Below are 60,948 nucleotides of genomic sequence, written 5' to 3'. Positions count from 1 at the left end.
TCTCCTGTTTACCACCAGCTGGACTCCCAAGTCAGACAACATAAGGAAACATTAATACCTCATTTTCAGTGCCACCCCTTTTGCATGGCAACAGCAGGTCCTACATCCAGAAAGAGGATTAGCAGTGTAGGGGCCATCCCTCTGATATTTTCCCCTTAATGAGTAAAAGGTTGGGGTGACATCTGCTTCTTGTAACACCTTTTACAAACGTTCTCCTTCTCTGACAGCTATGAAAATATTGTGACCACATGGGGTGGATCTTAGGTCCCTATTTCTTTCCCAGTTTGTATTAAATAAGTATATAGGTCCATAAGAGAAATAAGGTAGCCTGATCTGATCAGGAGTAGGATCTGATCACTAGTACAGAAACCGGGTGGCACATTTTCATTACATAATATGTGAAGAAGAAAAGTTTGCAGGTAGAGGAGCAGCAGCAGTAGATGATGGGTAATGTGACAGATGAGGAAAATGGTACTGGATCAGCCCAGCCTGGTGACCTGTCTTCAGCAGTGGCTCAGAGTGGCATGTACAGAAACCACCTCAGAAATATTCTTCCCACTTCCGCAGTCTATGGTTTCAGTAACAATGTGTACAATAGGTCCTCAGCAAGCCCAGTGTGTTTGTTCTGAAATACATCCCTATCGCAGCTGTATGATACATACTTCCCCATTAGTATGTCCATTACTGAAAGCAAAGTCTGCATGTTTTGCTTTATAGAACATTTTATTTGGAGAAGCTTTTCACATCATTGGATATTGGTTCTTCATTAAGGCAATTCTGAAGGGGCTGGAGGGGAGGGAGGAGGGACACGGAGACCGTGTCAACGAGATTGCATTAAGGCAAAATTCCTTCCTTCTGCATTTCACCACAGTAGATTCCACATAATAGCCAGAACAGTAAATGACTCATACCAGAGAAGAGATTCAGTGCAAATATGTCCCACCAACTATCCACAAATGGGGCTAGATTCCTGACTGAGGTAAATTGACAGAGCCTTATTACTTGTAAAGCTATGTTGATTCGTCTCAGTATTCCGGCCCAGGTTCAGTGAAACATTCAGGTATGTGTTTCATTATGGGAAGCACATGTTTAAATGCCTTGCTGAATCAGGGCCATGGCCCTTTGAGTCCAAGTCTGTAAAGTTAACAGAGTTTAATTTTTATTCGGCACATAAATATGTCACTCTGCGTCCCTTTGGTTCACTTCTTATCTCTGTTTTATTATTGCTACTAACTGAGTATACCCCCTTAGTTTCGTTAACATGGTTTTCATTTCAAACATGCTTTGCAGTCTGCTTAAGTGTATTATGGCATAAAAATGAATTATCCTTTGGAGACCACTCCTTGCAAAGGTTCTAGAGCTAGGGTGTTCTTGGAGGACCAGGTTACAATATGTTTTTTTCAGTGAGGAGTAATGTATTCTGTGAATAATGCCAGTGACGGCAGAGGCATAACTTGCAGGGAAAGTTACTGCTCAGGTCACATACCAGCAACACAAAGCAGGCCCCAAACACTTTTCTGTTTCCACAAGAGTTTCCTAAGAGGATTCTACCATTCCAAAAATATAGTCACTAATACTTGCATTGGCTTGGGGAAACCCCTTCTGTAATCCCAGGTGCAAACTGAAGGAGAGTATGGCAGAAATACTACCAGAAGCATGAACACACTTTCAGGCAGAAGCAGTATGTAACATTTCATAATCCTAAAAGCTGCCTGTACCTTCCAGGATGAAGATTTCCAGGTAATCTTTGACAGATAACCTTGGTGTCCATTAATAAAAGGATATGTATAGGTTCTGGTGAAAACTTATTCAGGTATATGAAAGGGTTACATCTAGCAAAGTGGAAAATATGGCAAAGAAATGAAGCACGTATTGCTGTTCAAAACAAAACATTTCCTGGATACACATGTCAACTTTTATATGACCTGGAACCTTGTCTAACATGCTAAAAAGCATGAGTAACCTGCATATTTCCTTGATACAGAGAACAGCATCCAGTTTGAGGGAATCAAAAGGGTGAATACCAGCCATTGGTACAAGTCTTTTGTGCTTTAGACTTTCTTCATGCCTTTTCCCATAAGGCAAGCAAACACAGTCATGACCATTTTGGGTTTTACTTCAACCAGGTCTTCTGGAAGGGCGTATACTCTTGCTCCAATTTTTCTCGCCATAGAGATGGCATATCTGCATTGCAGGGGGGAGGGGAGGGGGGAAACAAAGAAATATATTAATGCAGTTGCACTCTGTTAAGTAGTTTTCACCTCTGTTAAGAAGTTTTCATGATCACTACCAAAGCAGGTTGGGAACTCTTCTACCAGTTCATCAAAATTAAGCTTGTCTATTGGAATATACAAACTGGGTTCATCAAGAACTACATTTCTAGTAAATGATACAGCATGTTCCCTGATGGTTAGAGCACTGATTATATGGGGCATGGGAGACTGCAAGTCAAAATCTAGTATGAAACACATTTAGTCTCCCATGCCCTGAAAGATTATCCTAACAACCCGCCATTCTGGTCTAGCTCCCTCTCAATCTCTGCTGCTCAAGCTTTGTAAATATACAAATTCACAAGGATGAAAAGGAGAAGGCAGATCCAACTGAATTACTATCATCCTCCTCCCCTTTGTAGTTGCCACACAGCAAGGAGAAGTTAAACTGATGATTAGACAGGGAGGTGACCTGTATAACTGTGACAGGAAAGGGAGATGCCCCCAGGACTGGCTCTCTGACAGGGAATTTTTTTGCACTCAGAAAAAAATCAATACTTCCATCCATCAAAACAGTTTTTCAGGCCTGAGTCCTGTCCTCCCCCTTCTCCCTTAAATACTTGTTTCACCTGTATGTGACCAAAGAGGTATGCCCATGACCTCTAATCACTGGTTTCTGCGGCTTTCTATGTTTGGCATTGTTCCCTGTCTCTGAAAGAATTTTAAATTTAATAATAGAAAATAGGAGCTTGTGAAGCCAAGTGGTTTTGAGCCCATCCAGGGAATTATAAAGCAGGAAATATAACATTATAAACTTCATTTCCACTGATAGCTTTTTATACTGCCTAACTCCTAGCCTATATACTTCTAACTTCAGAGATACTTCTCAGTTGAAGTTGTGTCAGACAAGAACAATAACGGAGCAGTTTCCAAAGACAGAGTTAGGCAAGCCTTAGCAGGTAGCCCGTGTTAATTGCCACTCGGTGTGAACGTACTTAGCATTATTAAGTTTCTCCTCATCATTCAGGTCCTCTGTTTTCAAGAGGTCATATTTGATTGATCCCGGTTGAATGGCATCAATGAGATCCAGGACAGGCATGCTGGTGCTGATTTTGCCATCCTACATAGGTGAAAAATATGGTTAGATGCAATAACAGGAAAACAGGTCTCCCAGAAAGCCAAAGGCTAGGCTCAAGAGCAGTAGGCAGCTCAGCCGAATACCATTTAGATCTTTACAGAGATCTTTTCATAATAAGCACCTTTCAACAAAATCTCTATATCTGGACATGCTCTTAAAAGGGAAGGAAAAATAATCCTGCTATGAAGTTAATTATATAATAATACAGTGTGTGAGTATGAACATATATATACATATGCACACACTGAATATAGCATACATACAAAAATACAGAGTAGGAGATTCCTAAGCAGAGACTCCTAATAAAAAAATGTACCTTGAAACTGGAGATGGTTGAATTCTTCCCAGCTGCAGTCAGTGTTTCATTTACCCAGTTGACAATGATTTCATCATTGACCTTCTCTCCACCACCAATGTCTTCAAGGATGTTCAGTGTGTACCTTAACAAGGAAGCCCAAACACCTGTGTCTGCTCAAATTCTGACACAACATCAGAACCACCCTGTATATGTGCGGCTTGACTTGGACAAACCCAACAGTCCTCTGCTACCTGATATCCGCCCCTGCCATACATACACATTATATATAAATTATATTGTAACATGTTATTTCATCTAATGGGTCTAATTCATTCCCAATTCTCTAAACTTTGTTTTGGTAGTGTCAAAAGCTTTTGACACTCAAAATCCCTAAAAGGTCCCAATTAGCGGATCTTAGTGTAAATGACTCATTCTCACAGTGTTTAAAAAATAATCACTAATTTGAAGGACAGAAGGGAATTGTTATGCTCATCTAAGATGACTTTCTGCATAAACACAAGCCTAGAATATTTTGCTTATATGACAGCAAACATCTTGGAAAGACATCCCATACTGATGGCAACTAATCACCACATCCCGAGGTTAATTATCTCCCTGATAAACCTATACCTTGCTTTTAGACTGAATTTAGTCTGTATTCACCTCCTAATCACTGGGTCTCTTTACACCTGATTATGAAGCTCTTAAAAACATGTGCACACACATAAACACACACACAAAATTACATTGAAGTGGGAAGAGCTACTCAGTTGCACCCACTCCACAGAGCAGATTACAGAACCCCTCACTTCTGCATCAGTTCATTTTTTCCAGTACATTCTCCCCATTTCCTGATACAGAGACCTTTCATCTTATTTTTATCTGTTCCACACAGTGAACACTTATTCATGCTATACAGATAGCAACAATAATAATCTTCTGCATGAACTGAATGTAATGGCCTTGCCCACAAGATAATGTACTTCATGATCGCATCTCTAACTAGGAGTGAGCAAAAGGTTACTCTGTCTTTGCATATATATACAAATAGATGAATGTAAAAGTCATAGCCTGTAGAACCTTCTCTACTATGCAAACTGAGTATACCAAAACACTCATAGGCTTGTGTTTGATTGTCATACCTTCTCATCAACTGCCAGATCAAGGCCAGTGTGAGTGTACGGTTTCCTTCATTCAGATCTTGCCCAGCAATTCCAACAAGCGAAAACTTGGCTTCATTCTTTCCCAGTTCCACTGCATAATTGCAGTTTTCCAGCTGTTAATGACAGGGTCAGTTAGTACGGTTCAAAACTATAAGGAAAAAAAATGCCTTTCAGGACATCCACTGTGACTTTAAATTCTTCGGAGCACTTAGCCCACATCCTCCAAATAGACCTGGGCAAATAGAGCTATCCTTTTGGGAGCTATGATAATACAGTTGTTTGACTACCAGAAGCCAGCTACAGGTTCCATCCCAAAAATACTATGATAAGAATCAACTGAGAAAGAAATTTAATAATTATCATCTGAAAAACAAAATACCCTGGAAAACATGAATCTACAGCTCATAGTTACTTCCAGCAACATGGCATTGCACTGAGACAAAAGATATTAGTATCAGTCAATATTTTAGGTCAGTCACCCTACCCTAACTGGACAGTATTATTCATCCAGATAGCTGTAAGAAAGCTGTGTATTTAGCAGCAATTCTGTGACCAGTTAATAAGGCACCTAGTCAAGAATGTTTAACATCACCGTCTTCATTCAATGTGGAGACGGTGATCCAGACAGCTGCAATTAATCTGATGCCATAGGACTCATGATGAAAATACATTATAATTCATGAATAAAGCAGTAGCAAAAGTGGTCTGCAAATAATTTTTTGAAATATTGATATGAAAGGTGTCAAGTCTTTTTATGTTACAAATATTGTTCACTTGTCAACAGAGCTAGTAAGTCGAATGTATTTCTCTTTTTCAGGGTGAAAAATTATTCACTGAGTAGACAAAAAAATCATTTGATCAGCTCTACTGGGGACTTGAGAGTGACACATGAATACCCACATTGCTATTTGAAATGATATAGACATCTTTTGAGGCAAGATATTATTGGAGCTATTCCAACTTTTTGTACCTTCTTCATGTTGCCACCCAGTTTAGCATATGGTGGTTTGTTCACTCTGTTCCAGTCTACTGGCACTTTGATCTTCTCATAGAGCTGGAAGATAACCAAGGCATCTGACAGGTCACTGAAAACAATAAAAGATGTATCATTGTCCAAAGAACCAAAGAAAGGAACCTAAGCCATTTGTAGAAGTAACTTAGTTTCCTAAAAAAATGAAAACATAGCATCTATTCTGATAGGGAACAGAAATTCTTCTGTGTTTTCTGTGAACAATGTGCTGGCTGTATTTTTCATCTGAAGGAAGCGTAATACCTCCTCTTACCTATATAAGTGATTTACACGTGGATTAACACCCAGGGAGTTCATCCAGTTTCTGAATGTCCTTTCTTCCCTTGTTTCACCTAAAACAACAGATATATCAATCAACAGGCCTGCAAAACACAACACTCCAGTAAAAAAGTGTCTTGTGATGAAACTATAACTCAGAATTTACAGTGCACTGAACCATAAGCAGAATGAGACACTGGTTGACAAGTGAAATAAGAGAGCACAGTGCAGCACGTAATATTTCTTCATGCCCTATATATTATAGTACTTAGATTGGCCTTGAAATATCTTCAAGAATACAAGACTAGGCTTTGCCCCAGTGTGAACAATTTCATTATGAGGTTTCCAAGAAACTTAAAAATAATTGAAAACATGGATTTACTCCAAGTGTCTCTTTGTAAGCATGGCCTACACTGAATAAATGCTAGACTGAACAGGGCACTTCCATTCATGTCAGCGTTTAAGTACATGCTCAGGTTTACTCTCATAACCAGTCCCATTGATCTCATGGACACTACCCATTTTCTTATTTTTAAGTACATGATTAAATACTTTGCTGATTCAAACTATAGAGCTCAGCCCCTTGTAAGATTAGCAGTCTTCAGATACCACTTTAACTGTTTCAGATAGTTCTTTATTTGCTGTAGTCAATAGCATAACCAATTTATTAGAAATATCACATGCAAAAACTAAGAATGGGCTGACTGTAATGAAGACTTCTTCTAAAATCATGCCACAACTATTGCTCAGTGAGAGGCAGACTCAGAAACAAGCTAAATGCTTTCAGTTCAGGTGTTTGTGGGTTAGCTCTGCACCAAAAAAATCTTTATATGTTAGCAAAAAAAGAAAAGTACATTTTTCTTCATGTTGCCCTGTTTAACAGCATCAGCTCTACAGAATCATGTCTCTGAAAATTACTAGTGTAAAACGTTTTCATCCAACAAGATGTTTAAGAAAGTTTAGAACAAGAGAAAGAAGAGATGCATTTTCCAGTGGTTATTCTATGAGTGAGAATGAATGCCAGTCATCAGGAATTACCACCTGCACAAGAACTGAAGTCACGCATGAGACTAGGCTGCAGTGACTCCAGATCTAGTGCTCAAGTCAGAACGAAGGACCTGAAGCTCAGCAAATGATCCATACAACAGTTGTCCTGACCCCAACCCAGAGCTAGCAGACAGAAGGTTTATGTAAAATCAGATTTTTAAATTATATTTTAAATTAATGGAATGTCAAAAAAACTGTAATTACCACTAGCAAGCACAGTCAATAGTGAATACCAGTTCAGAAATCCCACAAAAGTGTGTCCCAGGACACAAAACATTTTGATCTTTGAACATGTGCTATCCACAGAGAGGATACCTGAAACACCTGAAGCCACATGCAAGTAAAGAGCAGCCTCGCTTTCTCAAAACTATCTGTGATACCGGTACAGTTAATATATGTCTAAAGGAAGTAAGGTTAAGTCCTGAACTTAGAGCAGGGGATAGCTGTGAGACAGACAGACAGAAATACCCTTTACTTGTATTTTCCTTACCTTCAATGGAGCTCCAGTCAACGTCCTGGTTCTCTGGTTTGTGCAGGGCAGGGTATTTGTTAAACAAGTTGGCAATGAAGGCCAAGTTCAGCTTTGGGTTCCCGCGGACTACGTCTGTGGCCGTGACAAACTGCCGGCAGCCCAGCCTCTCCGCCTGCTGCAGCATGCACTCCGCTCGCTGAACGTCATCCTTCTCCTGAGCAGGCAGAAGAGAGGGCAAAAGCTGCCTCAGCCCCAGCGTGGGTGTGTGCTGGCCTCACCCCACAGTGGCACACGCACTGACCACGCCAGGTCTCTGCATGCGAGGGCTGTGGCTGCTAAAGCAGATCCTGCTAAATTTATAACAATTTCCTGCTTTTACAAACAACAGGCCAATGTTTTCAAATGGGCTTTGCCTACAATCAAGCCATTTCACCACAATTATTTTTAAGTTAAATCTCATATAATAGTGGAGAGGTTGAAGTAACTCACAATAAATGTATTTAGGTGTACTTGCTACATGGCAGTAGTTTATCTGTGAGGTTCACTGGCTGTTGAAGTTTCAGCAATGATAACTAATCTAACTTATGGAAAAATGCATCATTTAATTCTTCCAAAATTTCTGAAATACAAGATCAAATTGCAATGGTAAACAGGGTTTGCTTGTACTGGTATCACAGTGCATCTTAGTGCTGGCCAGCAATGCAAATAACAGACAGAAAATATCGACATTTACTCTAAACTTATCTCATCTTACCCTTAATCCTGACATGTCAATAGTAATAGCTGGAATGCCTTCTTCATCTCCCTTGGGGGCAACTTGGTTCAGCAAATGGTAATAAGCTCTTGAGTCCTGTGATAGACAGAGAAATTAAAGGAAGAAATATTACATCTAAAGCCCAGATTTTGCATCCCAGTGCTCCCCCTGAACAATGTGCATGCATGCTTCGTTTCTATTAAATCAACCGGTTGACAGCATAATTAAATTAATAAAACTGGAGCACTTAGCAATTTCCACTTTATGCTGTGTTTGCCAGATCTATTTCTTCCCTAAGCCAATACATTTATGCTACAGGACGCTCAAAGCACAAGACACAATGCTGTGTTACATTTACAAGAATGACAACAACCACAAAGAGAGAGTAGAATTGATTTAATACAAATATTAAATTAGAGATAAGAAAACTGATACCTTTATAATGCTGTAGAAGTCAGGCTGCTGAGCGTTTAATAAAAGAAAATGCAGAAGGAGAAAGCAGATTTAAAAGAAGCACCAGAACAGTTATGGAAGAGAAAGTAAAGTTTTCAAGGACAAAAGTTAAAACTGACAACAGTATCAGCATTTTTCAGGGAAAAGGGCAGGAGCAAGACATATTTAACATGTTGTGTCTTTAAACTTTTGTGAAATATAAGGTTGCTTCCATGTGTGAAAAATACTAATCTCACTTTTGAAATAGCTCAAAGAAGAACTGGAAGCTATGCTCTAGGAACCTGACTAAGTAATTTGGGTAATACTCTGCAAAACTGTAACAGCTTGCAGACCTATATTTCTTAATTTTATCCTTTCTTGTATGAGAAATACCATCTATTCACTGTATTTCTACTCAAATGATTCTTTATGTATCTGCATGCATTCTAGAAGATGGGTATTTATAATAGAAGTGAGGTGGAGAGACACACCTAATTGGAGAATGATGGCAAAGGCTGAAGTCTTGGAGAGAAATGTGTACCTTATTTTCCAGCTTTAAATATAGTAAGTGCCATTTATGTCTCGACTGCAGTTAGGATTTAATCAGTTGCATTATAGTCCTTTCAGGCAGCCTGGATATGGATACCAAAGGTGAGGAAGACTCCATTGCCTTCCCTTTCCATGTGTATTCTGTAGTCATCTTCATGCAGTGAACTGCATAGATTTTATTTAGTTCAATAAAAATTGTATTGTTGAATGTGACTCTCAGACTCTCCTGTTGTCTTCCCCTGGCAGTTTTTCTCTACGTCAGTTAAGTCATGGTAAATGACTCTCTGTGTGTCAGTCCTTGATGAAGCCTACATCCAGGCATTGCAGCAGTGGGATCTTTTTCCTTTGCTGTGCTAGAGAGCCGACAAGTTTGGCCCTGGCCATTGCGGTCAGCATGCCGGCCACCCCTGGGTCTGCCTTGCAGCCCGTGCTGGGAAACTCTCCACAGATGCACTCTGTACAGCCCTGAGATGCTGCCTGACCCCCACTTTTTCCTCATCCCCCCTGGTGAAACAGCCAGTACAGGCTGTCGCCTACACATCTTTGCTAGGAGGCATGAAAGGACTCTGCTGTCACCAGTGGCTCATATGGAGCCTTTCACATCCCAGATCACATCTAACCTACATTAACAGACTCTAATACAAAACTTGCTGAATTCAGGAGAAGGATCCCTGTCAAGTCCAGGGCCTCAGACTGCAGCTTTAGTGTCTGAAGCTCATTAGCATGTACCATTGAGGTTCAAATATTTCTATCTGAGAAGGATGAAGGTCTTAGAAAGCTGTGCTGAAACTTGCATATGCAAGCCCATGAATTCCAAGTACATGAAATGAAATGCATGGGCCACACAGCCCTAGCCCTGCAAGCATCTGCCCTTCTAGGCATATTCTGATGATTAGTCCCAGTGACTTAAAGCTTCCAGTTAAGTGCAAGCAGGGTTATAGCAAAGGTGGGGCCATAGGAGCACATACCTCTGGTGCTGCACTGAAGGCAACACCAAGCGGAAGAATTAGAAGAGCCCCATACTCTTGCCCTGCACCTAGGTTACATGTCTGGGTAGAGCCCAGCTTTTTCCAAATCAGACCTGGGTCTAGAGGCAGTAGGAAGAAACTGGATAAGTGCACAGAGGTGGGACATTTAGGAGAAAAGACAGCAACAAGGGCAGGGAACTGAAAACACAAAAGTGGAGTGCATATGCCCTCTCCAGAGCCAGCAGCCATTCCTTTCCCAAGCATTTGGCATGCTGGGCTGTCAATGAAGTCTAGGAGATCTGGAGGAGGAGAAATAGTGCTGAGTAGAAATATAGAGCCCACCAAAATGCTTTTGAGTACCCAACTACTGTTTTCAGGATGAGCGGCTCAGTTGCTTGAATTGTTTCAGTGCATATTCCCCATTTGGAGGACAGGGATTTAGGTGTGGAGCTACTATTTTGCTGTTGCTGGTCAGTGGATCTCATACCTTGATGTCTGAGCTGAAGTTGTTGACCTTGTTGCATCCTGCATTCTCCAGATGATAGTTTGCCCACCTCAGCAGCAGTTCCTCTGGGGACAACTTCATCAGATCCTCCAGACTCTCTCCTTCTCTCAGGAGAGCGATCAAAGCTATGCAAGGACAAAAGAAAAAATTAATAAATAAATTATAAATAAATGTCATGCACTGAGGTGCTTCCTTTTTCACTGTATTCTTCTTCAACAAATGACAGGACAAGAAGTGACAGGCACAAGTTGCAACACGGGAAATTCTGATTATATATTAGGAAAAAAATTTTCCTGCAAGGTCGGCCAACACTGGAACAAGTGCCCAGAGAGGCTGTGGAATCTCCCTCCGTGGAGACAGTCATGAGCAATGTGATCTGAGCTGACCCTACTTTGATTAGGACTTGGGCTAAATGACTTCCAGAGGCCCCTTCCAACCTAAACTATTCTACGGTTCTGACTCACAGAGCTTGACCTTGCAGAAGCTGGGGGTCACAGCAATGCCCTCATGTGCCAGAGAAGCTGAGGCAAAGGTACCATCTGATTTGATGCTCATGTTACTGATGTTGTAGAGATCCGTAGAGGAGGCTTTACAGCTATTTTCTCTCTTATGCATTTTGTCACCCTAGTTTCTAAAAGTGAATGGTGAAAGTATTGTCAAAATTCAAGCTGAGTTAGCCTGGCAGAGAGCAAACATCAAAAGGTTCTCATCAGTAAAAAGAGGACAAGGACGTTAGCAGTGGATCTAACAGTGAATCACATAGAAATGAAAGATAATGTCAACATTGTCTAAAAACTAACCGATTTCCTTGCCTCAGATTTTAATGAAAAGATGATGATGTTGAACACAGGCACAAAGATGGGAATGAAGGAAAGAACATGGACTTTCTGCAACTCAGGTGAAACAAATCTCCATGCCCATCACACTGAAACTGGATCCATACTGGAATTCTGAAGAACTTACACATGATTTCACAGGTTCATTAGCAAGTAAGGTTAACACATCTATCAGATTGGAGAAGACACCATACTTCTACAGAAAAATTAATGCAGTAGTTAACGTTCAAAAAAAGAGGACAAGGCAGGAAGGAAGAACTGCAACTACAGGATGCTAATCTGATCTCAAGTGCAGGAAAGGCTTTAGAATATGTTTTGAAAAGAACAACTAAAGATATGGAAGCTAATTGTTAATGTGAAAAAATGTACCACTGGTTCACAAAGGGAGATTATGCCACACTACCCTGATATTCTTCTGGTATCTTTTATCATTCCTTGAAAGAAGTATGATTTTGTACATAATGGAAACAGTAGAGATCTAATCTACCTGAACTTTTGCAAATAATTTGATACAATGCTATAGGGTCAAATTGAACCAGAAGGAGATAATAGAAACATTTTAAAGTTGACAAAGATTTTTTGAAGGGAACAATGTTAACACTGAGAGATGTAGGCTGGAAGAGAGATTTTCGTGAAGTTGATCATGGTTTGATTTTCAGACGAACCTTATTTCTTTTTTGTATTAATTATCTTGGCATAAATACTACGAATATACTAATGAAATTTGATGATGATATTCACTAGGTGGAACAGTCAATACAGAGGCCAATCAGGAAATCAGACAGGAAGTACTGGATGACACTCAGTAATAAAAATGGAGTGGAATTGAATAGTGCAAAGTACAAAGTCACTCCCTGGGGAATTAATATGAATATGTGCTATTAGCTAAAAGCTCATTATGAGGAACAGAGGATGAAAAAAATGTGAGTGTATTAGATGACTTCAGAGTGAATCTGAATCACCATGTGCTATGACTAGAGGAAAAACAAACATGATATTAGGGCAATCCAGGCATTTTCCATGGAGGTTGGGATGTATTACTGCCTTGGTTTCAGTTGCTCATGAGAGCTCTTTGGGAGTACAATGTCCCACATTCAAGAAAGAGGAATTTCACTTGGAAAAGCTGCAGAGGAGGGCTATTAAGATTATGAGGGAAAGACGGAACCTAAAAAGAAATCAGAATGACCTTGGCTTGTCTACCCTGACAAATTGAAGTCTGAGATGAGACATAAAGAAGAAAATTCCGTGAAGGAATGGGAACTGGGAACTCTGGAAACTGATACCTCTGGCTACCAGTAGGATAGAAATGTGCAAGGCGGGAAGCAATGAAGGATCCAGGTAATACCTGCAATGTACCTGGGGCAAAGAAATGTCACTGCTGACCAGGCAGACTATCCAGAGGAGGAGGGGACCAAGCAACAAAACAAGATGCAGTGTGGACTGCACACACACACTCACAGCCTCATGCTGAAGCTAGTTCATAGAGAATTTTGGCATTTGGAGTACTGTGTCCAGTTTGGGGCTCTCCAGTACAAGAAAGACATCAACAACCTGGAGCGAGTTCAGCAGAGGGACACCAACATGGTTGGTGGCCTGGAGCACATGATGTATGAGAAGAGGCTGAGAAAACTGGCTATGTTCATCCTGGATAAGAGTCTGAGAAAGGGAACTAACTTTTTTCTTCAACAGTTATAAGAAGGGATGGAGCCACGTTCTTCTCAGTCTTCTCAGTGAAAGGACGAGAAGCCATAGTCACAAGTTAGAGGAAGGGAAAATCTAACTAGATGTAAGAAAAAAAAATTTGCAGTGAGAGTGGTTGAGCACTGGAACAGGTTGCCTAGAGAGCCCTGGACAAGACCCTGAGCAACCTCATCTAACTTCGAGGCTGGTCCTGCTGTAAATAGATGATTGGATGGCTGGACCAGAGGACCTACAGAGGTCCCTTCCTGCCTGAATTTTTCTGTGATTCTATCATTCTAATTTCACAAAGAAAAGGGAGTTGCTTGGGACTGGTTTCACCAAAAGCAGGAAAAGGGCAAAGCTTCTTGAACACAACATAGACCCCAGATTTAGAAAGAATTCATTTTGTTCTGATCAAAGTGCCAAAGCACTAATATACCTGGGTGTCGACCATCATTCCTGACCTAATGTGCATGAAATTGGCCCTGCGCATAAAAGCAAGTGAAATGTGAGCAAAGCAGACAGGCAAGGGAGACTTGAATAAAAAATTGAATTAAGAATTAAAAAAAAAACCTCTATAAAGACAGTTCAGTGATAACAGCACAGTCCTGAAAACAAGTTCCGTACGTACCTTCATTCCTGCTAATTTCTATGTCAGCAAAGAGTCCAATTTTGATGACTTGCCATAAAAGACCCAAAACCAGATAAGGTTTCCCTTCTTTCAAGTCTTCAGCTCCAATGTTAACAACATGGCACCCAATGGCTGAGGCAGAGTTCAGGGCCAGGTTCAGATTTTCCTAGGGGAAAAAGAGAACTTCCTAATGATGCAAGAACTAGAGAGCTAAGAGGATGCAGAAAGGGAACGCAGATAAAGCTAGTGAAATCAGTGAGCACCTTCACCGTGAACGTCATGGCAGGTCTGCCTGAACAGATCTGCCTGGCTTTGAGCATTCAGAGCAAGGGAACTCAGAATCTTCTGGGACTACAGGTAAGTTGTGGGTCCCAAAGCAAAGACAGAAGCAACCTCTCTAGGTAAGACAAAAGGCTCGGGTGCCTGGCTTCACCATGTCACAAGGCATGGGAGCTCAGAGCATGTATTTACATCCACAGTGATGCTCTGGCACAGTCATGCTCTCAAAGCCAGGCTTTTCCTGTATCCACATTGCCAACACGCAAGCACACGCTCAAATGCAGCCTCAGCTTCAGCATGGGGCAAGCTCTCTTCCACTCAGGCTTGCCCAGAAGCGGGAATGAAGGAGCTACAACCCACTGGATATTCCACGCTTAGCTCTCCCTAAGCACTGTGCAAAAGCCCTAACACCTAATGTACAAATAGGTTACTAGTTGGCAATGTATACGAAAAGCTCATGGTCATAGGACTCAGTATGAAAAAAACATTGAATTTTTAACCTTGCAGTTTAGCCAAGGTGAGAATTGGACAGGCCTGGATGTTTTCTGCTTTGAACTTTGGAGCTTGAAGTCTTGGGTTGGGAGTGTTCTATGGAAGAAAAGGGATTCTGTAATTCATAGTGAAGGGCACAAAGAACATAATGCTACAGGAATGCTATGTTCCTTCACCGCTTCCTTCCCTTTTAAAATAAAGTGTATAAAGAAATCTGGCCCAAATGTTTGGAGTATTCAAGAAGGTGTCTTAGTAAACAGAGGACAAATAAAGCCAGCAAAGGAGCCTGGCAAATGCCATTTATCACACAGATCTGCAATTTTTCATGTGAATTTCACCACCGCTGGCATGACAGAAAGATTTGATTAGATACAAACTGCAGAGAGAGTCACAATGTAAATTCTCATAAGCTGAAAAAATTGGAGCGTTTCAAATTAATTACCTTTTCTCTACCAGACAGCTGTAAAAGGGTTAAGTTAAAGTGGAAGCTATATTGATCAAATCATGTCTATATCTGACAGGGATTGATCTGGGCTGCATCACTAAGCTATGCTGCTGACCAAAAGGATTAGAACTGAAAAATATTGTATACAGCATAAAAATCCAATTTAATGGCTTCTGAGCTTACTTGAGCCTGGCTAATGTTCCATCTAATCAGAGTAGCTGAGGGCTAAACTGGGTGAAGTTCATATCCATGCCATATATCTATTTATGTTTTATACCCAGATACATAGACACTGCTCATATAAAAATACCTCTCTACATACTGCTGTATGAGAAACAGAATAAACTTTAAATAGGTGAAAATTTGCTTTTTGGTCCAATTTTTAAATCATATACATGTGCACATAATAGAAATGAAGAAGGGATTCAGTATTCAAAGTGAAAAAGCACAAATTGTAAAAGACAGGCAAAAGCTGTGGTTCCATGTCAGACATGCTGCACACCACAGTATTTCCTGGATCACAGCTAATACTTCAGTGAGGGCATTGAACTGCAACACAGCAGGTGTGAATTCAAGTCTATGGCCATGCCACTGATTACCTGCATGATCCTAGGGTATTTTTCGATCTTCTCAGAGCTATTCCAACTAGAATTTGTCACCATATCCTCTAGTTGCTTTTGCATTCATATGGCATCTATCACAAAGGTATCTGAAGCTTTGAACTGGCAACTTTTATACATTGCTTTAAGCACACATCCAAACGCACTTTGTTTCAGCAGATTACTCTTATGTTTAAAAAGAAACACAAATATAAATCCTTACAATAGACAGTTTTGCCTTGTTGTGGTTGGGAGGACCATGATACCCCTAGTCTTTGCTCTAGTTATATCAAAGCAGCCTAAGTGGAAAAGCAAACAATCTTGTTACATTTTGGTACCTGTATTGTGAATGGGGTGAGTTTCTTTTTGTTGATTGTTCTCTCATCAATGGTATCTGGCACTGAAAAGTTGATCATCTTACTGGAAATAAAAGAAAATACAGCAGGAAATGCATTTCTTGCTATACTTGCACAAATACACTTAGAGCTTTTGTCACCACACTGTAGGACAAGTTATTTAAAGAGCTGGAGCATTTCTGCAGTGGATAGAAAGTCAAGGAATAACTACAGTCAGTCTCTTATCTTTTGCATATACACACACACCCATGCAATACTTTAGCAATTCTTTTGGGTTATATACTGAATGTACTATAAGCATGAGACCAAGAATACAGTAAGGGAAAGTGGTATGAGAAGTTCATTTTGCAGAAATTCACGTAAAAGCACTCACTATCTCATGCTGCTTTGTGTGAACCCTAAGAAGGACTTGAGCAAAAATAAAAACAAGTAACTTTTCAGAGCAAATCTCATTGGCTCCATCTCATTGCAAGGGCCGCAGGCAAAGAAAAACACTCACTTAAAATGGAAGAAGCTTTATATTTTTCAAGAGAAAAGGAGCAACAAAACTAGCATTATTAAGGGCCTGAATATGCAAAGATTCATGAGTTTAACTGTAAAGCAGCAGCTTCAATTTAGGCAGAGGTGTGAGTTTGTGCAGCTCTCCATTTATAAGAACTACGGGTATTATTTACCAAAGTACGATGCCATCACCAACTGCCTGGAAGAGATCATCTGTTTCTGGATTCATTGGTACCACATGTTTACAGTCAGGGTCTTTCTCAAGGGCTTTATTAATCCAGTTGACGAAAGCATACTTTTCTTCCTCTGTGAACACAACATCAAATCCATTAGTTTGCTGTGTAATACCTCTATCATTGTTTTACTTACAAAGGCAGAACTCATGGGGGAAAAGACTCTCCTAAATAGGATGACCAACCAACGAACCCCTACAGTGGAAGAAGACTCTGAGGAGACAGGCAAAGAGTATGTGCACAGGAAGCCCAAGGAAGACTGTATGGAGTGATTGACCTCAGCTGTTGCAAAGGGAGCTGAACTTCATCTCAACACAAAGGGAACCAGGGATTAGCCTTTGTTCTAGATAAACGTCTATATCAGCTGAGTGAATCAACCAGCTGTGTAACTGTTCCTCCCCAAGTCAATCAAAGGAATGCAAATATATGTCTTCTTGAGTTAACCAGACCAGCATGGGGGTGTACATGTGGCTTAGCCCAATATGCAGCATAAAAACGGAACAACGAACAGAAAGAACTTTAAAGAGAGCAACGGGCTTGAGCTGGTTTCAACCCATGTACCCAGCATCGTGTCGGTGAATATATAAAGACTGGTAATGAAATTCACATTTCTATTGTGATTCAGCTGCACCTTGCAATTGCTACATACTGCTAAGTGTAACTTGTACTTGCAATGTTATTTAAATGCATCGCTGTATCACTCTGCTAAATAAAAATCCTGTGTAACTTCAAATAAGTAAATCTGGTATTATACATTAAACCCTCCACATGTGGAACATCTAAAAGAACCTGGTCAGAGTGTATTGGACTCTGACAAGGAACATTCAGAGGGCAAAGGGCAGATGTTCCCTCTAGTCCAACAAGGCTGTAATGTGGCTATCCTGTGCCAGCAGCAGCCCACACCACCTCCAGTAACTCAGAGAAGATGTCCTCTATGCTTCTGGTAGGTGAGGATGCAATGTCCTCTGCTCCGTCCTTTCCAGGAGAGAGGCAATTCTCCACCTCCACCGCTGGAGAAGACAGCAGAGACTGGGAGCTCCTCACTGCAGAGCTGCTTCGGTGAGGCTGAAGAACCAAAAGAACCATGGCTGCTCCAAACCTTTGGCTCGGAGACACAACCTGAGAGAAAAGTTCTGGGGTGTCGTGCCTTCTTTAGCGAAAAGGTCAGGAACCATTTGGTTACAGGTGAGTTTACAGGAAAACTGTCAGAGAACTGGTAGTCTGTACTAGGAACTGGGCCAGCAGCAGTGGGGGATCCTTGCCTTGCCGTTCAGCAGGGAGAGCTGCGGGCCAGAGGCTGCCTCTGCCCTGCTGAGCCTTTGCTCTGCGGCCGTGCTGGGACAATTTTCTCCAGCAGGGTTACAACACTCCTCTGGTGATGGCAGCTAAGCCGGCTAAAGGTTTCTTCTGCAGACACAGGTCTGTCCACCTCAATAAATCGGCACACGCTACTTTTGGCAAAGATCCTGCTCTGATGTTTTGTCATCTTCACAACTCTGACTTGAATCAGCCTCGTCTGAGTGACTTCTACTGCTACTGAAGCTCATAAAGGCCCAAGCATCTAGCTTTGCACCAAGATAAGGTATAAATGATCTGTAAAAGAATATTTGTTCCTAGTTATGCCAGTATAAGACAGATGTACCTACCTGAATAAGAGTGTTGTGTGCCAGCACTGGACTGCTCTGAAGTCCCACCAATAGCACAGATCCCCTCCTTTTTATTGATTTGTTTTCGGAATGATTTAGCAACATCGTCGCTCTTCAGGCTTTGGAAAATCTTTCAAACACATGAGACAATTTTAAAATTTTAGAGGATTAAACCCAGCTAAAACTGTGAGCTCTTGGGCTGTGAGATATGCCTTCCTCTCTACTTTATATATTTTTTTTTCTGCGTAAAATCAGGGACCAACACATCTATCTGCCTTAGTAGAACAGAATCATACACAGTTTTTATATTTTCAAAGCAGTGAAAAAGGATCAGCTAAGTAACAGAAACATACATGGTGTGAAACCACAAAGCCATTGTGTGCAGGACGAGGGCCTCTGAAAGTTTCAGTTTGGAAAAAAAGCATGTAAAAATCTATTTCTCCATCCCAAGGGAAATTCCGCTATTTTATCAATTGCTTCTGTCCCACTTCTGAACAAAAAAAGAAAAAGCTTTTTAATAGAAGGAACGTTTCATAAAGTTTTCAGTTTCAGTCTGTTGAAATATGTTTGTAACCATCTAGCCAAAGCATTATACTTTTGCCAATTTATAACTGAAAATTTTCATCCCATTGTGTTAACAAAAACCAAAACATATTATGTCTGTTTGGTATACAGCTGCATTCCTGTAATTTGTCCCATTTAAATGCAGGATTTCTCATTTGGTTAACTCATGCTCTCATCTTCTCCAGAGAGTGGAGCTGCTTGGCTGAGCTATGTTCCCGTGAGACACTGTAATCATGCCACTCCTACAATGTGGCGACCACACTGAATATCCCAGGATGTGCTGCCTGGCCAGTAAACCTGGCTTAAAGGAAGGAATGGCCACATGAAGTACCTGAACTCCTGCAAAATTGTACTCAGAAGTACTTTTAGGATGATACTTTTTAATGCTGAACTGACTCAAAATAAGTTAATGACTTAGTTCATCAAACTACAGTCTTTTTGGTTTAGACAAAAATAGAATTAAAATTAAATCTCTGATTTCAGTTTTCTGAATGGATAAAGAAAAGGGGGTTGGGAAAACCAAATGTTTACCCACAGAAAAAGTCAGTTTTGTGGAAATGATATTCTCAGTCAAAGCGATGTTTTGAATTGAAAATTCCCAACTTATTCTGTATTTACAAGTTAGGCTTTTTTTCCTTCTGTATTTCTTTTTAGAGGTTATTCTCAGAAACAACATTTTACTTACTGAAATAAATTCATCAAAACTGATCCTGCCATCTCCTGTGGTTGTCAAATTCTGAATAAGTTCTCTGACTTTATATCCTGGGAGAGGGAGATTGGCTGCTTTCAACACATCTGTTAAATCATTAGTGTGGATGAAGCCATTCCCACTAATATCTGTAAAGATTAAAACAAACATTTAGATTCTATATCAGCCTAATGAAATTTTCTGCACACAAAAGCTGTTGTCTTTATTTTACCTTAGGAATTGTACATTCTGTATAAAGATTCGCTGACATTTACACCAAAAATTAGAATCACCATTAAACAAACAAAAAGTTCAGTGATGAATTTGCATGGTTTTAGACATATAGTATTACCTTAACAAAGCCATTTTTAGATGGATACAATTGAAATTTCAGGGTTTACATATACACAAATATGTATGTGATTTATAGAGAGATTATACTGTCTGTAGAAGAGCTAAAGAAAATTGAGTTGATATGATACTGAGTTACACCTTATACCTGCATATATTCATACATATAATTTGTGATTTTTGGCCTGTTATCTGCATCTAATATCATCAGAAAACATGTGCTTAGGTTTTGGGTATGCATATGGTTGTGCTTCAAGGCAAAAGCTGTATGTTTCTCTGGGATGGTGCTAACATGGCTAGTCCTGCTGAGCCTACTGCAAGATCCATTAGTGCCAGGGTAAGATTTTAATTTGAAGTGAAGATCACCACTGTGGTTTAAATAGTTCCTTCTTCTCTATTAGTTTGTGAAAATCCCCACAAATAAAAAAGGAAATTGACTGTCTAAAAGAAAAGCCCTGGAACCATGTATACACTAAATGCTAACAAATGTACAAAGTATGCAAATGGACTGAAAGACTGACAGTGGTTAGAGTGGAATACTCATATTTTCTCTGATCTCTTACAACGGTAGCAATCCTCCACGGCATTTTAACAAATGGTGGCAAATACACACTAGATCATGATTTTTCCAAAAGGTACCTCATATCTTATTGCCTTTCATTTCTCTGTGGATCTGGGGAGAGAAACTGTGCCTGTAGGTCTTTAGTATTGGTATTTTTGTTCCAGCAAACTATAGAACTCTAGATTTTTTAAAAATAAATGTTCAGTGTATCTAGGTTTGTTTTGATTTTCTTAAAGAGAACCTTTCCTTTATGTTTTAAAAGTAGAGTATTTGAATTGTGTGGAGAGTTTCTGTTGATCTATAAAAATATATGAAAATTTTATATTAATGTGTTTCTTGTCCTGCCTCTTGTTCTGCAGTCTTTTTTTCCCCAGCTCAGAGGCAGAGGGGAGTTCAAAGAACTGTGTGCTGATTTCCTGTGTGGTAAGTTGCAGATTGAGTCACTCATTTGCTGCATGCCGCAAAAAAGCCTAGGTTCTAATTCGTCTACATCAGTAGCATGGATGAATATATATTGCAAAGACCATCCTATCCATTTCTGAAATCACATAGCTGTAGGATCTGGACTTGGAGAGGGAAATGTCTGGGAAATGAATGAGGACTTCCTTCCAAAATTTGACCTGTCAGTGCATTGGATATGCTGGGCATGCACAATGACCAGATGTTTAAGATTGCCAGCTGGGACTGTTGTGTTCTCAGAAATCAAAAGATCATCACCTGAAGCAGTACAGACAGCTGATTAACACATAATCCAGAGTGACTGGCAGATCTGTTAATAAAAGTAAGTGAGCTGTGACAAACATGAGGACTTTTTCTTAGAATTGGGAAGACAGTGATGGATCAGCATGACTCTAAGGGAAACAAATCAGATGAAACCTTTAAAGGCTCAGAAAGAAAACACACATTTAAAAAATATCTAAATATTAAAAGGTCATAATAAAGAGATTACAAATTTTGTAGTCATTTGCACATTTGTCCACTCCTGGCTCTTCTTCTGCAGAAGTAGTATGCAATGTGTTGCGTTAAAATAAAAACCTGTTGCCTTCTAAATCATTTGCCAGGAATAAGAAGTACTAGGAAAATACTTTAATCTATTTCTGACATGGTTTTCTGTTGAGGTTTCCAAATTATTTCATAAAAGCTGTTACTCATTGCTCCACCATCTCTCTCCAGCAATAAGAGGCCATTGCTCTACAGCATGCTAATGTGGTTTAATTTAGAAGGTCTACAGTTGTAGGAAAATGACTTTCAGTGGTTTCCGTGACACAGCAGATTGGTGCTGAAGTAAGCTTCATTTTATCACAGCTGGTCAGTATAGAAGAAAATGGCCTGGTACAACTTCACACTCTGCAGTATCTTTCCTGTTTATTGTACTCACCAACTTTGCTGAAAGCCTCTCTTAACTCTACCATCTCTTCCTCTGAGAAGTGTGCTGCTGATGCCATTTTTACTTCTCTAAAAGTGACGGGTCTGCAAGAAGAAAGCACACATTTTTATTTGATACCTTTTGCTTTTTGCAGTCATAATGGAAAAGAGGCAATGTCGTTGCCTCAATCATTTCAAGAGGCATTTGGAATTAACAACAAGACTCAAAATCTTGGGATGGTTCTTCAGACCTGACAACCCAGTTCCTGCCTGCATCCAGAGATCTAGTGAAGGGCTCAATTTTTGAGTATATGAGACATAAAATCCATGTCAGTCCTGCTGTTTTGCCAGGCCCAACTCAAAATTCCAACAGGCTTTTATACTAATTTAATTGGAATTAAATCCTTCACCTGCTAAGTTTTGTTCCTCATGGAGAAGGCAGACAAAATTGTGCTAGTCATTGTAACTCCCACCTTGCAAACACAGTCCAGCATAGCTAAAGGTGCTCTTCAGGGAACATGGGTGAATGTACAACCTGCTGCCATGGAGAGACAGACGCTTAGGTGCCCCATTAGCAATGTGCAGCATATACTCTCAGAACCAATTTCTGTCTTGCCGTTCACAAAACATATTTCTTTAGTTTAGGATAAAGTGGCAGAAAAGTGGCAGGTCTTTCTTCTGTCTGTTTCCTGAGCTCTGGATTGGAATTAAACCTCTGAGGGATATTTGCCCTGCCCTTCTTTAGATATTTAAGTGAAGAGCCGGTCATCTGAGCCCCTTAGATATCCAATGGACAGAGACAGCTTCGTTCCAAAAGCGTTCCAGAGCACCAAGTTAGACTCTCCAGAGGCTGACTTTCCTGACTATGAGCAGAGTTTAGGGAGGAGCCCCTGCAAGGTACCAAAGTTAGTGTTTAAAGTTACGTAGCTCTTTAGCAGTGGATGGTTGGAAAGATTTTTTCCAGCCTTTCCTCTCTTCAAAGCCATAAGACAGGAGAAAGGATTAGATCGACCTTACCCACATTTTGATTATTAAGAATGGTGCCTAGAAAGGGAAGGTTTACTTTCATCACATAATACAGTACCAGAAGATGCACATTACACCGCGCTGCATTTTACTCCACCTTGTGTCCCTTACATCTATTTATGCAGAAATCTCTTCAAGACTATCTATTAGTATATATTTGTGAGAATGACTCTAGTGTCCTATGTCTCTTTACATATTAATTAACCACACAACTATATAAATGGAATAGAATAGAAACCTGAATTTGTCCTGGAAAGCAGTTGCTGTAGTTGCAATATTTAAATTTAAAAAAAGAAAAAATCCAGAAATGCCTTATTCCCAGACTAAAAAGGCCATTGCATCATGGAGGCTCAGATTCCAAACTTTCTATAAAGATATACAGAGAGGATTTAAAAAATGACAGATTTGCTATAGCCCTCTACAAACACACAGAGCCGTGCACAACTTATCTGGGCTTCGGGTTTAATGTTCTCCTGAACTTATACATTGATTCCTTGTATCAGTGGGCTGTGGTGTAGAAAGAGAACCATTACCAAAATGGATCTGAAATTACCCAAAGGCAATCTCAGTGGTTGCTGCTTTTGTCTGCTGCCTCCCTGTAGTATCATGCCTTATCTCCTCATCACTGCAATTTTGGGGTAAGGACTAAAAACAACTTCCAGAGAAAAATCTGTTCACTCACTCCCACTTTCATAAGTAGAGAAAAACAGCATAGTACATAATGCATTTGCCCAAGAGCCCCTATGCAGTTTTCAGCATAAGAGAGCTTGTGATTGCTACTGAAATCCTAATCAAATATTAAAAGTGGTTCTAACCACCATACTTTAAAGTATTATCTGTAAAAATCACTGTGATCCACTAGCAATGTGGGTAATGTATATTTGGGTAAAATGAGAGGGAGTTTACCCCATAGTCTGTTTTCTTAAGTAATTGCCGATACCCATAGTCTTCCTCCCTCAACCTGATATGTTTCCTGTCTCTGATTCCTCAGTACTCATCTCTTAATGTTGCATGGGTGCATGTTTTTTGGAGCATGTGGATTACCCAAAAAGCATCTGGAAGCATGAAAATATTGTAGTGCTATCATCAAGAAAATCCATATTCCATTGCAAGATCGTTTCTTCCAATCTAGCCACTTTATCAAGCAATGTAATTTGCAACACAACCTTTAATACTATTAAGACTTTTCTAGAGAATAACAGATAAGAAACACCATAGATTGTTGCCTGTAACACTACTTTGTGAAGAGATTTATAACCTCTGGAAAAATTTATCACCAACATAACTTGGACTATTTTAATTGCATAAGAGGTTGTGGCCTTCTAATCCAATAACTTACTGATCTCTTAAATACAGAGAATCCTATTAATATTATATATTTACGTGTGTGTGTATGTGTGTGTGTGTGTGTGTATACACGTAATGTGTATATGGACAGGCCTAAGGTTTTGCTGTAACACACTCTTCTGACATCTTTTGAGGAGTCAATATTAACTACTCTTCTGTAAAGACGGACACACTCAGCAGGGAGATTAAATGAAACCATGAAACTAAGATCTCAGTACAAGAACTGGACCTAGATCACCCAAGGAGTAGTTGTACGTGGACCATGAAGCCCTTGTTACTGTCTGCTCCGTCACACAACTGAGCTGTTAAGTATACATGAAAGTCCTCAAATTTACACTGGGCTAATCAAAACCAGAATTTTCAGAGTAAAGATTTCAGAGTAATTCACAATTAAAAATCACTGTCATTTCTGAAATTGTTTAAGCAGTAAAACAAAGACAGGGAAATCAAGAGAGAGAAGAAGCTATAAAAGTCCAGGGCTTTAGCAACACACAGCAAAAAGGAGCAAATCCACTTTAAAAAAAGCTGCTTTTCTGTATATAAACTGCCTGTTTTGCTTAGATTATTAAAAATAAAGAATGTCTAGGCAAACAGCAATGTAAATTGCTTCTGGATAATAGTGTGGGACATCAGGCCCAATATTTTTCTTCTGATTTTATCAGCTAAGTGTGGAGTCATCTGCTTCTAGAGGTCAAACATTTCCAGCACTTCATTATCCTCAATGCAACATGGACATCCCATCAAGCATCCAACAACCGTAGCTGCATTATCCAGTTACTGATAACCCCCAGGCCATTGTAAATATACACTACCAATCTCTTCTCCAAAGTATTTGCAAAATCATTTAGGCAACACAAATGCAGAAAAGAAAATGCGGAGGACAGTATAACAATGAAGGAGAATATGTGGAGATCACAGGCACTATCAGCAAAGGGAAAAATAGCTGATGGAGGCCAGGCAATGGACAAGGACAAGAAGCAGAGAGAGAAGCAGGGCAGAGAGAGAAGCATGGAAGAGGGAGGGGAATTTGAGAGGGAACAAATAAAAACATCAGCACGAATGAGATTTCAAGGTCATCAGCAGCTGGGAGGAAGGATCTTGAACTTGGCTTGATAGAAGATCAGTGAAAGGACTGAAGTTCCTTGCAGAGAAAGAGATGAAAGTCAGCACGTACTTGGATATGGAGGCAGGATGCATAGGTCGGAGCAAGAAAGACAGTGGAGCTGCCAACAAGAAAGAAATGGGAGGTAATAAAAATTCAGAAGGAAAATAAAACACTCTTTTAGACAAGCTGAGTTTCAAATGGCATCAGATTATAAATTGCCTGGATGTGACACTTGTTTTGTTTGTCAAACAGCATAAGCCTGCTATTGCAAAAAAAAAAAAAAAAAAAAAAGTGCAAAAACACTCCTTGCTCAACAGACAAATGTTGAGTTATATGTTCATGTAAAAAAATGGTCTCACTCAAGGTGCTGAGAATGGTAACAAATATGTACTAAAACGTGAAGCATTCTCTTTCCTGCTGTCATATCCAAAATAATACATTATATGTATTAAGAGATCTAATAATGCTTTAAGAGATCTAATAAAAACCATTTTCTGTCTGGAATATAATGGAAGCACTAAAACAATCTCAAAACTAAATATTAATATTAAATTGAAACACAGCAATATATATGTTCTTTCATCTCCCTTGATTTTGAAGCCATAGTCTGAGAAGCTGCCTTGTTATATATTACTTGGCAAAGTGTGCTCTCAGGATGCAATATAAATAATAAATGGCAAAGTCATTAAAAACCTAAAGGCTTCCATGACTTGTATTAAATAGTTACCTTGTTTCATATTTTCCTCCCCTTCTCTGGTGTTTAAGCTTTATTACAGGCAAGACAATGAAAACCTTGAAGACGTAAAACTGCACTTTACAGCTAGACATAAAGTTGTACTTTTCCCCAAAGCAAAAAAGCAAATTTCATGAGGCAACATTACCTTTCACAAACATATATTTATGTGGTCAGGATCAACCTAACAGTGAATTTGGTGCTGAGAAATTTGAATAAATGACTTTCCTGGCTTTATTTTCTTAATGCATTAGTACTTTGTTAATGTTACAGTAATCCCTCTAAGCTGTCAGAGAGTGATCAGATAAAGGACTGCGTGTGTGTTTGCTGTCACATACATTTCCCTATTACTTCTGCCATCTTCTCTTCCAACTTGTTTATTCCTTCTGAAAGTGATGAAACACCAGCATTTCACTCTTGCAAAACAGAGCAGTTAGTTAGAATCGCATCAGGAAACACAAGACTTTGTGTCCGCCTCTACACACAAAACCATGCCCTTTTCTTCATCAGAGTTCACGGCTCCGGTTCCTTTTCTTTTCTCTTTCTTGTCTCATCCCCAAAATCCAGTTTCCAAAAGCCTGGCTTTCCATTAGGGTTATGGAATACTTCCCCAGCTCTTTTCTGAATGAGTATTTCTTTTCCAGCTAATTTCAAAAAGAGACCACCAGAAGCCCTCTCCTGGCACCCAGCCTGCCCTGCCAGTGAGCAGAAGTAAGACAAGTGCCACCAGAACTGAGCAGAAACCCTTGTGATAAAGCTGAAGTGTTCTTGCAGCTCAGAAAATATATGGGAGTAGCCAGCATCTCCAGCATATTCTTTCTTCTGGTTTTATTTGATAAATTCTTTTTGCATCCTTGGGACCCTGCTCATTCCTGCTCACTCATCAGAATGCCCCTGATAGGATATTCCTTCCCAGAAATATTTCTCTCTATCTCTCTCTTGTAAGTGTCCCCACAGAAAAGCCCATGTATCCCCTAAAGCTGCCACCGCCCTTTCTGCATGCATTTTCTGTTCAAATCGTGCATCTCTAACAGCATATTTTCTATATTATGGAAGGGCTAAGGAGGAGATAAGAAAGGAGGAGAATTTACGGGTTCAGCCCTTACAAACATTTTCCTTGTGGAGACAAGTGTCAGTTTGCCTCTTGCTAAGGAGAGAGAAAAAGAGAAATTATTCAGTGGATCTTGTGTTGAAAGAAGAATCTGTATTACATCCACAACAGTGTGGGCTAAAAGTTCCTCAATTTTAAAGTTCCATCTTGTGCTCATTGGCAAAAACAACTTTAACTTCTTTAAACTTCATATTCTAAAAAGCAGTAAATGACAGAGGCAAAGCCATCTTGCAGACAATCAGCAAAATGTATTTTTCACATAATCCAAAATAGGTTGCCTCCCAATTACACTTCATATTCTTAGTATACTTGCTATTGTTATGTTTTTCTCTTGTAAATTTATGAGAGACAAAGGTTTCTCTCTCTCATATTTCTCTCTCTCTCATATATTTATCTGTAGTTATTGTTAAATTCTAATCAAAATAACATGCTTGTGTCCCCGCACTACTAGCAGAATAATCCATACCGGACTCACAGCAAAGCAGGATAGTAGCGTTAACACTTTAAAATTCCCCAGAGTTTCTGCCAATTTGGGAGTAGCGACAATTTGTAGCGATGGTTTCAGGGAATTCAGTTGTCTTAGACAGACAAACACTTCCATCAACATCCTTTATTTTAATTTGGTGTCACAGCTTCCAGTCCGATTGTATGGACATTTAGTTGTGGGGCATAGTAGGATTTTTTTCCACTAGTGACGTAAGATAAAAACCTGAATCCATATGTCTCAAGGTATCTCTACCTCCTTCCTTGCTGGTTAGTTACACGACTAGGCAGCTGCTCACCCTGGCTGATGGCATTAGCAAGCACCATTAAGTTTTGAACCACATGTCAATTTAGATGCATTTCTTAAATAACAACTTTGAAAATCTCTGAAGAAGCACAAAGAATTACAACATCTTTGAACAGGTGAGATGATGCATAAAAAATGTTTGTTTTTCCAGTTATGCACTCAGTGGCATGAATATTTGCCTATTTAAATAGCTAGACACACACATTGATAACCGTTTTTTCTAGTTTCCTCAAAAATGCTGAACTAAATTTTAAATCCTAAAAGCATGCTTGACTCTATTAGCGATGTATAACTTGGATATTACAATGGCTTCAGTCTGGTTAGGATTTTGTTGTTTAAATCAGCACACACACAAAAAAAGAGAGGAATCTTTCTGAAGTTATAGCAAATAGTTCCTCCCTGGATCCACAATGTAGCTCACAATAAATGACAATCTTTGTCACAAAGACATTTTAAAAGACAACTACCTGCACCAGCAAAATCTCACTTTGTCTGTAGGCACTGGAATTGTTAAGCTGCTGCGCTTCATGTATTATATTTCACACAGAATTGGAAGAAACACAGAAAAAGGACATATATCACTCTTCAGAAAGCAACATGGTGATGTTCCATGAATTATTTTCTTAATGCTCCCTTTTATGAAGGACCTTATTTTTTAATGCAGTGCCTGAGTCCTAAATCAAATACGAGTCAACAGGCCTTAGGAAGGGAAAATCCACAGAATTTGTAAAGGAATGAAGATGTCTTTCCAATATACTCAGCAGTAGGGAGTGCCAATCCTTCAGGGAAACTAAGCCACTGAAATGCAGAGCTGTGAACCCTTAAATACAGTCCTTATGTGTCTTCCATCTGTCAAATATATCATACCAGGAAGACAGCCTACAAAATGCTTCCTGTAGTAATATGTGCATATTGGTTTTTAGGTCAGTCTGCTGAATTTTTTTTAAAAAAAGGAAAAAGCATTTTTGTTGATCCAGGACATTTTAGATTTTTTTTGTTGTTGGGTCACTTACCTTTTCTCTTCCTTTTCAAACACCAGGTAGCTTTTAAATGAAAATGTTCTGGAATGAAAACTGAAATTGAACATTTGGATTCTCAAATGCTTTCTGGTGATGGTTTTTCTCCTTTTTTTTTTTTTTGGCCAAAGCCAGTTTTCAAATCATGCCAGTTTTCCAAACAGTTTCAGTCCTTCAGCAAATTTCCTATTTGGTATGAAAAGGTCAGTCCCACCCAGTCCCACCTCCGTTAGCTAAGGCAGGCGAGGAGGAGGACACTCGACAGAGGCATGCTGGATACTGGTACGAGGAGCTCCTCCACAGCTGCCACATCATGACCAGGCACAGAAAACCCTCAGGCAGACAGATAAAAGCCTCTCTCCTTATTGCTGTCAGGTAGTCACCATACTGCAACACAGCGGCAAAAGATCTGATCACAAAGTACTGACTCAGTTCAAATTTACCAAGAAAGCACAGTATCTGATACATGAGGAGGAGAACGCTGCACATGTTTCCAGCTTATTAGGATGAAAGCAGTTCCTCTCTGCATGGAAAATATTAAAAGCAGGTTTCATCCGTAAAAAAGAGGTGGAGACATTATTTTTAGGTACAGACTGCAAATACGCATTTGCGTTCAATTGATTCCACCCAGATTTACGTCTCTCATGTCATTGCTGTGGTTTGGGAGATCCTGTGCGCGTTGCCAGCACCCAGAATAGACTGGCGGCCTGTCCGTACTTGGGAGTTGTATTATTTTTATCAGTTCTGCACAACTCTTCACTGATTTCAGCAGGTGATTCCTAAGGGCACAGCAAGCCCCCAAGCGAGCAAGCCATTTAACCCCCAAACCAGGCCGGACAAACGGACGGCACATCTGAATATCCACTCTCCTTATGGGCTGCCTTCTGCTTATGACCCAACCCTGCAGTCACACCATGCTTGGAGCTGTGGGGTCTCTGTGCATGGGGGAAACTGAGCAGAAACTTAATTAAATTGAGTACAGTGTTCTTATGCCTCCTTTGGCTTTGCGACTGAGCATTTGGTCATCCCAAAGATACCCTCCTACTGCACAGCAGTATTTCAAAGGCTTCAACCTGTGCTCTCTGGCCTAGACAGTGCCCTTACAGCCCAGATGGTGCTGAGAAAACAGCAGAAAATGCAGCATCCTCTCTCACCCGCGCCCACGTGGGGATGCGAGTGGGTGCGGGTGAGGTGGTGGCCCTGCTCTCCCGGGCGCTCTGCCACCACGCGCGCTGGTTCGCACCAAAAGCCCTGGTCTCGGGGCGCGCGGCACACCCTCTTCCTGTTCTCACTGCTTTTGCTCCCATGGGGCCATGTGCCATCATCTCCACGCTGGTGGCCTGCAGCCCTGAGGAGGGCTGCCAGTGCCCGCCACAGGAAACGGCAGCTTCGGAGGTGGTCGGCCGTGCCAACCACCACGAGAAACGTGTCACTGCCAGGAATGCATTGCAACTAGCAACTTAAAAATGGTCTCAGTTTAACAGGGAGCAAACCCCTGGCAGCCTCTTTTCTCTTTGAACAATTTATTTCCCAGCCTACAGCCTTCCTCTTCGATAAATGAAAAAAATGTCTGTTTTACTACACCATGGCCAGTGTAGAGCCACATACACCATCTTAGAGCACAACTGGATTTAGTATGCTAAATGCAGTTTGCTTTTTTTGATAAATACTTTTCATTTTGACAGAAATTTTACATTTCGTGTCAGCGTTTCACTGGATTCTACTGTTTTGCATGAAAAATGACAGTATGAAAATCAGCTAAATTTCTGAATACACTGTACTTTCTTAATTCATCTCCCCTTCCTTCCCCTTTACTCAGCTTCCCTCTAAAGTTCTTTCACACTTTAAAGAATATATAGTGATAACTTTTACTGTAGGATTTTCATCAAAATGTCTCATAACTATGCTTCTTGCTACACAGCTGAATTTTAGGCTGCTCATGACTGAAATTGGTAGGGAGCAGTATTAAAAAAAATTGGTAGCATAACATAACACTATGGAGTGCGTGGTAGATTTTGTGAGCAGGGAGAGAGAAGAAACACCATTGGACTTACTGAAATACAATGATTTTTATACAATATCCCAAATTTGCTATAACTATAACAGTATTCAGTCAAAATGCTTAACAGATTTCAGCTGAGAAAGCATATTCAAAAACATTAACAGTACAACCCCCGCTCCTTTTTTGACCTATTGTGTGAGCACTTTCTTCAGCTTCTGAGCTAAGTCAATCTGGATATTACGGGCAGAGCTGATGCAGAAATCCCCACTCCCGCTATCAGCATGCAAGCAGGTATTTCCCAGTCCCTCCGGGCTCTAGCAACCCTCTTTGATGGAGTTACCCAGCAAAGAGGGGGGTTTCTGCATGTCCTGTGGGCTCAGGCCCATCCCTGATCCCCTCTCCAGGCCCTCTGGCCCCAGCTTGAGAGGGCAAACCACTCTGGCACAAGAAGCAAGAGACAGGGAAGACATTTACATGCTGGAGTCTCCACATGACAGATTTAAGGGTGTGATCTGCTTTTATCAAGATATTCAGACAGCCATCTCATGAGCACCCATCTGCACTTCTAATGACACAATCTCTTTTGCCATTTGTTTGGAGATTGTCTTCACTTGATATTTTTGCAACAGTGACGGGTCAAGTGGCTAATGCTTTCTGTGGCTTCAGCTACACTAACAAAGACCTGAGGTCCCATTTGTTTGAAAAGCAAAGTTACTCACAGAGTCAGTTGTACAGCCAGTGTTTAACTTGAATGTGTTTACTGAAGAAACCACTACCTGAAAAAAACAGCAAAGTCCACTGCTCTTAGCGGAAAGATAAGCCCAAAGGTCTATACTACCTCCTATATTTCTGTAGAACATAATGTCTCCTGGAGTATCATGACATTTGCAAGTCACAGTTCATCTACAGCCTGAATTAAAATCCCAAAGAAGTCAAGGGACAGCTCTGACCAACTTCAACAGTCAAGATCATAAAAAACAAATATAGTCTTAGAACCACCTCATGTTGCTGATTTTCAAGCAAAAGTCCCTACTACAATCAGTGTAGTCAAAAATTACAATCAGTAACATTTGGCTCCAAATCCATGGATCAATTTGATTGTCTGGAGAGTGATATTACATTTATAAAAGCCTAATGTCCTAACAGGCAGCACAGTATATTGTAAACAACATGGGCTGAAATACATTGGCTTTAAAAATCAGTCTTTTCATCACTGGAATTAGAATTATCCTATTACAAGGATCCGCTCTATAATCCAAGTAACTGCTCAATATTTCTTCACACCCTGCCAAGCTAACCAAATGCCAGCAAATGGAAGTTTAAAGGCTACCACTCTACTCAGTCAAATACCACTTTAACCAGTTAAATCTGTCAAATACTTTCCTGAAATACTGTAGAAATACTATGCACAGAACAACTGCAAAATATTTCATGCTAACACAGAACCTGCACTTCTTTTTCATGGCGACCACAATTTCCTGTGCAGTTAAACTACTCGTACACTCAGTAATGGTGGTTTGTGGAAAAACAGCAGGTGCTCTGAACTTACCTCGTGGTCTCAAACTGTGAGTCCAAACTGCCAAAGCAACTGTGTGTTAGCTTCAACTCCAGTGGAAAGGAAGGAACTTAAAAAAGAAAAAAAATTGTGGTTTGGGAAACCGCAAAAGCAGTATGTCGAAACAGGTCGCTGCGTGAGTACGAAAATGTTCCTTTTCTGCAGAGCAGCTAGTCAAGCCCAGGACTGTGAGCCTAAGACTGAGCCCAGTGAGGGAAGTGACTGATGACAAAACACCATAGCGAAATACATTTTGTCTTTATAAGGAAATTTAGCATTCTCTGTTCTCCCCCCCTTATCACCTCGTTACTCATAAAACAGGTCCACTGACATGTATCACTTCCTCTTTTACTCCTCTAGTTCCTTTCTCTCTCACTAAATACATGTGTGCACACACTCACATACTTTTATGCTGTATCTCTTTCATGATAAAACCAGTTACATTTTAAAATCACAGAATAATCAAGGTCTTATTCCAGCCCTCTGCTTAAAGCAGGGCCAGCTGCAAAGTTAGGTCAGGCTCCTCAAGGTGGTGTCTCCAGGGATGCAGATTGCTCAGCACCTCTGGGCAACTTGTGCCAATGTTTGACTGTTCTCACTGTGAATACTTTTATCCTTATATCTGATTGGAATTTCCCTTGCTGCCACTTGTGACCATTCATTTTCATCCTTGCAATGTGCACCTCTGAAGAAAGTTTGGCTCCATCTTCTCTGCAGGCTCCCATTAGGCAGTTTTAGGCAACAAGATCCCCATCAGCTCTCTCTCCTCCAGGCTGAACAAGCCCAGGTCTCTCCACCTCTCCTTGCACATCATGTGCTCCAGCCCTCTGACCATCCTGCTGGCTCTCTACAGTTTGGCAATGTCTTCCTTCTACTTGGGAGCCTCCAACAGGTCACAACTCCTCATGCAGCTTCACATGTGCCAAAAATTTCAAGGATATGCTTCCCAGGTATACTGAGGCTCAAGTGTAAAGTGATTAAAATGGATGCAAACATTAGCTGTCTTTTAACACTCATGAAGCAGCATTTCAGAAGACTTAACAGAACTGAAAACACAGCATCAATTTATGAAATTGATTCATCCTCTCTGTGGGGATTTTAAGTCATGTCCTGCCTTAAGAGCAACATTTTCACCAGTTTCCAAGGGGGGAGGAATCATCCTCTAGCTTTTTAAATAACTACTCTTATGACTCTTGCCTCTGAAAATATACAGCTGAAAAAAAGAACCGGACTGGGCAGCTTTCACAAAAAGCCTGTGATACATCATTCACCAAATCAGCTGAACCATCACCTGCATGCTAATATAGAGAACTTCAAGGAAAACCTTTTCATAAATAAGACTCCACAGTTAAGATCCCATGAATTTAACCACTCAGAGCCCCATGTTACAGGGAAAATGGGGCAAAGAGTTTGAGATTAAATGAAAGGCACAAAATGCTAAAAGGGTTGGAACATCCTTCCTGATACCCATACTCAAACACAAAACGTACAAAAACACAAGAGGGGAAGGAACCTCCTGGATCAAAATAATTCCCCTGGTATCCTGCGTACCCAAAAAGTAGCTAGATGTCTTGCTCCTGCTATTCCTTATTGGAAGACTCCTCCTAAATTTTGCTGCTTTGATGGTTAAAAAATTACTGATTTCCAACCTAAACTTACCTAAAGTAAGGAATGAGCTTAGCAATTGAAATGTATATGCCATATGAATTCTTGAATGAACAATACCCCAGTAAGTTTTTATTCTAATTTTTTGTATCTAGGGATCAGTTGGAGCCCTCAGGCATAATATTGAAACCCTTCAAACATTTTTGTTAGAATTGGAATTACAATTTGTATGACAAAGTACGCTATGAGCCATTGTTTTTTTTATCCACTTGATTTCTTAACACTGTGGGAAGAACTTCAAAGATCTAACTATGCAGGGCAGGCACAGTGTTTTAAACTGGCCTTGAATTTAATATAAAGTCTCCAAGGTTTCTGTTATTAGACCAAGAGACTAGATGGTCCTACTCTACCTTCTCTATGGTATTTCATTATTTTATCAACCATGCCAAAGCTCTTCTTTTTTGCTTCCTAGCAGATATAGCACCAGCCTGATGAACGTTTGCCCCAACTTTTTTCTTAACAATTTTTTCAAACTTTTAATTATTTCTGTTGCCCTCCATGGAATCTTCTTGAATGCCACAATACCTTTCTTGAGATAGGAATGAGGGCACCAACTGGATTATTCCACACCATTATTTTGTATTATACTGCATGCCTTAAAACTAAAATCTTGTTGTAGAGGAGACCTAGGGGTGCGTGTTTACTTATGACATCTGCACAGCACATCAGAGGGCTGAGGGGCTCAGATTTTCCACTCTAATGTATATCACTTTATATTCATCTATTTATACTGAACTCAATACTGTGTGATCAGTACACAGTACTGACTCATAGCAATACACACCGTTATGCACCAGCTGTGCTAAAACAATGCTCTGACTAGCTTAGAAATGCAAATATATGGGTGGGATTTAAAGAATGATGGCTTTACAGGCCAAGTATGAGCACAAAATTTTTATGTATTTGCCATATGGATCATGGACCCCTTTCCCTTTTTTTGCCTTATTTCAAGGCCTGCGGAGATTTCTCTGGGTATACCTAAAATGTTGTCTCACCAAAAGCTATTAAGCTTAAGTATTCCTTACACTTAAGCCAAGCTATAGTCCTTTCATGATAGTACACCATTTAAATTCTGCACTGTGTAAATGTGAAGTATCACAAAACTAATTTATCAGGCAGAACTGAGTAACATTCAACTGGTGCTATGTCCTACTTGTGTGATGTTCATTTGTGGTATTGCTGACAATGACAATGACAATGACATTGTATGACAATGATCTCTTTAATATAATTTCTTACACGGGTCAGAATGCTGCAGATAATCATTATAGTATCTATTTCCTAGAACCGCTTTGAATCATAACTGTTCAATATGGGTAGCTCGTACTTTGAAATAAAGCATGTTTACAGTTAGCAACAGACTAACTGGTATCACAATAGGATGCATTGTGACACTGAGATAATGCCCATTTACTCTCCCACCATAAAAAAATAATATACTTGAGCTGGAGCTACAGTCTTAGGGCCAAACTCTGGATGAAGCTAGTTTGAGATTTGCTTGCTTGAAAGGCAGAAGAGTAAGAGAGGGACATTCTTCCAGTTCCAAAGACATTAGGAGACAGCTAAGATTATCTACAGAAGCGTCTACATAAATTAATATGCATTGTGTCTATTCACTCACAGAAAGAAGACATCTAATTATAAACAGACCACGCTACTGAGCTACGGCAGAAGAAGTTGAAAACAATCCTTTCCTCTCTGTTGTCACAGATAAAGCACTTCAAAAGCCTTGCCCATTATCATCTCTATGGATAAAGGACCTTTTTTTCCACACACCTTTTGTAACACTCACACTATCATCCTGCTGCCTGTGCAAAACAGAGCCATGCTTCGCTGCAGGTCAACCAGACCATGTCACCACAGTCTTGAAATCCTTCCACTGGGTTTTTGCTCCACCCTGAACAGGCTCCTGCAGCCTCAGCTCTCCATCAACTTCTGCATCAGCCAAGCAGCTCTGAATGTGAGGGTGCCTTCACTCCCTTCTCGTCTCCTGTGAACATGCTGTCAACTTCTCCTCCTTCACCCCTAAATGTCTTGGGGCTCCTGAGGAAGGGCAGTGACTGCCCACTTTCTCCCATAAGAATGGGATCAGTGAGATGGCAGACAGAGGCAGTTTGCCATCGGCAGAATTCTCATGGCATCAAGTTGGAAATTTCTTAGCAAGGTGAGTAAGCAGCAGCCCAATAAAGCTGCAGGAACCACTGATGAGGGGAACCTTTTTGTTCATGATAAACTAGGGCAAATCTAAATTAGTGGAAATTGTTTAACAAGTAATCTCATTTGGAGAAATATTATCTTGCTCTTATACAAGTTCAGAGGACCTGATCTAATTCCCACTACAGTTTGATGCAATATCTGAATCACAGTTTTATTGAGTGTGACCCTGTTCTTGCTCACGTTATAGTCAGTAACACTTCCTGTAGCCACTAATGATTTAGGCATTGAAATGCCCGCCTCATTTCTGAAAATGGACCTATGAACCTAAGTGCTGCTGAAAGGTAAAAGAGACTTTGAGAATCAGGAGTCATTACTCCGATGGCAAGCACTCAGGTGGGAGCTAATTTGACCTGCAACATTTGTCTGAGCAGGCTACTCTGCCACTGGGGCTGTCTATGTTAGCAACATTATCCTAAAGTGCCATGTGTGATATCTGCAAGAGAGATCATACTAGAGACTGTGGGCTTTGCAGAATGCATGTGAAAATAACATCTTTTATGTTGGATTTGCCATGCTTTGGATATGCTAAAAAAGTGGGGAGGGGGATATCATGATACCACCAAATATCTGTATGTGCAACACGAGAGTCTTGCTCTTCATCTCAATCCGTTCACGCAGGAAGGGATGGGGGCAGATCTACCGCTGAAGGACTTCACCTCAAGCTGGGTCTGCCACCACGCTCTCCCCCTTCCTCACTCCATGGGATACCCCCACACAACCACCTCCATCCATGCCAGGACCCACCAATCCTGTGGACCTCTTCTACTGGCAGCGCTGCCCTGAGGCTCTGCAAGAGAGAAGGAGAAGTGCTGCAGCAGGGAAAGAGAGGTCAAAAGGGTGCAGAAAGACACGGCGGCACCATGCCGCACGGAGCAAGGCTGCTGTGCACATGCAGGGCTAGGGGAGAAGAAAGAGATCAGCCTGCAGGGCAATGGCTCCCAGCTACACCAGTGCAAGAAAATGAGGAGAAACATCTGCCACAGAACAGAGTTGGTAACCCCAAGTATGAAGCAGCAAAAAGATATTTTTACTTTGGCGGAGAGGAAAATCTAGACTTTTATATTGGACCAGGTGGAGACAGAGGCATGTAAAAAGAAGTTATCTCATATTGAAAAGAGTGTTTTTGGTGGGGTCATTCTAAGAAGCAGCAGTTCACCAAATTTCACCCTTTGCCCAGGAGCTGGGCCCAGGAAGAGGGTAATGTGCTGTTATATCAAGGATGGAAGACTGTTTTATGGTTTTATATGTTTGTGCAACTTTTGGTTTCTAAACTTGAGTCTTCTAGGGAAATCTTTATCTCTGAAGGCTATCTGAAGGCTGGCACTGAAAGGCTGTCTTATTTGGGAATCAAGATAAACCACAAAGATCAAATAAGCTAAGAGGAGATTGTCTCCACAAAGCAAAAGGTCACTCCTAAACAGGGGGTACAACCAGCCCAGAAAGATTTACACTCCCCAAAACATATGAAAGGGAGCCTAGAAGAGAACACCGCCTGTTGAGAGAGGAACAGATTGGGCAGTTGTCAATCACTGATCTTGGATCAGGTTGTTCCCTTAGCAGAAGTAGATAAACGTCTCTATGTAACAAAAATCAGATAGCTCTGACTCCATGGATGAACTTTGGGTTGTCAAACTTGGTACCAAAGTGCCAAAGTCATTTGCTTCAAAGAGATCTTCTACACTGAAGTTGCTGGGTGTTTCTGAAAGTTTTACTTACAGCAAAGTCCCAGGGAATTGTGGTAAGAGCTTAGTCTTACTTAAAAAGCACAAGGAAGAAGATTAATTTCCTGCAAACAGTCTGAACTCTGAAGAAGCATTTATGCAAATGAAAAATGAAATAGCAAAAAACCCCCCCCAAAAAACGTACAATGAAAGCAATGATAAATAAATAATATGAAAGTGTATACCCCAATACAAATTTAATAATCTATGCCCAGCCATGATTTATTAAGCAGAACTCTCCATTTGTTGCAATGGGGAGTACTAGTGAAATATTAATAACAGTGCATAAGCTAATCATTGGTTTTGGGCTGGAGGAGAGAAGAAGAACAGGTTAGAAAAGTCTCTGGCCATTATTAACTGAAAGAGCAGCCATGACATGCAGCTTGCCAGCAGATCTGAATTAAGTGGAAGAAAGAAATGTTCCTCTGTATCTCATGAAAAAACACTGGATTCTCATGCCTCAAATAGAGACTTACAGTGACTCTGCAAACTGACAAACCCACTTCCAGAAGAGTATGAGCAAGAGGAGTGGTTCTCAAACACTTATAATAATATTGGCTCTCGTGATTTTATTTTCACTCTTACAAAAACTGGAGTTTCAGTAAGACCCTGACTCAACTGACCATCTGTTTTCTAGCTTTTCTTTTTTTTCTTCCAGTAAGTATTTCATTCTGTGATTGGAGGAAGAGTGTAAAAACATGACTTCAGAGACTCAGCTGATTAGAGGCTTACAGGAATAAAAAGGGTAGAGAAGCAGAGGGAAAAATGTTTATTTTTAATTAAAATTCCTATGATGGTTGCTTCGGGCAAAGCTGAGAGGAAGTAAAGTCATGATTTTTGAGAATCTGGATCTGGCAAAAGCTGTCTTATAGCTAACTGACTTTGTCATTAATTTGTTACATTTATAGTCTCTCCATCTCATTCTTCAACTGTAGGCGGCTTTGGCACTGTAGCAAAATGGGCTTCCCTGCACACCCTCCTCTTTTCATTGTGTAGGCGATACGACTCCGCAGTGTGCGCTGGGAAGCTGTCACAATAAAGATAAAGCACTTGGGCTGGGAACAGAGGCCCCGCAATTCCATGACCAGAATTTCAAGTATCTGTCTTCTGCTACAAACTGGCAGGAAAAAGCAATTATAACTGAAGCTACTCTTCAGAATAAGTTCTCCCAGGATGGCTTTTTGCCAAGTGTCTTAGAAAAGGACAATTTAATTTGTTTTGGTTCCAGAAGGAGATCTGCAAACAAACACCTGTATAACTAAACAAAATGTTGTGTGCACAGAGGCACACTCTTATACATACCTTCTTGTATACACTATCATTATATTTTGATTTTAAATGTTTTTAAATGTTGGAAATTTTAACTTCATATGCTGTTTTGTTTGCTCTTAGCTTCTTTTTCATTTTCTTCATTCAGCTTCTTTAAAAGATACATTTCTGTATCTCTTCCTCTTTTTTTTTTTGCATGTTTTCCTGTATTCTTTCTTGTTTTCCCTTCATATATCTTCCATATTTTTTTCCATTCTCTCTCTCTACCTCTTTCCATTTCCTCACTCCTGCTGACTTCTATTCTAACAGTTTCTGTTTGCTTGTTGTCATCCACTCAGTGTTCTTTTACCAATGTTCATTTTAATATTTATAATGGTATTCATTCAGCTCTTGCTCCACTGCTGTTTGCTGCATCTCGCCTGTATTTTCCAAGCCCAGGGTCACTGGCCCAAAATTCTAAGCAGAAACTGCAACACATTGCAGCTCAGAAGCCTGTAAAAGCAGTTATTAGTTCCCTGTCAGGAGAGGAAGTTTGCCTGCCCCAGGAGGAACTTGCTGTGTTTCTACAGCACATAAAAAAAAATCTCAGTACAGAATCTGGACAGCAAATGGCCAGACTGTAGAGTTTCATTTCCAAGCTTGCCACAGTTGTTTTCAGAGCATGTTCTGCTTCTAGTTCTGTGTCAGGGGGACTCATCATCCTTCTGCAGATGAAGGATGAAAACCAAGAGTAGGCTGATTGTGTGTTGTGCTGTTTGACAGCCCTTTGCTCAGAAGGAGTGTGTTCTGCGTCGACAGAAGCTGCAGGAAGACAAAAAAAGATTGTTTTTTGATGGAGGCATTAATAAAGAAATTAAACATAGGAGATATCTGAGGTGAGGTTTTCTGCAAAGGCCTTAGTAGGAAGATCCTGAATGGATGTGTCCAACAAACTCTTACCTGGTGCATTTCTGTTCTTAAAAAAGGAATGTAAAAAGTGCCACCTTCTTTCCTGACAAATCTGATCCCAGTAATGTTTTTAGATGGTGATTAAGAAAAACTCTGAGTCAGAAATTATGTATCCCTTCCATAACAATAGGTAAACTAACAAACCTGAGGGGAAAAAGTTTGGGAGGGGGGAGACAACTCTCTGTCTGATAGTAATCAAGAACACCAGTTACAGCTGGTCTTAGCTGTAATTCTACTTCAGCCCAAGCCTCTCAAAAATCCAGTTATGATTCCTTTATGTTTTCCATATCAGCTTTGCTTATCTCAAAAAAATAGCAAAAACAAGCTTTTGCTTCCATTGTTGTCATCTTGCTGGCCAAATACCTTCCTGTTCAGTGGTTGGGACTGATACCCATTGGAAGCTCAGCTGAGATAAAGTTGAAGAGATGTGGATATGCCCTGGAAAGTAATCAAAGGGTATCAGTCCAAAGACAGTTACGAAAGTTCATATTCTGGAAGTCTACATAGAGCAGTAGTTGGGCTTTGGCAGCAACAGCAGCCAAAACTGTGAGGCTTTCTATTTTGTTTTTTTCCTTTTCATCCATGTCTGAGCAAAAGTTTGAGGCAGCCCAGACAAGTGCTAGCAAAAAATTTATTTAAGCACCTGCCCAAAATATGGTAATTAAGTTAGCAATCATACAAAAGGAACACTTTGTAAAAAAGAAAAATAGACCTTAATCTTGCTGACTGCTTAAAGTGTAACTCCTTGAGGGTAACTTGTAGAAGGATGGAAGATCAGCTACTCAAAAGCAAGGACCAAGAGTGAAGTGCCATATGCGTATCAAGTGCCATAAGGTTGCCCACACAGATGAAGCTTGTGTTGCTACTAATAACTATTACACAAGATCTGCCCGTATGGCTGGAAAATGGCAGATAAAGCAAGCAGATTCTCTTCTTCACATTCTCAGCTAGCTGCTCCATTTTCTGTGCTGCTGTGACCAATGCACACTGAAAAATAACAAGAGAAAGTCATCACATGTTTTCAAAAGTCTCAAAAACAGCCACTAAATGACTGTTCTTGAAGAGCAGCATTAAACATTAGCTCTTAGAAGTTATCTAAAACACAGATAAATCTGAAACATTAATTGTTCTTTTGACATAGCATTCAAGGGGCACAGGGGCAACTGAAATGTTAAATTCGGTGATAGATGAACACGCCACAGCCATATTGATCGTGTGTGTGTGTGTGTGTGTGTGTGTGTGTGTGTGTATGCGTGTGTGTGTGTGCGTGTGTGTGTGTAGCTGGTGATAGGAATTTAGAACCAAAGCCCTTCAGCAGGGCAGAGTCAGAAGACAAGGCCAATGCTATCAGGTGACACACCAGTAATCCCAGCAAGTGCCCTCTTTGCTCTCTTCAATCACACAGATCACGGAAAATGAACAAACTCTTCCGGGCAGCTCCTGAATAACCCCTGAATAAACAGTCCAGGGAGCAATAGCATCTGACATTAAAAAGCACTGTATCCCACTAAATAAATGCATGGACCACAGCATTCTTGCAGATTACCCTCCCAGTTAAAACTGAGGCCCGTTTTCCCAAGCACTCAACTGACCTGTTAGAGAGCAAGAAAACACAACCCATCCCCTAGAGAGAAAACCCCAAAGAAAGAAGAAAGATGAAGGAAACAGGTTACATCCCTTGCTGGATTACCCCAGTGCCTGGAGGTGGGCAACTGGCCAATACAGACAGTTGACGTGTGGCTGGCTGCCCTGCAGTCGCTCCCCACCCAGCAAGGCCACTGAAGCAGCGCCATGGATAAGAAACGGGCTTCCAGGAGGCTGGAGGTTGGAGTTTGTATCAGCCCCGCAAGCTGGGTGCCTATTTGAAAGCAGCAGGAGGGAAGTGGGAGCGTGTGTGGTCTAGGGACAGGGGAAGCATGGAGCCAGACCAGCTTCCCAAATGGCTGAGAGCCATTGTGGAGCCTTATTCTCTGCCTCAGTTTCCTCTGCATGCTCCAATACTGGTTAATTCAGAGGGTGTGGAGGAGGAACCAGGAACCCCATGTGAGCAGTAGGAATTGGTGATGCGCCATCAGAATGAGACAATTTCCTCCTGTGGCTCTGACTTCCAGCGCTGCTGACAGCATTTTACATGCTCTGTAAATGTGAGGTCTGAGCCAAAGAGGCTGCAACGTAAGTATTTTGCAGGTGTCCACAGGCAGAAGTATCTAAACATCCAACCTCGGGCCAGTAGTCCCATTCTGCAAGGCATGTTCCCACAGATGCTGGAAGCAAGTGCTGCCATGAACAATACATACAGAGTGGACAGGGACACTATCTCAGTGCTTAGGATGGCTCTGCTCTGTCACAGCCAGGGCCCTGAAAGACTTCTACTCATCTCTGAGAAGTTTTTCTCACATCCAGAGATTTTCCAGCCCTTCCCTGGAAGTCACTTTGTAGGGGCTGAGATGCCCCCCTGACATCCTGTCCCAGTCCGCCTCAAACTATGCCACGCTGGAATGAAACGAATTGCTCTGAATTGTGTTTCAGAGGTGGTCTCAAAAACCAGGAGTAGCTGTTCACAGGCCAAGGCATCACATGCATGGGGACACATTCAGCCTTGCCACTCTGCAGCACACCAACGAAATGGGGATCTGGGCAAGCTAGGGCTTTGGGGACAGAGAGGCAGTTACGGAGCTTGTGTATTTAATATCCATGTGTTGATTTTATGTTGCTTGCATGCTTGTGCCCAGGAAGCAGGGGTGCTTGTTCAAAACTACACTGCCTGGCGAGCCGGCAGGAAGGAGGAAGGATGGGGACGTTTTCCTGAGCAGGCACCAGGTATAGCAAGCTATGTTACCTGCCAAGGGATAAAAACGGCCTCAGTCACTCTGAGGTGTGAGGTGCTGGCCAGAAAATCCCACTGTCAGTAGGAGATGCTGCCCTGGCTGCCTGGCACCCCAGCCCCAGCAGTTGTTTGGAAATGTCTGTGCAGCATCGCAGGGATTAGCGGTGGCACCACGCTTTCTCCAAACACCAAGTCTGTATCAGCCCAGCTCTGGGGCAAACCTCCCTCTGCTCATTGCGATGGCCAGGAGGCAGTCTGCAGCCATTGTCACACCAGCAAGTGCAGTCATTCAAGGGGACAGCCTGAGCTACAATTCCCCCATGGGGTCCGGGGCTCGAGGTTTTCTCAGGAAATGAGAGGAGCCCTGCAACTTGCCCATGCTGTGGAAAGCCTGAAGAGGAGCATGTACACAAGGGCCCAGTGGTGCCATGGCATGACACTGTCCTGTGGGACATGTGATGGCAGACGGAGCTGGGCAGGCTGATTGCGAGCATAACCTGCAGCGCGCTTTAAGGAGCTGAGGTTTTCCCCAGAGTACCACATAAACCATCCTCCTAGCACCTCAAGTTTGCATAGAGAAACAGGTAATGTGTCAGGAATTTTTCTTCCATAATGCTCCTGGACACTTCATTTTTTCTCTTCTGAGTCTTTGTATCTTCTTTGTTCCCAGGGCTGGTTTTTATGAGAGCTCCTGGAGCCACCAGGCACTATTGTTCTAAGGACTGAAGTAAAACAGAGGACAAGAAAGAGGGCTTCCCTAAAGAGCTTGCACTCCCTCAGACAAGACAGACAGGGATGCAAAACAAATGAGATATAACAGGCCAACAGACAGAACAGAAGGATGGTCTCCTGCTGCCACCATGCAGAGAGCTGCAAAGGCGGCAAGGGGGTGGAGGAAGCAGGAGCATCTTCAACTCTTCTTATTTCAATCCCCTTTTCTGGCCAGGGCTGAGGAATGAGCACACAGGAGAGAGGGAGTGAGGCTGAGATAAAGATTCGTACAAACCACTAAATAGCTCAAGTGAAAGAGGGTTCAGTGGCAAGAGTGGCACAGTCTGGTAACACTCAATTAAACCTGATTTGGCTGGTTTAACACTCCTTCAGGCATTTTTTTCCTTTTCCTGTTTGGTGAGTTATGAGCTTCACACTAGCAGCAGTGAGTTTCTCACATGACAGTAACTCTAAACCATTTTCTAAGCATTAGTGTGGAAAATGTCTAAGTTTAGCTATAATAAAATATGTTCTTCAGCTCTTCACAACTGAGTAATATGTAATGAAATATCACTTTTAACTTTCAGAAACACTGGCTAGCCAAACTATAGTATACCAAGGCAAAGATCTCACACTTTGAAGAAAATCCAAACAGCTTGCCTGGTCTTTTTCTCTCCTCTGCATGTGAGCTATTCCTGTAACTGGAACAGGAAAAGGAAGAAAAACTGTGGGAAGATTCTGATAGCCTGCAACAATCCCATAGGAACAAATCTCCCCTTAACTAACTTCACAGTGAACTAAGACTCAGTATGCTCCTTTGCAGCACACAGATACTGGAAGTGCATCCTTGATTGCCTGCTGGAGGCTCTGACTTGCAAATCATGTTTAAAGGTGTCTTTGCAAAGACAAGATTTAGCAGTTAAGCCTGTCTAAACTTTCTCAGTAGTGTCAGCCGTATGTTGTAATCTCTGCTTCCTCCACAGTTGAAGAGCTGCTACCTTTCATTTAAAAAATAAATGCAATTCCACACCCCATGAGATTTGAGTACCATGGAGTTTCTCTGCCTAAAGCTTGGGGACACCTTTGTCAGGCACATATCTGGCCATGGCTCCACAAATGAGGCACCGTGAGGAAAGACGGCATAGGAACTGCCATGCTGCAGCTACTCAATGCCCAAGGGTATGCTCCAGCAATGAAAACAAGAGATGTTGATCCACAAAGGAGAGCTAAACAACTCTGCATTTAGTAAGATCCTGTAAACCAGCTGTTCTGCAGCTGGCATGCAAAGCTTTGTGCTCATTTCCTTCCCACCATCCAGTTATCTGCATCCACATCTTTTATTAAAGGCCATGCTTTTGACAGACCTTCCTATCTGCACTTGCAAAATAAGTGAGCATTTAAGGAAAGGCTGCATGCTTCTGCCCAAAATTTCTGGGAAACACCCCACCATATGGGTTCTGTGCACCTGGACAAAAGCAGAAGGGTCCTCAAATCCCACCCAAAGAAAAACTCTGAGTGGAAGGACAGGAAGATATACACAGATACATGGCAGCCACAGCCTAAGGGAATATCTGTCCTGCAGCTACTAGGATTTCTGATGATGTTACCATCAGTTGCATGAAAACAGTTAATTAAGGGCATTTCAACACTGAAGACAGAGTAGTACAGAAATACCTGAATTTCCTTAAACAAGCTAGCTCAAATCAAATGTTGGTAGCAATCTAGCTGCAGCTGATTAATGTATTCTACTGCTCTTATTTGAAAAAGGCTTACATATATACATATGTATGTATGTCTCTGTGAGAAAGATCTCCCATCGTTTGAAGTAGTGACTTATCCATTGGACTGTTCTTCCTCTCCTGAAATTTTGTTTGCTTGCACAAAACCTTCCGTTTGCCTATGTGGCACATGTAATTATGAAAGTAGATGTTGCTGAAGACTGGATGTTGGGATGTAAATGAGAACCATACACAAAGGCTTGTGCACTCACAGCTTTGCAACAAGCGCACTCAGTGGGGTTACATGAAACTCAGTCAAAAATGTTAATCCTCATCTGCAGGCTTTTTTTTTATCGGTTTGAGATTAATTGTTTTCTCATCTATACATGTGGTATTCGCACAAAAAGACTGGGGCACACTGGTATTCACAGCATTAAGACTGCACTACCTTTTTAACTGAAGGAACACCTCAAAATGAAAAAAGGCAGGGGAAGGATAGTATTTCTTTAAAAAAAAGTGGTTAATAATAAAAAAAATTCTCATTCCTTATGATACTAGAAATCAAATGTATAATGTCGCAGTTATACTCTTACTTAAAGAGATTAAGGGTGGGTCTAAAGGATGTTTAGTACGGACATTTCCCTTCTCAGATTGACAATAAATCCCTTTCTCATTTCCTGGAAAGCATCTCTTTTTTGATATCTCTTTTTTGACATTGCAATCTGTCTGAGGTAAACAGAGGACATAAGAACTGTATTTGCAATATGAAACAACAAAACTAATTATTGTTCCAACCCGTAAAGCATTTATCATCATAAAGAAGCAAAAAGTGCAAACCCATTATTCTCCCTTTGCAGGACATTTTGTTAATCATTTGTTCCAAATGCCTTATGCATACTTACACCTCCAATTTTTGCAAATATCATACTTTCTAATGACATGCATATTTGAAGACAGGTTCCTTTCGAAGAATTTATGTTTGGCCTTAGTTCTGAGAAATACGATCTTGTGAGCATGGGAGACACTTTGTGGCTGAAAACCTCCCCCCATCAGAAAGGGATTAGCACAGCACTAAATCCTCTGCCCCCGTGTCCCCTCCTACCATCTATCCCATGTGATGTCTATGTGACTACTGCATCACTTTACTGGCAGCAGTTGCCCCCCAACCTTGGCTCACTTGATGGCACCGCCAGTCTCTCCCACCTGGTAAAAGGGAGCCTGCTCCCACACGCAGTGTGTGCAATGCACCTCACTGCACTGCTGCGTGATGGTAACCCTACCAGCCCATCTGGCAAAGGATTTGGTTCAGGTTAACTGATGAGGAGGATGTCTTCCACTGATTCTTGGACTTGGAGCACATTCACTGTCTTTGCAGAGAGCCCCAGATCCACTTGCATTGGTAGCGCGTGGTCAAGAAAGCAACACCTTGGTCCTAGGAGTTATTCTGCCTAGTATTGAAATGGAGTGGCTGGTGAGCCCAAACTCTTCCTGATAAGCAAAGTCAAAGCCACTGGGAAAGCAGGCTCCCTGAGAAACAGCAAAGCGAATATTTTAAAATAAAGAGAGATGCTATAGGAGAAACTGAGTTTTTTTAAGGAATACTTCAACTAGTTCACTTTAACTCACAGGCAAGAACACATTTTATGATATTACTGCTCGTTGTTAACACTTCTCACTGCACACACTTCTTGTGTTAATCACAGTTCTCATTAGCTTGGCTCATTAAGCCAAGCTAATCAAGTCACAAACATACAAATGACCTCATTGTATCTGCAAAATGTAATTCAAACTATTTACACTTATCTTGTATGGCCTTTGCTGTTTTCCCTGCATTGGTCTTTGCCATGTCCTCTAATCCTGAGCAGAAGTGCAGGAGTTCTAAAATCCAGAACCCAAGGATTTCCAAGAACGTCTACTCTGCAAGTATTTCAAAAAGCTTGAATGCTTTTTTTTGCCCTGAGACCTTAAGGAGCACAGCTTTCTGACAACCGCTGTTCCTCACTTTTCAGACACTTCCTATTTTTTCCTCTGTCTTAAGCTAGGTACTCTGAAAACTAAGTTTAATTTTGAAAATTCTGGCCTGGGTAAATAGCCGAAAAAACTGCAGAGCAAAGCCATAAGACCTGCATGGATATAAAGACAGCAAATATTAGGAAAAGTGCTGGGGGAGGGGGGAAGGGGTGAAGAAGAGCAAGTGGTCTGCTAAAGTTAACTAGTAAGAGTCAAGTACATTTTCCAAAGTTTATTACCAATATTTCATGATAAAAATCTCACAAACTGTATTTCACATTTTTCTTTACAGAACATCAGCAAGCAAAGACTGCGGTACAAAACAGCATAAAAGCTAGAAAATTTTTCTGACATTAAGGAGTATGAATGCTTTCAAATTTATAAGTAGGGTCAAAGTTGTATAGTTTGAAAAGACATTTCAATATATGACTTAAGTGATTTATTTTCTTGTAAACACAAAGAAGCCTTTGTCTATAAGGTGCTAGAAAAGGTGTTAGAAAGATCTCATTTTTCGAGTTCTTCCCATAAACAATAGAAGGCAAATTATATTGACAGCTTGTTAGAGTCAATCATTCAGAAGCTTCTATTTACATAAAAATTAGAGAATGTTCTCATGTATTTTTTCATAATCGAAAAACAAATAAGTTGTTTATAAAGATACTGTTTTTAGGCAGATGTCTTCAGTGATTCAACCTGGGACTTCTACTTAGGAATAGATACCTAGTCGGTTTTGCATTCCCCCCCATTATTTAACATGACAATTATATAAAACTATTATGGAACATTAAAAAAACAAAAAGCAGTAACTCTGCCTTCCTTATTTTTCAGATTACATCCTTTTCTAAATCCAATATAATGTCATTCAATTTCAATTTTACTCAGCACTCTGGTTCCCTTTTACCAGTACACATAAGAAAATGAAACTTTTTCTGCTTTTTTTTTCTGCCAATGATCAGGATAGGCAATTCATCCCCAACATGGCAACAGGCCCTTATAAAATGTTAACAAAATTGCTTTCATTTTAAGGTTAGACAACAAAACAGCAAGGTAGCAGGAACTGTAATAATGGAAGCAACTCCACTTTGATAAGAAATATGGCTATTTGTGCTGACAGTAAGAAAAAAGATTTTGTAAAATATTCAAATGTCTGAAAAAAAATTTGAGTTTTCCACTGTTTTATCTTTGGGGGAATCAACTGTGGAAAATGATACTGACCTCCTTTTCCAAACACTTTTGGACTCAAAGATTTAAGGGTTATATGAAAGTGTTTATACTAGAATGGCAGCAGTTAATCTGTCCCAAATACTTTGACACCGCAGTTTTAGCCATGATTTGCCATCCCTTGTTACCCAGTTTAAACAGGCTCAAAATAAAGAATTGTGAGTATGTTGGTCTGAAGGGACCTCTGGAGTTCAAGGGGCTTCTGGAGTTCATCTTCTTCAGTCATGCACTCAATGGGTTACATTAATATTCAATGCAATGAGGAAGGAAACGTGTCTGACACAGAAGCATATGTGCTTATTTAGCGCCATATATATGAGTGTTCCCAGCCAAAACAGTTGACTTTCTGCAGAGTAAGGGCTTGAAAGGACAAGATGAAATGCGTTGACCTTCTTCTGAGATTTTGTCTGCAGAACAAAAACTACAAAACTACTTCAGTGACTTCCTGAAACAGTAAATGTCAAGGGCGCAAAATCATACAAAATCTAATAACTAAGTGATAAAATATCACGACAGAAAAGGAAGATTAAATATTGAAGGTTCAATGATGAAAAGGAACAATGCTAAATAAATTTTAAGTTAGGAAAATATTATCTAGGGAAAAATGTTAAGTATTGCATTCAGAATAAAAACATGAAAAAGAAGGATAAGGATGATCACAATAGTAGAACATCAAATGAGGACAAAGCAGATTAAAACATAACATAGTTTTTTTCAAAATGCTAATAAAGTGGACTAGCTGTCTTCCCATACGGCTGAAAAAATGAATGCACTGTAAATATTAGGGGTCAGCTGATCACAAGATAGGATAGGACAGGAAAGAGGAAGCCTACAGACTGCGGAAGTTCACACTGAGAGTATTGCCCTCCCTAATATTTTGCATCTGATTCAAGCCCCTAAGCCTGCATCCACCAGGACCAACTTCAGGCCTCTCATTAAGCCACCTGAGAGCCAGTGGGGCTGAGGCTCTGCTTGGACACCTCCGAAAGGCCTCTCCCACTGGCAACGCAGGGGGAGCCCGAGATAAGCAAAATACTGAAAGAAAAGAAGGAGATGTCTCCTTTGAACTGTATATCAACAATTTAGAAATTCATCCTTCAGGTCCACTTTGCAATGCTACTACTGATTTGTGAGTTTTTCAGTTGTGCTCCCTATTTCTCCGGTACTGAAGGTCAGTAGGATGACTAACAACATGCTTCTAGCTTCTTCTTAAATAAAGTTGTATCATTTTAGTAACTCACACCATTCTGATTGCTACCTATTTATCTAGCCCTTAAAACTGAACTGCGGATTCTCTAATAGCAAGGAAAAGAATATACTTTCTGCTAAATTACTGTATTGTCATGAGAAAAATCTGCAGGTTATCTGTAAAAAAAAATCCTGTTATTCAGCAACAGTACAGGTTACATGTATGCATGCGGAGGGGTAGAAGTTCATCTGAGTCCCTCCTCTTGATCTCCCAGAACGTGCTCCCAGCAGAGCCCAGCCTACGATTTCTCACTGCTTTTCTCTGATTTTGCATGGATGATCAGAGTGTATTTGTTATCCGAGGCCTTATTTTTTAATGCCAGTGCTTTTAATGGAGCAAGGGCTATTGGAAGTGTGGGTTGCACACAGGAAAATTCAGGAATTGCAGGCCTGTCACAAAGACAGCAGTGGGGTGAGAGAGAGAAAGTGTTAATAGTGAGAAACCACTGCATGATGCAGTGGGGCGAGAAAGGGATTTCCATTTTGTTTTCTAACTCAGGAATAACATTTACAGCGTAATCCATTACTGGGCTGTTGCTACTGCTGACCTTTTCACTCACAATTATGCTTCTCACCGATCATTAAAAGAATACAGGGATAATTTTGGAAGCAGCTCTTGGATCGGCTAATGGAAGCACTGTCCAGCCAGTCACCCAAGACAGATTGCCCAAGATATTCATTGCCAAGTCCTTCCTTGAATCCAGACCACAGGGCCTCCCACATGCCTTGTTACGCTAAACACTCAGCCAGACTGCTGGGACCACAGACTCCTGACGCAGCCTCCACCACTGCCACAGAAAAGATCTGGAACACAAAATGGAAATAGGCTCCCTCCGCACCAGGGAAAACTCACAAAAGCCTTCTAGTGAGATGGGGTTTTAAGCAAAACTCTCGTCCCTGTCTTTTATGCTGAAACAAAAAAGATAGACCTTGATCTGTCTTTTCAGGCAACAGCCCAACGGAGAGTGTGGAGATAGCATTGCCAGAAAGTATTTGCCCCTACTGCCCCAGCCAAGAGTGGTATCTGGCAGATGTCAGCTTGTCAACCCCAAAGGTAATACAATAATCTGCTTCACTCAAACCTGTGTTTCACCTGCCAAACACTTGGCCTCATACCTGCTGGTGAAACTACTAACCTTGCTGAATTCAGTGCTCAGGGGAAGAGCTTGGTAAGAGATAATTTTGGTAAGAGCTTCTTGGATTATACCTAGTGGCAGTCCCAAAATTCCACATTTACCTCAGAAGAAAGACTGCCACCCAGTAGTTATCTGTCAACAATATGAACACATCCAAAAAGTTAAGGTAAGAGGACTCTGGTGAAGGCCCTCATCAGGATATCATCTCCACACCTTTGCCGGCACCTAAGCCAGGGGACTTAGAGTGCTTTCACACTCCCAGGTCTGGATGTTCATCCCTGTCACATCCTAACTCCCTACCAGGACCAAAGACGTAGGCACAAACCATCCCCTTTGCTCTTTTCCCACCAGAAGGAGCCTTGGCAGTGATGGGGCAGGCGGCAGGGTGCCCTCTAAACACCCCCGCCAGCCGGCCCAGCACGCAGCAGGCGTCCGCATGCCAGTCAGGATGCCGGTACTGCACGAACACGGTGACACTGAGGGGTCCTGCCCACATGAGCGCATAGTCAAACGCAGGAGCGGTCATGCTTCTGCACATCACGCGTGCAAGAAGCGTTCCTCAGCTACAACGCTTTGCTTTGCATCTCACACCACTAAGCACAAAAGCAAACAATAAAATCAGCAGCGCCCAAGCAAAGTATTGATTCCTGAACAACGATTGCATAAAAAATATCAATGCGTTGATGTGTCACATAAATAATTCCCCTCTGGCAAAGTTACACACTTTGCAGCCATACCTTTGATTTCATATACATAGGTTCTTTTGTACAGAGATATCAGATTTTTTCCCTCATCCTATTCCAATCATTAATCTTTAGGGAGCGGAATAGGTACAAGGGAAGAGCAGAAGCAGAGGCAAGACAGGGGAACTGATTTGATGCCAATCTAGTTGGAAAACATTAACCTTGCAGGCAAGGGACAAACAGCAGAGTCATCTGCAACATGCAAAACGGCGTCTTCATTTCCATAATGAGTCAAAGGAAATGACCTTCAGTAATTCTTAAAACTATTTCTGATATAAAGCAGTTGTCCGTAGTGGGACCCTGTGGACAAAAAGGAGTTTAGAAAATAAATACTAAGATTCATCTATCGACAGGGCAGTTTTTGACACAGAAAATGATGGTGGGTGGTCACTGTTGGCACAACACGGACACAGACTCCCCATTAGTCACTAAACACAGCCCGCGCAGACCATTTTCATCTAGCAGAGATGCTGGAAGTGTCTCATTTTGGGGTCCCCCCCCTTCTCCTTCCCAGTCCCTCTCCCCTGGCCCCGCTCGCCCAGGTCGGTGGGCCGGACCCAGCGCTGACCCCGCTCGGGGGCGGCTCCCGCCGCCGTTCAGCAGCCGCCGTTCAGCAGCCGCCGTCTGCCCGGCGCGGACTGCGGCACCGGCACCGGCCTCGGCCCCGCGCTAACCCGCAGAGCTGCGACCCAGCTCGCACCAGGAACCGCCAAACTGACACCCGACACCCACCCCGCCAGCGCGGCCCCGCTCGCTGCGGGGGAAAAATTAAAATAAAAGAACTCGGCGATGCGGGAGTAAATTACCAGCGAGGACTCACGTTGCAAAGACGATGCCGGGTCCCCCCCGCCGCTGCCGCAGCCCGCCGCCGCCGGCTCGGCCCCGCCCCCGGCCCCGCCCCGCGCGCGCGCAACCGCCCCCGCGCGCCGCCTCCAACGGCCGCCCGGGCGGCGGCGACCCCCGCGGGGACGGGGCGGGGCGGGGGGCGCCTGGCCTCCTCCGTCGAGTCCGGTTCCTGATATTTGGCTACGGTTAGAGCAGAATAGAAGCTTTATCAAGCCTTTTTATCCGCATCTTAGGTCTTTCTGTAGCGCTCCCCCTCTTCTCCACGATAAGTTTCCCCCCACTCTTTTCTGCCTTTGACTTTGCTCTTCTCCCACTGCAAGGTCTCTTCCCGGCAGGGTTTAGCACGCGCATCTCCTGTATCCTTTGCTTCTCTTCTTGCATACTGACCAGGCTGAATTCCTCCACTAATTTGCTTCTTTCTTTCTTCGATGTTGATGTCTCCCTGGCTGTACTGGCCTGTTCCGTGACTAAATTAAACCTACCGTTGTGACCACAGCTGTTTTTTAATGGCCACAGTCTTTACTATTCCCGCTTCTGATTTCAGTTTTATTTTTACCTAGAATCTCACCAACTATAGTCGTTGTCAGTTTTATCTCATGAGAAAATCACATTCGCTCTCCCTTTGACTCGCTTTTTTCCTTCCTGTCTTTAACAGCTTAATCAACTCTTTCCTCTTTTCCTGTCAAAAACACTAGCTTTTTTTGCCTGTGTTTCATTTGCCCCATGGCCCCCACCCAGTCTGCTCTCCTTCATCCCCACCCAGCTCATCTCCATAACTTCAGGGTTTCTTCTGGTGCTTTCACCTCCTGGGCATCTCACCTCACAACACAGGTTATGTTTTGATCTTTCCCATTAAAAACAGGTGGACAGACAGACAATACCATTTGCGACTCCTTGCCTCTGCAGTTATTGCCCCCTTTTCCCTGTCTTTGACCTGACTGAATGTGCTGTTCACACTCGCTGTCAGGAGCTCTTTCACTCCCATTTCATCCTGGGCCTTTGTTTCTTTCCAGTCTGTTCTGCCCCTGGTAATTTGTAGGCAGTGCTCTTCAAGGCACTGAGAATTTCCTCTTGTCTAAATCTGAGAACATTTCTCACCCTCTGTGATCTGTCAGCCAGTTTCAACACAGCCTACATATAAATGAGAGAGACCAAGAACATTTTCCATGTTTACATATGTACCGTAACCAGGCGTGCACCCTAACTATGTCCTGATTTTACTCATGTTAGAAGGGGGCTCACAGTGCTGCCTCTACTGTGGGAGAGGTGGCCCAGAGGGATTGTGGAGTCTCCATCCTTGGAGATTTTCAAGATCAGAATGGGTAAAGCTCTGAGCAATCTGCTCAGAACTCACAGTTGATCCGCTTATGAGCAGAGATTGGACTACAGACCTCCTGAGATCCCTTCCAACCTGAATTATCCTAAATTATTATCCTATTCATGTTCCAAGTGCCATTCAACACAGCCTTTATCCTCAAGAGTGAAAGACTAGGATGCTAAGATGCACTGTGCTACCAGGAAGTCCAGACATAGCTATAGCGTTGTGCACCTGTTCTTGAAATTCATTTTCTTTGGCTTTGTGGTAGGTCCTGCAGCTTTTTTTTTTTTTTTAATTATATTCCTCCTCCTGTACCTCCATTTTATTGCAATGAGCTTCTGGTTAATGTCATGCATCATGCCAAATTCCAGTTACTTGTGTGGTGGTAGCTCATCTTGTTATGATGTTTGACCATGTGAAAACTCAACATGGCTAAAATTGAACTCCAGGCTTGCTTTTCAAGCTCCCCCTGCTTCTTCCTTTCTCCATCTCCATGTTTAACTGTCATTCAAGTCCATAAGCTAAGTGTCAAATCTGAAATCAGTCCTGCTTACATGTTTAAGGATTGTGTTCACTCTCTTCATCGCAGTATCACACAGGGAGCTCATATTTGGCTCCACACAGTACAGGCATATTTTTTAAATTCTGTATTCCACTTGAGAGCTGGTTCATCCGCAGAGATTGTGCCAATTTGGACAAATTTGTATAATATTTCACTTCATTTAAATCAATGCAGCTTTGTGTGTGGACAAGGTTAAAGTCTCAAGTTGCTCTACTTTGCAGTTAGATTACTGAAAAATTTTTTTGCATAGAGAGATCCTCTTCTAGCTATATGTAATAATTTTCTTAATCTTAGTAAATCTTCCTGTGACATGCTGTATAGACTTCTAGCTTCTGTCCAAAGTCACCTTCATCATTGGTTTGTCTTTGCTTTTCTTCTGATTTTAAATTCTTCAGGACAGAGTCTTTATATTATGTGATGTTATTAGCCCTACACCAATGAAACCCCCAAACCCTGCAGTTTGGGATATACTTAATCTTGAAAATTACTGAGAATCAGAAATGTGCTAAACTTGATTACTAATAAGAGGATTTCCAAAACCAAACGCTAGGGGGTTCTTTTGATTGAAATCAGTATCATTGTATGCATCCAAAAGCTAATAGGAAGCCAGAAAGAAGCATAAATATACTACATGCAGACTCAGCTTTTTTTTTTTTTTTAACTGGGGTAAAAGTATTAACTGTTGCTCTTATTAAATCTGTTTATCCAGCAGAAAACTGTTTCTGAGAGCTTTCAGAATGCTAGACATAGGATGTTTCTCTATTTTACTGTTCCTCATTTGCCACAATTGCCTCACCTCTTATGACAGAAGTGCTAAAAATCTTTTTTAATGCAAGCATAGCAAAGTTAACAGAAGAGCTTTTTTACTTTTTTTTATAATATCACTGATTTATTTTCAGAAGCACTAACGATAATTAGAAAAACTGTCAAGTTGGTCACTAAGAGAACAAATGTTCTTTTTGGCCACTTCGAATGTTTTATGTTTTTTTATCACCCAGTTTATCTGAGCAGATGTTTATAGCTCAGCACATTAAGCCAGAGATGGTGATTTATTTTATTTTGCTTTGTTGTCAGTTTTTTCAATTTTTTTGAAGCATATTCGGTTATCCAGCAGAAGCAAAGGCAAAGCAGAAAATGGTTGAGCAACCAAAACTACTTCGTAGACCTCTGCCTCCTAAGCAGTCATCTAAGCTGTCTGCACCAAGGGAGAAGTTTGGCAAAGGTAAATTGTACAAAGACAGTCCTTGTAGTGCATAGTTTAAAATTCTGTGTGTTCTCTAAAATTAACGTAGAAGAAGATGGATTGGGAATGCTTGGTTAATCTGTAAATAATCAGTGGAGTGCAGAGGGATACCCACGCTGGCTCCAGTCAGCTAATTCTAACACAAGTTCCTGGGTAGGGAAGTATGAAGGATACAGAACTGACTTCACATACTGATGTGCATTGCAGTAACACTAAAGTGAGTTGACACAAACCTGTCACCCTAGCACAAAATGTGCTGTAAAAGTGTCCATTTGTAATTGCTATGGCTGTTCAGCAGATGATTAATCTAAATAATCTTTGCCAGCCAGTGTTGTTAAGCTGCTACTGCAAAGCAGCGTGAATAGGGCTGCAATATGAACCCTCCCTGTATTTCTCTGAGAGGTTGTTCCACTTCATGTAAAATAATGAAGTAGTAATTGGGCAGGTGCTAGAACTTGGGTCTTCTACCTGTCAGGCTTGAACACTGCCCACTGAACAACAGAGGCATTCACTCTAGTTCACCCAAAGATACAAAAGATAACATGAAAAACTGAAGATGTAAGCGAAATTAGATCAGATGAAGTCAAATCAAAGAGGAATTGAAATGCAATTTTGATTCAGAGAAAATGAAAAAAATGAGGTTCTTGGGGATGATTCTGCTCTTCACAAAGTACACATCAATATAAATAGACATTTATTTTGAAGGCATCAGGGAATTCTAATTAAAAACAAAGAACTTGCAGTGTAATATGGTTCAGAAATAAATAGACATTTTGTGTTCATGTGAATGAAAAGCTCTTTCCAGTTTATATAAAGTAGCAATTGATTAAATATTTAAGCATGAATCTTTAAGACTACAAACACAATCTATAACCAGAAAATTTTAAACTTAAGTGATCAAGAAATAACCTGGAAAATAGGCACCAATCCTGAAAGCCAATCTGTTTAGAAGGACTCTGATGTCTGAACAGGTTCACTGACTTCTGTTAAAACTGTGAGGCTGCAGGATCCACCGTAGGACCATAGCATACAGAAATTTTCCAATATTTATTCACTGGTCAGCATAATAGAATAAAGTGGTAAAGTGAAAGAGCAATACTATCCCTACAAACTGAGCTAAAAACAGCCCGAAGCAAGCCTTGTTCTTTTCCTTCTAGCTTCTGTAATTCTGTAAGAGTTAACAGCTAAACAGCTAAACAGCTAAAATTGCTTATTCTTTACATAGTTGTTAAAGCAGACCAACAGAAAAAAAATCAAACCCATTTTTATGATGTTTGGAATAAATTAAAACTAAGCTGTCATTTTCAGCATCAATTATTTTGTTTCTTTGATAGAGTACTGTCACTTACACTGTTTTTACTACAAATATGTAATATTGCTTTAAAAGAAACAATGATAATGATAATATATTAACAGTAATACCTCTATAATGATATTAAAAAAATAGTAAGGAAAATTCAGTTAGAGAAGTAAGGTTGAAAAGTCAAAAGAGGTAATTATTGGCCCCTTGATATTATGAGGTCCTTCTGGAGATTATTTTAAAAGGCTGGTAAAACTTTCCGTTTATTTCTGAACAATTCATTTCCAGTCTGGCGCTGTCCAAACGGATCTAAATATTTCTGGCTCACTACTAGAGCTGTGCTTCAGTGATTTAAACCATTTTAAAAGTGACAGATAAACCTTTTATCCTGAAACAAAGTTCTGTTGTGATGGCTCTCCTTGTAGTAGAACATATGATTAGTGATGGATGCTATTTATAGCTTATAGATTTATAAGCTGACAAGAATCCAAGAACTGCGCAATAACGTTTGTTCAAGGATCATTTCTCCCATCACCAAATGTAACCCTTACATCTGATGGATATTTATACAGCAGCATGACCATTGATCAGAAACCAGCTCTTCAGCGATGGTAATTTGATCATCTTGGTGGATGGAATTGTTTTGTGCTTCATGAAGTGTGAGACCGAGACTTGACACCAAGGGCCCTGAGCTAAGAAAAAAAGATAATGGGTCTTTCAGTGGGGTGGCCTAACAAGTGTCTTCTCTCCTGCAGGGAATTGTAAAAAGTGAGGATGTAACAGGATTAAGCTGTTGACTGAAAAGGCAGCAGAAAATTCAGGGAGCTGTTGTGGTGGACTGTGTCCAGCAGAGGGCTTGGCAGCTTTCGGTCACGGTAGTGAAGGGCAAGAAACTAAGAGAGATCAGTGAATGGTTCCAGCTTTCTTAGACAGCTGAGCTGTAGCAGAGACCTATGGAGGGTGACTTCTTCCCTCAGCAGGGTCCCTGAAATGAGTCTCCCAATAGCAAAGGAAACAGAGCACCAAGCCTGTGGAATCGCACAGGCTGAATGAAAAATATTTCGGAAATATTTCTTTGTTAATAAAAATGTTCAGCACTAAATGTCTGCTGGGTGCAGTACTGTTTGGAAATTGGGGACTAGCTAAGAAACCAGCGGACCCCCAGAATGAGGTCCATGGGGATGACCCTTGTACCAAAGTCTGTCTCTTATGTGGAGAGTAGGAAATGAACTTCTGCCTCAGTGGTGTGAGACACTAGGGTTCAGCACCATTCCACCACACACTCTAGTGTGAAGGTTTGAGGTAAATTAAGCAAATAGGGTTTCTCAGCCTCTCCGTAATCAGTGAGGAAAGTTAAGCAATTCCAGCGAGCTGCTTATCTTGCTGAAGATCTGGTTCATGCTCTGGGAGGTCCTTCCCTGCTTCCTATGTGAGGAACTGTGTATGTTAGTGTATTAAGAGGACCCAGGAGCCAACAGGCTTCTGACTCTGGTGCTTCAGCTGGGTGCCTAACAGTGTAAGGATGAATCCAGACCTCAGGGGCTGGTAGAAGTGCATCTGCACAGTCCTGATAAATGTGTAAAGCTGCCTACAGGCTGGAAAAAATCCTGCAGTCCCCGTTGAGAAGATTTCCAGAGGTTGATTCCCATGTTCCTTTCACAGTGTGACCACAACTGACCTCACTTGTATCATCATACTTAAAACAATTCCACTCCATGGTGCCTTTTTGATATGGAAGTTTATTGAATAGTTGCTCCTTTCCCTTTCAGTATGGCTAGCCTGGGGTTTAGGCAGTATGGGGAGCTCTGTGGAGCATACAGAGCAACATTTTCATGGAAGGAGCCCCATTTACTTCTCACATCAGAGATCTCATTGCATTGTCACATAGCACCTAGCAGAACAGACCCCAGATCCCTAAATAGGACCTCAAAACATACATCTGAAAACCTGCCCTTTCCATCCAACTTGGTATCTAACTTTGCTACTGCATACTACACATCATTCGATACAGTGTTTAGGTGAATTCCATTCATGTTGGAAAAAAAAAGACTAATGTATTTTGAAATAAGGTAGTGCTGGGGTGCTAAGTCTTAATTGTTCATGCATTTTCTCTGAACAAGGAAAATTTGTATGGGGCATGGAGAATTTGTCACATAAACTTTTTTTCAGAAAGGATGCATGAGTGTGCCTCATTATAAAAGTTTCTTTTTTTCACTTGTCTTCACCAGGCAAGATTCTTGGACAGTACCAAACTAGAGCAATAAAGAGTACGAATGATGAAAATGGAGAAACAGTTTCTAGCAGTTATGTCAGTTCTCAAGGTCAAGACAAGCAGACAGATGCTTACCTCAGCAATGATCAGATTTCCCACAGTCCAGTGCAAATTTTCCCAATACAGAAAGTGGAGCACAAAGGTTATAGATACTTTCCATGTCTAGGCCCTAAGAACAGTGATTCTGCATGTTGGTCTTTACCAGGCATTCCTGCAAGTGAAGTTGACCAATATGAAATTATTCCTGTCCATTCAAGCAGCCAAATACCAATCCAAAGCAATGTGCAAAACATCTTTTCTGTTCATACTCCTGCGAGAGATTTTATTATTACTAAAAATCCTAGTGGACCTGATAGCTTCCCATTTCGCAAAAATTACAGATTCTTTCGTATGAAGCGACCAGAATTACAGAGGACTGGCCCTGCCCATTTCACTCCTCCTATATTTACATTGGAAAGTCTTGCTGCCGTTTTATCTTCTCACCCTCTGCCATTGAAGACAACACTCAAAAAGCCAGTTGTTTCCCACTATAACTGTGAAGTACTCAGCAGACGATTAATGACTGAAAAGAGGAGCTCACAGACCAAAGTTAATGGAGTGGTATTGTCCGATACTGATTTACCACTAGTTTCAATAAGAAAGTCTGAGCAACAGAAGATCCTAGGTAATTAATATTAAGTATATGAGGGTTGGGGGTTTTTTGGTACATTCCCTTACTGAAAGTCTTTCCTGAGCATGCCTTGCAGGGAGAAAACACTCCTGTGCTTATGTTTGTCTAGGTATTAGAATTTGTAGTCACTACTTGAGAAATACACAGTTCAAAATTATAGCTAGTAGTAACAATCTTTATTTTGAGTTTTAAGATAACAACAAGTGATAATTTAAATGTGGATAACTTATCTATAACTGATGGTATACAAGGGAAATGCTAAAAGTCCCATGCCATGAGACTGAAAATTGTGGCCCAGTCAATCACCAGGATTTAGGAAAGCAATCCTAACACTTTTAGAGGTCTTTGGTTTGGTCTCCCTGTATTGTGTATAGCCAACTAATTGAGTCCAAAATGAGGAAAAAATGTGATTATATTGATCTTTTTCAGATCTCTGTTACTACTTTACATCCTACAAAATCCTGGATCTTACATCACCGATACTTATTCAGATAGGTGATTCTACAGGCTGCTTCCATTACACTAATGCTTTATTGGTCCAGGCCCAATATTTCTTTTTTCTTTCA

General features: G+C 41.1%; 2 protein-coding genes across 3 annotated transcripts in view; one reads left to right on the top strand and one right to left on the bottom strand.

The window, feature by feature from the left end:
• Positions 1-714: 714 nt before the first annotated feature.
• On the bottom strand, positions 715-32,918 carry LCP1 (lymphocyte cytosolic protein 1). Of its 2 annotated transcripts, XM_067292243.1 has the most exons (17): positions 32,732-32,918; positions 31,902-31,958; positions 22,066-22,157; positions 19,772-19,923; positions 18,523-18,652; positions 16,817-16,949; positions 16,125-16,206; positions 13,972-14,137; positions 10,807-10,949; positions 8,371-8,466; positions 7,635-7,830; positions 6,093-6,171; positions 5,780-5,894; positions 4,789-4,922; positions 3,665-3,788; positions 3,206-3,330; positions 715-2,184 (listed from the first exon to the last, which is right to left on the bottom strand). In XM_067292243.1, exons 3-17 carry the CDS (start codon positions 22,130-22,132, stop codon positions 2,052-2,054), a joined length of 1,875 nt encoding a protein of 624 aa, XP_067148344.1. In that variant the 5' UTR covers positions 22,133-22,157; positions 31,902-31,958; positions 32,732-32,918; the 3' UTR covers positions 715-2,051. The 2 variants fall into 2 exon arrangements, with proteins under 2 accessions (XP_067148344.1, XP_013803760.2); XM_013948306.2 differs by lacking the exon at positions 31,902-31,958.
• A 23,113-nt stretch (positions 32,919-56,031) lies between these two features.
• LRRC63 (leucine rich repeat containing 63) overlaps positions 56,032-60,948 on the top strand; it is a 16,276-nt gene continuing 11,359 nt past the window's right edge. The window contains exons 1-2 of the mRNA XM_067289694.1: positions 56,032-56,119; positions 59,669-60,376. Of these exons, the coding sequence (XP_067145795.1) occupies positions 56,032-56,119; positions 59,669-60,376 (796 nt within the window). The remainder of the gene's footprint in view (positions 56,120-59,668; positions 60,377-60,948) is intronic.

The sequence above is a fragment of the Apteryx mantelli genome, chromosome 1 (genome assembly GCF_036417845.1).
Source record: "Apteryx mantelli isolate bAptMan1 chromosome 1, bAptMan1.hap1, whole genome shotgun sequence".
Taxonomy (NCBI): domain Eukaryota; kingdom Metazoa; phylum Chordata; class Aves; order Apterygiformes; family Apterygidae; genus Apteryx; species Apteryx mantelli.
Note: the sequence above shows the minus strand (reverse complement) of the source record. Positions and strands in the feature narration are given on the sequence as shown.

What these genes read in the sequence shown, in the direction of transcription:
- LCP1 (XM_067292243.1), bottom strand. Translation starts at nt 22,132, where the DNA reads ATGGCATCAGCAGCACACTTCTCAGAGGAAGAGATGGTAGAGTTAAGA. An exon ending in AGAAATTAGCAGGAATGAAG is followed by an intron (nt 10,950 to 13,971) that starts GTACGTACGGAA and finishes GTCCTTGCATAG; the next exon opens with CTTTGATCGCTCTCCTGAGA. An exon ending in TGACTGGAGCTCCATTGAAG is followed by an intron (nt 6,172 to 7,634) that starts GTAAGGAAAATA and finishes CTGTTGTTTTAG; the next exon opens with GTGAAACAAGGGAAGAAAGG.